General features: G+C 46.4%; 3 protein-coding genes, 1 long non-coding RNA gene and 1 pseudogene across 4 annotated transcripts; 3 read left to right on the top strand and 2 right to left on the bottom strand.

The window, feature by feature from the left end:
- Window positions 1–16943: 16943 nt before the first annotated feature.
- Window positions 16944–22125, bottom strand: LOC144130214 (uncharacterized). The gene is made up of 4 exons (XM_077664194.1): window positions 21171–22125; window positions 20927–21091; window positions 19025–19198; window positions 16944–17495 (listed from the first exon to the last, which is right to left on the bottom strand). The coding sequence occupies exons 1-4, from the start codon at window positions 21202–21204 to the stop codon at window positions 17425–17427; spliced, it is 444 nt and encodes a 147-aa protein (XP_077520320.1). The 5' UTR covers window positions 21205–22125; the 3' UTR covers window positions 16944–17424.
- A 14777-nt stretch (window positions 22126–36902) lies between these two features.
- On the top strand, window positions 36903–42340 carry LOC144129617 (uncharacterized). The gene is made up of 3 exons (XM_077663739.1): window positions 36903–37066; window positions 38106–38189; window positions 38814–42340. The coding sequence occupies exons 1-3, from the start codon at window positions 36903–36905 to the stop codon at window positions 39097–39099; spliced, it is 534 nt and encodes a 177-aa protein (XP_077519865.1). The 3' UTR covers window positions 39100–42340.
- A 6736-nt stretch (window positions 42341–49076) lies between these two features.
- On the top strand, window positions 49077–51552 carry LOC144129616 (uncharacterized). Its single transcript, XM_077663738.1, has 10 exons — window positions 49077–49296; window positions 50237–50393; window positions 50492–50572; window positions 50649–50705; window positions 50768–50842; window positions 51007–51087; window positions 51164–51223; window positions 51281–51358; window positions 51441–51483; window positions 51546–51552. The coding sequence occupies exons 1-10, from the start codon at window positions 49135–49137 to the stop codon at window positions 51550–51552; spliced, it is 801 nt and encodes a 266-aa protein (XP_077519864.1). The 5' UTR covers window positions 49077–49134.
- A 70-nt stretch (window positions 51553–51622) lies between these two features.
- On the top strand, window positions 51623–52415 carry LOC144130213 (uncharacterized). The gene is made up of 3 exons (XR_013314012.1): window positions 51623–51655; window positions 51745–51804; window positions 52016–52415. It is a non-coding gene; the product is annotated as an uncharacterized LOC144130213 (long non-coding RNA).
- Window positions 52416–66010: 13595 nt separating this feature from the next.
- LOC144130212 (uncharacterized) lies at window positions 66011–67311 on the bottom strand (annotated as a pseudogene).
- Between the last annotated feature and the right edge of the window lie 3659 nt (window positions 67312–70970).

The raw sequence follows: 70970 nt of genomic DNA, 5'->3' as shown, positions 1-70970 counted from the left end.
AAGACAATCATGGTGTGCAAGAAATGAGGAAAATGTTGACGTGCTTTTTGAGAAGCCTTTCTATTTACTGTTGGTCTATACATGCCTAAGAGGCCACACCAGTGCAATCTGTGTCTAGCAGATTTTGTGCAGAAGGTCCATCTGAGCCGGCATGTGGAAAAACACAAGTAGTGCGAGGTTCTGCTTCAAGTTCGACTTGAAGGCATTTGCATGTAATCAAGAACTTCAATACTGAACGGAAATCTCCTGCAAAACATTCCACTGTTCCATTAAGCACTTGCTTGTTTTCTAAGCAGCCAGGGAAACAAATGCACACAGCTTTCACACATTGTACTGAATGACAAGCCTTGCTGCCATTTCATTTTCTTGTGGGCTCATTTTTATATTCATCTCTTTCAACAAGGACTTTTTGTGTTACATGGTGCGATGTTGCTGCCTTGTAAGAGGTGTAAAATTTTAGGGTCCACAATTGCAGACAGTTGACTAAGTACTCAGAATTTTTCTGCTCTACAAATTAGGAAAAAAAGCACTTCTACTGCAGTATTTGCAGCAGTGAGGTTCAAGACAATCATGACGTACAAGAAAAGAGAAAAATGTTGATGTCCTTCTAGAGAAGTCTTTCGTTTTACTGTTGGTCTAGACATGATTGAGAGGCCACAACAGTGCCGTCTGTGTCCAGACGATTTTGTGCAGAAAGTACATCTGAAACGGCATGTGGAAAAACAAAGTAATGAGAAGTTCTGCTTTAACTTCATCTTGAGGGTGTTTTCCTGTAATGAAGAACTTCAATACTCAATAGAAAACTCTTGCAAAACATTTCACGGTTCCATTAAGCACTCGCTTCTTTTTAAGCATCCAGGGAAGCACACGGAGACTTACATGCATTGTGCTGAATGACAAGCTTTGCTGCCATTGTATTTTATAGTGGGCTGAATTTTTTATAGATGTCTTCCCACAAGGACGTTTTTGTGTTACATGCTGCAATGTTGCTGCCTTGTAAGAGGTGTAAAATTTTAGAATTCAGTTTCAGACAGGTGACCAACTACTTAGAACTCTTCAGCTCTAAAAATTAAAAAAAGAGGCACTTCTACAGCAGAATTTGCAGTAGTGAGGTTCAAGACAATCGTGACGTGCAAGAAATGAGGAAAATGCTAACGTACTTCTTGAGAAGTCTTTCTTTTTACTGTTTGTCGATATATGCTTGAAAGGACATACCAGTGCCATCTGCGTGTAGTAGATTTTGTGCAGAGGGTACATCTGAACCGGCATATAGAAAAATACAAGTAGTGAGAGGTTCTGCTTTAACTTCAACTTGAGGGCATTTTTGTAATCAAGAACTAGAATACTGAATAGAAAACTCTTGCAAAACATTCCACGGTTCCATTAAGCACTCGCTTCTTTTTAAGCATCCAGGGAAGCACACGGAGACTTTCATGGATTGTGCTGAATGACAAGCCTAGCTGCCATTGTATTTTATTGTGGGCTCAATTTTTTATAGATGTCTTCCAACAAGGACTTTGTTGTGTTACATGCTGCGATGTTGCTGCATTGTAAGAGGTGTAAAATTTTAGGGTCCACAATTGCAGACAGTTGACTAAGTACTCAGAATTTTTCCGCTCTACCAAATACGAAAAAGAGGCATTTCTACTGCAGTATTTGCAGTAGTCCGGTTCAAGACAATCGTGGCGTGCAAGTAAAGAGGAAAATGTTGACGTGCTTCTTGAGAAGCCTTTCTTTTTACTATTGGTCTATACATGCCTAAGAGGCCGTACCAATGCAATCTGTGTCTAGCAGATTTTGTGCAGAAGGTCCATCTGAACCGGCATGTGGAAAATCGCAAGTAGTGCGAGGTTCTGCTTCAAGTTCGACTTGAAGGCATTTGCATGTAATCAAGAACTTCAATACCGAACAGAAAACTCCTGCAAAACATTCCACTGTTCCATTAAGAACTTGCTTGTTTTCTGAGCAGCCAAAGAAACAAATGCAGACAGCTTTCATGCATTGTACTGAATGACAAGCCTTGCTGCCATTTCATTTTCTTGTGGGCTCATTTTTGTATACATGTCTTCCAACAAGGACTTTTTTGTGTTACATGCTGCGATGTTTATTTATATTTATTTATACACAGTACCTACAGCGCCCTCATTGGGGCATTATTGTAGGGGGGAAACATCATAAATAAGAACAAACATCTAGTACATAATAAATTAGGCAAATGATGCGATCTACACAGAAAATACAATAAACCCATGCACACGGAAGCAAAAACAAACAAACAAACAAAATAAAAACCATTGTAGAAAGGCAAACATACCCTAAACACACACATACACACACAAAAAAAAAGATACATTTTAAAATACAGCACTGCTTAAAACATAATACACTCGGACAAGAATTATTGCACTTATATTGACAGGTGGCTTTGCAAATCGGTCAGAAACGATGTAGGAGGAGCGGTACCGACCCGCGAGAAAAAACTATATTTGAATACGTTTATACGGCAATTGTACTCGCGCACCTTAAGTGGGTGGTCAGTGCGGGCGGAAATGTAGCTGGGTTCACTAATGTATTTCTCTTTTGGAATTCCAGTTTTATTATTAAGCACATTATAAAAGAAAGAGAGTCTCAAATATTTGCGCCTGTTTTCAAGTAATGGCCATCCCAACTTCTCGCGCAAACCAGAAGAACTTTTTTGGAAATTGTAATCGGCGGACACAAACCTAGCAGCCCGTTTCTGGACGCGCTCCAGCTCCTCAATATTAAGTTTTGTATGCGGGTCCCAAACCGCGGAAGCATACTCAAGTATCGGACGTACAGTAGACATGTATAATGTCTCCTTCAGTGTAAGGGGAGCGTCCTTAAAGTTACTTCTGAGAAAGTTTAATGTGCGACTGGCTTTAGCAGATATGTAATTTACGTGTGTATTCCATGATAGGTCAGTAGAAAAAAAGACTCCCAAGTACTTATAAGTTGAAACTGCGGATAATTCAGTGCTACCAAGGAAATGGTCTGTTTGGAGGAATTGTTTCTTTTTTGTAAACCGGACCAGATTACATTTGGAGATGACTAGCGCCATATTCCAGTTGTTGCACCAAGAGAATACAGAGTTGAGGTCATGCTGTAGTGAAATTGCATCTGCTTCAGAAGAAATATTGCGGTAGATGCAACAGTCCTCAGCATAAAGTCTGATTATACTTGAAATGTTACTAGTGAGGTCACTTATAAAAATGAGAAATAGAAGAGGGCCCAAAACCGACCCCTGCGGAACACCTGAAGTTACACCCACAATTTCCGAGCTGACACCGTCGATAACCACGCACTGTCTCCTTTCAGCAAGATACGCCTCAATCCAGGATAAGAGTGAGGTAGGAATATTTAATTTTGAAAGCTTCTGTAACAATAGGTTGTGAGCAACTAAATCGAACGCTTTTCGAAAATCTAAAAATATACAATCTACCTGACCGGCGGAGTTTAAGGAAACAGAAATGTCATGTGTGAATTCCACGAGCTGTGTTTCACATGAGAAGCCGGACCTAAATCCATGTTGTGTCGAACAGAAAAAACTATTGTTTTGTAGATGGCTAATTAACTGAGTATAAATGACATGTTCCAGTGTTTTGCACGACACGCTCGTCAGCGATATGGGCCTATAGTTACATGTTTTAGTTTTATCACCACTTATGAATCGGAACGACATTGGCACTTCTCCAGTCAAGGGGCAAAGAAGAATTCTCTAACGATTTCTGAAATAATGCAACGAGATACGGGGCAACTGAAGCTGCACACTTTTTCAAAACGTAATTGGAAATGTTGTCAGGCCCTGGTGCTGATGTAACTTTAATTTTCTGTAATAAAAGCATGATCCCCCGTTCAGAAATTTCTACGTCATTCATTCTGGTCAGGGTGCTGGAAGATTGAAAGTCAGTATGTGTATCAATGGGATCGGAAAACACCGATTGGAAATAAAGATGGGTTTGTATTTAGTTGTTGGCCTAGTGTGCTGAAGTATGCACTTTTCGCTTTACGGATTTCTTTCGATAAGTTCTTAGTTTGCTTTTTCATCTCGGAGTACAAAGTTAGTGCGGGCGTATCACAATATCTGCGGAAGAGCCGTTTCCGCCGGTTGATCATTGCCCGCAACTGTCTATTCATCCAATGCATATCGTCACGACGCTTGGCTGAAATCAAGCGGGATGGGATGAAAGTCTGCGTCAGTGACAAAATTTTAGTTTTAAACAAGTTCCAGAAGGAATCAATATTCAGGGATGGCTGATGTGAAAGAAACTCAGGAAAAAATGCGTCGAGTTCCTGTGATAGCGAAGCATAATCCCCTTTTTCATAAAAAGACACTTTGCGTGGTTGGGTGTGGTGGGTCTTCATAGCATTACAGGATACTTTTGCTAAAACTACATCATGGTCGCTTATGCCTGGCAGCGTTATGACAGACGAGACTAGGCTAGGGTCATTGCAGAAAAACAAGTCTAGCACATTAGCACTGGTAAGGCCGAGTCTGGTAGGGGTTTGAACAAACTGAAATAATGAGTGAGCCTTGTAAGAGGTGTAAAATTTTAGGGTCCACAATTGCAGACAGTTGACTAAGTACTCAGAATTTTTCTGCTCTACAAATTAAGAACAAGAAGCACTTCTACTGCAGTATTTGCAGTAGTGAGATTCAAGACAATCATGACGTGCAAGAAAAGAGAAAAATGTTGATGTCCTTCTAGAGAAGTCTTTCGTTTTACTGTTGGTCTATACATGATTGAGAGGCCACAACAGTGCCATCTGTGTCCAGAAGATTTTGTGCAGAAAGTACATCTGAACCAGCATGTGGAAAAACAAAGTAGTGAGAAGTTCTGCTTTAACTTCATCTTGAAGGCGTTTGCCTGTAATCAAGAAATTCAATACTGAATAGAAAACTCTTGCAAAACATTTCACGGTTCCATTAAGCACTCACTTCTTTTTAAGCATCAAGGGAAGCACACGGAGACTTTCATGCATTGTGCTGAATGACAAGCCTTGCTGCCATTGTATTTTATTGTGGGCTCATTTTTTTATAGATGTCTTCCAACAAGGACTTTTTTGTGTTACATGCTGCGATGTTGCTGCACTGTAAGAGGTGTAAAATTTTAGGGTCCACAATTGCAGACAGTTGACTAAGTACTCAGAATTTTTCCGCTCTACCAAATACGAAAAATAGGCATTTCTACTGCAGTATTTGCAGTAGTCCGGTTCAAGACAATCGTGTTGAGAGTTCAGCAGGAGGTCACAGAGACAGAGATGTCCCCTATAGACACTATGTTTGAGAGTTTGGAACACTGGATGCAGTTCCGCAATTCAAGCAGTAAGTCACCACTGTCAATTTTTGAGACCTTGTAGCCAGGGCCCAAGGTATCGGTTAAGCACTTGGACACCAGAAATTGGGATATTATAAGAGCTTGCTTTTCTTCACATTGACCGTGTATGAGGTGGAACTTTGAGAATGTAGGTTTCTTCTTTGGAAAAAAATGCTTCGTTCCGCCCTCTTTTCAGAGAGCGATCATGTTTGGAAAAGAGTGGAGCCATAAAAAAGTTTAGTTTGTCGGTCATGGTGCCAGCCACCCACCATGGGGAGCGGCTAAAATCCGCCGCCAACCACCCCAGAGAGCACAGTGTTGCTTAGATTTTTGCACTTCAGCTGGGTTGAATCCCTAGCCTTCCCTAGTTCGGATCATCCCTATGTGCCGGTGGCGGCGGCACAGCGGCGGGGCCGGGGCGGCGTGCCACATTCCTGTGCTGCATCGTGTGTGCCTGCTTATCCGTGCGCGACCACGAGCATCATGGACGGCATGCCCGGAACTTCTGCTGCAGCTTCACCACATGAAAATAAGTATAACTGTCCGCTCTGTCGAATGCAGTATGCTTCTAATACTGCTAAGAATCATCATTTGAAGCAGAAGCATCCTAACAATTGTGGATCCTTTGTGCGAAATGCTGCAACGCCATCTGCATGTGATGTTTGTGCCAATGTGCGCTTTAATAATCGTTCCCTTTTGATGCAGCACTGCCAGTGCCCGCACGGTTTTGTGCCGAGGTACAGCACGCACAATTTCAGCACGACGGAAGGTGAGCATATGACGCATGTCAGCGCGGTCTGTGTGTGCCAGCCCCTCGTTCTCCGTCCTGAAGCGCTGTTGGAAAATTATGAATACTAACTCGCCCAATCTGCAGTTATTCAGCATAATTAGCTGTGCATGAAAGGTTATTGTCCTTTGTGCCTTTTCCCCATGCTTGCAGGACATTGTGAAATCTCGCATGTTGCCTTTGAAAATCAAGCATATGACATTGCCCCGCATCAGCCACGTGGCATGTGTGCATTCTTTCTTCTCACTCGACCTCTCATAAGTTTCTAACTGGTGCCGCTATCTTGCGTTGGCGACTATTCCCATGACCCCACGCACCTGTCAACCAGTAGCTTGCGTGTTAAGCACTTACTCTCAACACAGCCCGAGGCGTAATCTCTGAAACTGACTTTATCCATCTGACAGAAGCTGAAATGCTTCAAGGACTCTCTGACCAAATTGTAATTGACGTTCACAGAATCAAAACCTGCGATGACAACAAAGAAATAGATAGTAAACACATGGTCCTTACATTTAACACCAGCACCTTGCCCGAAAATATCGAAGTTGGATATCCCCCGCAAGGGCGCCTGCAGCTTGCAGGCGTTGGTGAGTGGTGACACCACGGGTTGTTCCCGAGCATCCGCAGGGACATCTCCCCCCAGGGGGATGATGGTGAACAGTCTTTACTTGAGTGCAGTGGTAGTCTGGACTGAAGACCTTTGTTGAGCACTTTGAAAGGACGTACTCTAACCACCCAGAGCAGTGGGCCCTGTGCTACAGAGAGTGCACTGGCCTGACGACAAACAACCATATCGAGTCAATGCACAATGACCTCAAGCGTAATTACTTTGAAGGGAAGCACAACCAGAGGCTGGACAAGCTGTTGCTTGTATTATTTGAACTCGCACGTGACCGATTCATCAAACTGCTAATCTCCCAGGTTAAGGGCCAATCTGACCACCACACAGCTGGTCAATTCAGGAAACATTGTGCTGGTGCAAAAGCTTTAACTCGGGAGGTGCTTCAAAATTGTCAGAAGGGGAGTGGACTGTGGCGTCTCAATCCCAGGTGTGTGTAAACTACAAAGTTGCCTTGACCAGTCAATGTAAGCAGTGCACATATGACTGTTGAGACTGCGCCGGTGTCCATAGGTTCTGGCGTGAATGCACGAATTTTTTTGTACATTTCGGAATGTGCAAGCACATCCATGCTGTAGCACATTGGGATTTGTTGCAGAAAGGCGACTGTCACGATCAGGCCAACAAAGATTCAGAGGTCCCTCTGTCAACTGCCGATGACCATTCTCCTCTGTTGTACAATCCTCAAGCTCTGCTAAACAACATCCAAAGCAGCATGAGCCTTGAGGCACTGAATTCTGATTGGCTGCACATATCCATGCTGAACTAGCTTTTGCTGACCAAATTTTTGCCAACAGAATTATTGATGAAGCAACAGAAGAATCGGCTCGCAAACTTATTGCGGAGCTTATCCGGCTTGGACAAGGAGCGCCTGTCAAGGATGCGTCAGTTTCTTCCGTCACTCCAGTCGAGGATGTGTCAGTTTCCTCTGTCACTCCTGCCAATAAAAATCTAGAAAAGCAGCCGAGATGTTGGCACAAAAGCAAGCGTACCTCTAGCTGTGCTTCTCTCCCCAAAAAAGGCCCACACCTTTGCAGCAACATTATGTTAAGCAGCAGCTGATGGAGGGTGGAGAAGTGCCAGTGATCCATACTGGAAGTGGTCATGACTATGTCGAGTAGTCTACTTACAGCGCAGCCCACTTATTGAGCTATTTTCAAGTTGCGAACTGCAAAGATTTATACAATACCTGGATGTTAAAGAGCCCCCCAAGCTTTTGGTGCAATGTTTGGTGTACACTGCATGAAAGCACTACAGATTGATTTTGTATGTAGTGATAAGGATACAACCCATTGCTGTACGAAAATATCAGGTGTGAAAAAACATCGAAGTGCAGTCTGGTGGTCACATCACTTGGCATTATGTGCTAATTTTTATTTGTTTCCTTTTATCACTGTGTAAAAATACTGCAGAAATTTGATCCCTGAATACAATTACTGGAGTTGTACAGAAATGTTCAGCTTAATAGGAAGTTTATAAGTGGAGTTTTGTTGAATGGTTTTTGCAATAAGTTGTCTGTAGTGTATGCATTTGCACCCATTCATTAATTGGTAAAGTCATAGCTGGTGCTGTACTGTTATGGTGGCACTGTTTGCTGTGATGAAATGGTATCCTCCATATTGGACACACGATTGTATGCAAGTTTTTGCAGTGGGTGGTAATTCTATAAATATTTTTCTACATTTTGTCATGGCAGATAATGCTTCCATGAAATGTCAAAGCCGCTGCATTGTCTTGTAAATGTTGCTCTGTTGTATAAGATAACATGCCGCAAGATAAAAGGTGTAATAGCCTGTTTTGTAGGTCATGACTGTCAACGTCTGAATTAATTTTGCCAAAAGGTGGCTCATGTTCACAGGATGGCACGTGCTTACAGGCAAGAGGTGTGTCCTTTGTCATGAACCACCTGAAGTTTAATAAGGCTTCCAGCCTGTTTTGCAGGGACAAAATTAAATTTTAAAGGAAATACGTGTGAAGAAGACTACGTGGATTAACCATTAACCGAAGAATAAAGAGGAGGAAGAAGAAACATTTGGTGAGGTGGAGAGAGATGATTGGTGGAGAAGCATTCGGCGAGGTGAGAGAGATGATTGGTGGAGAAGAGAAGACGATGACAAGGCTTCTGTGGACTAATACCCCTGTCACACGGACACTGTAAAGGTACTTTGAACTAATGCTCCATTACTCTAAGGACGAACGCGCGCTGCCACACGGATGCGCCAAAGGACACCTAGCTCAAAGGAGCTTCGAAACAAGGCAGCTCGAGTTCGTCCTTTGAGGCTTCAACGGAGTACTCTCTCTCCCAGTGAGTTAACAGCATAAATAAATTGAGAAAAGAAACGTTCAATTTTCGTTTTATAAATTCACTTCATAAGATTAGTGGTGTTTTAAAATATAAGATCATTTGTTTTGCGGCAGTCTCACCACGCCATACTCTCGTTCCAGATATACGAGCGAGTTGGGCTCAGTGTGGCCAGCACTGTGATGTTATGCTCTGTACTTGGAAAATCGTGTCATTATTGCAGTTAAAATTGCGTTGCTTTAACATAATACAGTTATAAAGCTAATTTACTAAAAAACATGTGCCATTTATGCATTTACATGTGCAGTGAGGTTTGCAATTTAAATAACGCTTTTTGCCGATGAGGGCGCTAAAAAGTTCTTGCGAAGGTCGTTCCGCGACCGTGTAGCACGGACGAACTCCCTTGAAGTAGTGCTCCTTTGGGAGCGTAAAGGAGCATTAGTTCAAAGTGCCTTTAGAGTGCCCGTGTGACAGGGGTATAACACCGAGGCTATAAAAGGGCGAGGCAGAGCGAGGCACGGGGGGAACAGCAGAGAAGCGGAGGCTCCGGCGGGTCAGGGACACTTCGGCTGAAAGAGAGCGACGCCGGCTACTGCTCCGGTGAGCTTGCGTTCCACGGCATCGCATCGTGGACTTCCTGCCGTGCCTGAGCCCGTTCCGGGGAGTCAAAGGAGGATGCTACCACCCTGCTACGGCCAGGGGTGTCTCCAGCGCTGTTGCCACCCATCCGGGTGGTGCCCCCAACGCCAACAACACCGGCATTACCTCCACGGGCGCTTCAACTTGGAGCTTATACAACGCAGCCAGCGACGCCAGTCCAAGCACATCCCACGCCGCCTCGACACCGGATACAGGATCCATACTACGCCGCAGCCGCACCGAACTAACCGTGAGCACAAACGCCGACCCGAATAGTAGAACGCTAGTAGTAGACGCTGGTAGCAGTGTGCCCGGGTCGTGTGTATTTATAGCCTTTGTGTTTTGTGTTAGTTTTGTGTTCTAGTGTGTGTCACGTAGGGTGTATTAAATGCGCGTTTGTGTGGGTACACCCGTCGCCTAGTCCATTCTTTAGGTCCGAGTGTTCTCCGGGGAGATCCGTGACAAAGATAAGTGGCGAGCCTGCCAGGATTTATTTCCTGTTTTCTTTTTGCTTTGTCTCGGATTTTTCTGATCTCTCGACGACAGAAAGTATGGATTTGGCAAAAACAGAACTGGCACTCAAGCTAGGGTTAAGCAAGGAAGAGGCGATGCATCTCTATAAGGAGGAGGGAAAGAGGCAGACAGAGGAAAGGGCGCAAGCATGCGCAGACGCTCGCGAGGCAGAAGAGAGAGAAGAGAAAATAGCTCGTGAAGCAGAAGAGCACGAGGCAAAAAGTGCTCGCGAGGCAGAAGAGCGAGAGGCTAGAAGAGCTCGCGAGGCGGAAGAACAGGAGAAAAGAAGGATAGAACGGGAGAAGGAGTTTCTTTTGTGGAAACAGGCGCATGTCGCGGGAGGATATGAGGAGATCATGGACAATGATCAGCGTTCTTTAGCGGGTACAGAATCTCCTAGACCGGCTAGAGTTTGTCCAAGAAAGCTGATGGCTCCTTTTGATGACAAGAGAGATGATTTGGATGCATATCTGCAACTATTTGAGCGGATAGCTTTGGGGCAAAGCTGGGAGCGCAGTCACGACTTAGATCAAGGGAAGGCTGATCGGGTCCCCAGTCCGGGACACCATTGGTAAAAGCCGCTGGCCGTGCTCTAGCGACGAGGGCTCGTTGTTCCTCGAGGTCCGAGCTGGACCGGGCCGCCTTCCAGCCCTCCCACGTTGGCTGACTTATGTCGATACTGCTATTTTCCTGGCAAGCCCATACCATATGGTATAAGTTTGCCTTCTGGCCACAAAATTTGTACTGTGCCGAAAAAGGACTCGGCTCAAGGGCGTGAAGCGTAGCTGGATTATTAAACGACATAGTTTGTAGCCTTCGAAGATGACATTCTTCTGATTTACTAAGACCCTTAGCGGGCCTCGGGAGTGTCTGCCTTTCAAGGCGCAAATGCTGTAATATCTCTGCATATGTTGTTAAAGGAGAGGGGGAGCCTGAATCAGTAAGGGAGGACGTAGGATTCCGGGGAAGAAAAGCTCAGGCCGAAGCATGTGTGCGCTCATTTCCTTCAACTCCCTGGTGACCTGGTACCCATGTTAGCTCCTTCCGTGCAACTGAAGTCCTACACTCACTCAGAATTTGGCAGGCTAGCGGCATGATTCTGCCACGCATATAGTTTCTAAAAACCACCTGGGAATCTGTAACTATGTATTTCGATGTGGAGTGCGTTACGGATAGGGCTATCGCTACTTCCTCCATAGCTAGTGTACCCCAGTAACTGAAAGCCTGTCCACGACCTGCATTTGGTACTCATTGATTGCCTTCAAAATTACTATGGCATTGCCATCAGAGCCAAATTCGGAAATCTTGCAGGAATGAAACAAGCAACGCTAGCTAGTTTTCGAGTTCCACAGACAATAATCCAAGGCATGGGCTGTGCCCTGTAGGAGCAAGCAGTTGGTGTGCTTTCAACCGAGCTAAAGCGGCTGGCATATGTATTAACAAGCACAAGGAAGGATTTTTCTACTGGCCTTTGTTTGCACGAGCTCCTCAAAAAATGTTTGCATGGCAAGACACAGAATGTTTCAACGGCATGCTCTCGCAAAGGGTACCTAAAAATGTCTATGCCAGCCTGCCAACACTGAAGTTTGGCATGTATGACGCTGTGTGCCATTTCAACAATGGCAATAAAGGGACGCTGGATGTCTTGAAGCACATTGGGATCGAGCCTGGATGCCACACAATGAAAGCTTGCTTGACAGGTGACCAACAGCGCATCAAGAAATCCTCCCGTCAGTCTACCGATGCCACAAGAAACGCGACGAAAAGAAAGCGAGCAGACGCACGAGCAAAAGGAAGTAAAGACAAAACTAAAGAGGACCTAAGCTACAAGTGTGGTGGATTTTAACCCTCCTGGATATTGCTGTATTGCATATGTAGCTATATCAAATCTTTTTTCGTTGATTTTCTCGAAACTTAGTTCTCTGCCGTTTCATCTTGCGTGAACACTCGTAACTTTTTTCCTCGAATAGATTTTTTAACGAAACACTAAACACTTACTCTTGGTATAACAGGCTGTGCAACCAACTACAGGAAATAAAATTGTGATAAGATTTGTTATTGTTGCATTTGTTTTAAAAACATTCCCTGCTAACCGTTGTTTTTGGTAATATTGGAAACAAAAAACTGCATTTGATGATATTGAAGCAGGTAGATGACGACACTGAGCGAGTGAACGAGTGGACGGAGACGAAGACGGCAACAAAGCTCTGGCTGTGTTCTCAATGCCGCTCGCAGCTTTTCCTTTGCTTCTGTAAATAACTGGTAATATTGTCACGGCTTGTTTGATGTAGAGGCCGGCAGCGAGCACAGGTGGTGATAGAACGAGCACAAGAACACAGGAACAGGCAGGTCCACCAACAGCAGCGCCGTCTTTGGCACACGGCACTCGCGCTTCAAATTTCCCTTCGCTACACTACCTCCCCTTATAAACAAATATCGTCCCGATGATAATCCGAGATCAAATAACACTTGGCGGCACAGGGGCCCAGAAATCTTACTGGCTAATGTAGAAAGTAGTGGGAAATGCAGGCGATTATCGCGCGTAATACGGCTGAAGGGGAGATGAGCGTCGAAAAAGCGAGTTTTCCGAGTAATTTTTTGTTTTGAGTTTTTGCCCATAAAATTATCTTTGGACATTCAGCTACAACTCCCCGTAAGATCAAGGCAAAATCTGATCGTGAAATTAGTAAGAAGTCTATTTTATTCAACCACGGTGGCTCGAGGAAGTGCCGTTTTTCGCGCAAATCGACTTACAAGCGCCTGCATCTCGAAAACGGCACGTTGCCCGCCATTACCGTTTGCTGGGAGAGGTTGAATAAGCTTTTTTCTCGTAGACAGTGCCTCCTGCAGTTTCGTTTCTGGTCGAAAATAGACACTTTTAGTTAGACGTACGCAGTGAGCTTGCGTACGCAATGACACTGCGGGTAACAAGTGCGCATGCGCAGAACGCAACGTATCTAGCCGGGCGTTGCGGACGTACGCCCGCTATAAAGCATAGCGTAGCGTACGCAACATGGGACGCTACGTGCTGCGTTGACAAGATGGCGGCGCCCGGCTCGCCCGCTTCGGAATAAATACATGTCGCCGCTGGATTGTCTTACGCAATATCTCGCTCAAATGGTAGCGGTTCGCTTTTATTTCGTCTAGTCTCACCCACACGCCAAAATATTAGCGACAAATGTCCCTTGTTTTTCAGATACTGAAGTGATTTTTGACCTTTTAAGCCTAAGTAACGTGTACGTTTATCGCCATAGCAACTGCACGTGTCGAGTAATTTTTTAGTGATGTGCCTGCTTTTGCACTTCGTTAAACAACCTTTTTATTCTTCATTAGAAACAGTAATATACTAAGTACAATTGTCAGAAAGTAAAAGATGTGCAGCCCAGCGCTACAGCGCTTTCAGTGTTTGGCACTAGATGGCAGCGCGATACGGAACCACAACATTGTAAAGATGCAGACGCTACACTGGTGCACGTGCTGTCATCCACGGTGAACATGCAAGCCGACACGAGTAATGGAAGAGATGCTGTCAACGCAAGCAGAGTATTTTATACGCCGGAATTGGATGTCGCTTTACTTCTTGAAGTACAAACAAGTGACCCATTTCGGAATCCCGACCAATGGGACGACATCGCTCTTCGGCTGAAGGCGATGCTGAAAAACCATTCACGTCGCGTAGCGTGTGCGATCGGTTCGACTTCCTGATTACGCGGTACGCCACCAACGATAGGAGGAATCAAAAGAAGTAAGTTTTCTATTATTTTTATGTGTGCGCGCAAGCGTTAATTTCTGTACTTGACTCCATTTAGATCGGGAACAGAAGAGTACAGCGAGCGTGACCAACTCCTTCAGGACATATTGTGTCTAATCGAAGGGACGTCTTATAAGATTAAACGTTCAAGAAAAGATGGTGGGTTATCAATATCACATAGCACACATAATCACATAGCACACATAATTGTGGTTGTTATGATTAAAAGTGGAGACAAAAAAAAGCTTCCTTATATGTTACACAGCAGAATTTGGCACAGAATGCGCGTGCATGCCTTGGTCTAACAGAACATGCGATTAAAGTGGATAATGGTGTGGATTTTGGCAACACCCGCCCTAAATGAGTTTTAATATGACAACAGTAGGAAGTGTTCTGTGGTGGCACATGTATCGAATATCAATGATTGAGTGAAGCGGAGGAAGTGTCAAGTAGCAAATTTTATCACCACTTAGGTTCAGTACTTCTACAGTTAAACCTCGATATAACGAACTTCAATATAACGAAATCCTCAATATAACGAAGTTACAAGGCATATTCAACTTATTCCCCAATGGAAACCATGTATATTTTGCCTCGACATAACGAAGTAATATTGCTGCAATTTCATTACAACGAAGTCGCGTATCCTAAAAAAATTTACCCGGAAGGAAAATGTCGCCGTGACGATGACGGCCGCGGGGAAAGCGGTGCTAGCGTGAGTGACTTGGGTAACCCACGCGGATGGGCCTCATGGGGCGCGTAGAATTCGCTCCCAGCAAGCGGGAGAGAGAGAGAGCAACCCTCTCTCTTCCTTCCGTCCGGGCCCGTCTTTATTTTTTTTTTTGCTCGGTCGCCGGCGACGGCGCACTCCCCCCCCCCCCCCCCCCCCCCCCCCCCCCCCCCCCACTCCTCCCAGGCTTCTTTGCTGTGCATGCGTCAGCTTACACGCCCGTCTGTCATTGGATCTGCCAACCCATGTGATTGCTTGCGAACTTGCGCGGCCGCCGTCGCCGCCGTACTCCTTTGTCCGCGTTGTCGCGTTGTTCACTCGCTGCTACCACACGTGCTGGATACATCGCAGGCGTTGCTTTGGTTGCCCTCGTGTATGCCCGCGTGCGTCGCCGCCATGAGTGGCAAGCGGAAAGCCCTTTCACTTGAGCAAAAAGAGGCGATTCTGGACGCAGTTTCGAAAGGCGAAAAGAAGAAGGACGTAGCGGCTCGATTCAGCATATCCATGAGTACGCTTTCAACAATTTTGAAAGCCAAGGAGTCTATCCTCAGCTCAGTGAAGTGTGGAACGAGCGCCCAACGTAAGCGATTGAAGCCTGCTACGTATCAAGACGTAGATAAGGCTGTGTTCGCCTGGTTCATGGACGCCAGAGCGCAGAATGTGCCGGTAAGTGGCGCAATTTTGCAGCAAAAAGCAAAGGATTTCGGTTGCCTGCTCGAGAAGGATTCATTCAAGGCAAGCAGTGGTTGGCTCCACCGTTTTAAGGCCCGGTACGGGATCGTCGAACGGCTGCTGTGCGGGGAGTCAACGTCGGCTGACGCGCCTGAAGCCGCTAGTTGGCTGGAGAAGGAAATGCCAGCAATACTGACGCGATACCAGCCATCGGACGTTTACAACGCGGACGAAACTGGATTTTTTTATCAGATGCTACCGAATCAGACGCTAGCACTGAAAGGTGATCGCTGCCATGGTGGCAAACAGAGTAAACTGCGCATAACTGCTCTGCTGTGCGCCAACATGGATGGCAGTGATAAGAGAGTGCCGCTTGTGATTGGCAAGAGCAAGAAGCCGCAGTGCTTCAGAAACGCTCGGAAGCTGGAAGTGGAGTACACTTCTAACACGAAAGCGTGGATGTCCCGCGACATCTTCCGTGACTGGCTCCGGGCGTTGGACAAGGATATGAAGAATGGCGGCCGCAGCGTGTGCCTCTTAGTGGACAATTGTTCCGCCCATCACGTCGACGACTTAGAGCTTACCAATGTCGAGCTACGGTTTTTTCCACCGAACTGCACGTCGCTGCTTTAGCCGCTCGACCAAGGAGTCATCAACAGCGTAAAGTGTGCGTATCGTCGCCGGTTGATCGACAAGCTGCTGCTCAATCTCCGCTTAAAACGCCCCACTAAGGTGGATATTTTTCAAGCCATAGAGATGTTTTCCTATCGTGGAAGGCGACATCAAAGGAAATTATCAAGAACTGCTTCCGGAAAACCGGGTTTGAGAACGGCGTGGCAGCAGCAGCGAGTGCCTCTGAAGACAATAACAGCACGGAGGCTAATGAAAGGGCTCCGTTCGATGGCGAGGAAGGCGATCAAGCCGGCCTTGAAGAAGCATGGAGGTGTCTGGAGAGTGACGGGGCCGTTCCTGACGGTGTCGCTCTGGAAGACTTCCTCTACGCAGACTCTTGCGTCGTTGCCACCGAGGAAGTTACCGACGACTCCATCGTGCAGGATGTGCTAGGGAAGCATGCAGGAGGACCCAGGCAGCGATATCGATGCTGAAGACGACGATGCCCCGAGCAGCCGCGAAGTGCTTGACGCAATTGATGTTCTGCGGCGCCACGCGAGTTCGATTGGGCAGCAAGATGCAATGCAATCCTTGTGGGCCTATGAACGCAGTGTGAGGCCATCTCTGATTGCAAAGCAGACGCAAAAGAAAGTCACTGATTACTTTCAGAGAAAATAAAGGATGAGTGCTTACAACTGGCAAGTGATTTGGTAATGTTTCCACATGCTAGGTACGAAATTTCGATGCAACGAAATTTCATTATAACGAAGTAAAGTGCCGATTTTTACGACTTCGTTATATCGAGGTTTAACTGTAATGCGATAGCATCAGAGCTCGTGTTCACAAGAAAAGCCATCTGTGTCACGAAAAAGCAGGTGGCCCACATTTCATGGTGGGTAGTCTGCTCACCATGGCAGCACCGAAATTAATTTAAATAAATTCAATTCAATTTTCACCGGCCTACCATGGCACTGCGCGTCAGTTCATTGGTCGAGAGATGGAAAGCCTCCCGAAGAACCATCTGCGCAGGACAACCTGGGTGTCACAAGCCCCACCGGTAGCTGTATTTGAAAGAGCCGCCTGCGAGGGAAGTGGTGTATCGCTTATCCGCTGCATTGCAGCCGAGTTCTGATACCAAGACTCCCCACGAAATGTGAATCTACGACAGAAGTGAGTACTTGCGCTGGAGGGATCTCTAATGCTATCTCATTGTATACTCTGACGGGAAGGCTATAAGCGCCGTCCAATATTGCTTGCCTCGTTTATATACAACTTTGGAACATTTAGGTGCGGCATGATCATGGAGTCCAGGCAGAGTAGCTAGAAACGGCGCTTTGGCAGAAAAGGGGAGGTAGTTGAGGCACCCACCTAGGACTTCTTTCAGGAACCTCCTGTACCGGAAGCCATTCCCTGCAGGCTGGCCGCCCCAACTGTGCACTTCGTGGAGGTCCACTTTGGCTAAGTCAGCAAGGAAGCATGTTTTCGCATAAATTCGCCCGCATTTGGTGGGGAGATGCTTGTACCTCAGCCATTCCTGGAAACAAGATGGATACATATGATGCCACGACGAAGACATGTGCTACTTACAACACTGCCATTGCAGGGCCCTCGTACACTGATGTGAAAAAATGGTTGCAGTTCTGCAAGGCGCAAGTGCTCAATCGTGTATTCAGTTACTACTTCCCCAGCCTGCTTTATTTTACGATTGCTCCCTCAGCAGTTTCATTTTCTTTTGAAACTGCTGAAAGAAGAAAAAAAAATCGTGCTCGGACAAGGCCCTGTGCGGGCGGAAGCGAAGCCTTGCAAATGGTGTTCCAGCTAAAAACAAATGAAGATTAAAAACAAAAGACGGAGCATTACACGCGAATGCATCCAAACGAGTGCTGTTACATGTCCACATTATTTTTTTAGTCAGCATAGCTAATTATTAAGAATGATTAGCTAAAATTTTAACTACTTGCTTCAGGAACAAAGTGTCAGTAGGAAAGTTGCAGACAACCTTGAACAACAAGCAGCTGGAATGTTTGCAGTAACGTGTGCTTTGTGTTTCCTTTTTTTTGCGGCCTTTAAAGAATCTCCTGCGAAATACGAAAACGCATCACGTGACAGCACCGCTCCCATACGCTCTCTCAAAGATCTAGATCCTTTATCTTAGAAGGGCTGTCCTCGACGGGCGTTGGAGCTTGAGGTGGCCACAGGAGATGAGCCAGCAACTTCTGATAAGTTGTGTTTCGAAAGTGAACCCGCATAACGCGTTGCTGTCAGACCGCAGGAGCTAGTGGTGGTCTTGAATGTGCGTCGCGCGTCTACCGCTGGTGGAAAAAATATCCTTCCTCTAAAGAAGCTTTTCAGCTATATACGAGATCAAGCCAGAACGCAGACTACTTTGTGCGTGTACACGCACACACACGCACGCACGTGCACACACACAAACGCACGCGCGCACACACACACACACATTGACATGCGCTGGTTTTGAAAGACAAATGAGCGGTTGCTGGCGGCCATATCTTGGCGCATATCTCATGGCCACAGCCTGCGCCAAGGTCTATAGGGAAAAGCGCTGTGTCTTTTGAGAAAAAGATTTTAGATAGTGCTGCTGTCATGTGGTAGTGCTTGTATTTCGCAGGTTTTCGAAAACCCTTAAAAAAAAGACCTACGTAAAGTCTGTCTTGTTGCAGATCCGGCATGTCTTGTTTTTCAAAGTTATCTAAAAATTACTGTTGAAATTCTGTTCCTGAAGACAAGAGTTGAAAAGTTAGCTAATGAGTATTATCTAGGCAGGCTGGAAATATACTAGGCGGACTAGGCCAAGCGACTCCCTACGGTACTGTCAATTTCGCTCGTGCAGGACGCCCCGTCTTTTGAAAGCCTTGATTTCCCTCTGCTGGGACATCGTGTGTACTGTACCAGCCGTGCATGTTCAACACATTTTACGTGTTAACGTTATCACCATTACAGTGGGCGTTAGTTATTGCCATTACAGTGGTCGTTAGATTCACACTCGTTATTTTTCTACCTTTCCACGCATAGCACTACACGTGCACATAGATAAAGCCGCACCATGAACATGGCGTAGCCCTTCTCCTTCGATGTTTTCGAAGCGTTGCCGTGCTTCCAGAACCTTTGGAATGTGCCATGCTTCCAGTAGAGCCATTGGAGCCGCTCGCCGAAGGTTCCATTTTCGAGGTGTTCGAAAAGGAAGCCAAACAGCGTGCCATCGTAGAGGCTTGACATCTGCATAATAGGAGAGAAAAAGAGACCTTAGTGACCAAAGCAGGAGAAGAAGCTATTTTATCAATGCTGATTCGATGCTGGTGTGCGTATTTTGTGACTGTAAAGCAGCAGTGTAAATCCCGGACTGCGTGGCGCGACACAGCTCTGTTATTCGCCCTGTGCCCGAGAGCAAGGACACCACGCCATGTTTCAATCCCAAGACACTGCTGGCTGCACAGGTACATGCGCATAAACAAGGACCACACTCTGCAATGGCACACAAAGATTACTTTGTGTAGGGCGAGTTGGTAGTTGTGCATTGTAAATATTTAATGGCTAAAAAAAAAGCACACACACACACACAGACACAAGAGAAGACAACTGGAGGGCACTTGTGTTCTCTTGTCTGTGTGCGTTTGTAGTACAAAAGCACTCAGACGCTCACCAAACCCGACCATGAATCTTGTAAAGCGATATTACGGTCTTCAGCCGTTGCCTAGTGACAACGATGGCACTTTGAGTTCCTTATGCATGAAATATACCACACAGGTGTGGCAGTGTACATCAGCCAAATTGGCTGGTGTATTAACGACCGCCTCAGAGAGCGCCCACGCCCTTTGGAACAGGTGGTGGATTGAATCTGTCACTTCATTGTGGGGAATGCCACGGATGCTTCCCTGAAGTGCACAGGACTGCAATCGTGGGATATGGCAAAAAAACAAACTGAAAGGGAGATACCGAAATTGTCTCTTAGTCATGACTTACGAGGCTTTATGTCCCAAACCAACTTAGCTGGAGCAACTCAGTAGAGAGCTCCGATAGTTTCAGCCACCTGGTGTTCTTTAACGTGCACAGACATTGCACAGTACACGGGCGAGCATCTAGCATTCCACCTCCACTGAAGTGAGACCACTGCAGTCAGGATTGAGCCGGCACCTTTCGCGTCAGCAGCCAAGCACCTTAACCACAAAGCCATTGCGGCAATTTGTGTGTCGAGTGTATGAGCGAAAGGCTCTGTGACCATGCTTCAAAAAGCGCTGCTGTTCATGGGCAAGTCGCATATGCTTACTATAGTACATGCTTTGGTGTCAGCAAGCATTGTACACACGTAGCACCATCCTTTGATTACATTCTGATGAATTACAACTTTAAAATTCTCTCCTGCCTTTGGCAGTTACATTGTGCAAGTCAATGCTGACTATGACTTCACAGGTGGGCTGTTAATGAAAAATGTTTCTTATAAACCCAGTTGTGAGCAGCGTTTGTCCCATCCAGTCCTCTTGTCCCTGTCTTCTGTGCACTTTTAAATTTTCAGTACAAAAACTATATTCTACTTTCTATCCTTTGCTTGAAAACAGTGAAATGCTAAACTTCATGACTCAATTTTTACAGTACCTCACTACAATCGCTCTTCTCGGCAAACCTATCATTGCAATGCTTTTTTAGGTGCCTTTTAAAATTGCCAGTCTCGCCAATGTAGACACTGTCACATTCGGAACACGGGACGCCGTAAACAACGCCCGGGTACATTTTTCTCAGAAAGAACGTCTGACATCAATCAGCGCATGCTTCAGTCTTAATTGAGCTCAAATTCATGAGTCACCCATATGCATTTTTTGCGATCGATAAAAAGCAGGCACGGCTAGAGGGTGGGTGTCCCCCCTTTCTCCTATGTGATATTACCATAAATTCACTAAGCCATAACTGAAACAATGCAAATCTAAAGACTAAACACAGATAAAGGCTTACAGGGTGGTGATATCAGCCGGGGTGGCGATGGCAGCTGGGGTGGTGGCGACGGGAGCCGGGGTGGTGGCGATGGCAGCCGGGGTGGTGGCGATGGCAGCCGGGGTGGCGATGGCAGCCTCAGCGGCAATGGCAGCCGGACTTCAGGCCCATCGGGACCTTCATTGCCTAAAACAGAAAAATGCGTGCATATTTTGAATATGCATTAATTTTACTAATGTTTAAAAATTTAGGATTTTCCACTTACCAGAAATTGCAGAGCTTTCCACTGCAGAGCTCATCTCATATGTTTTAGCCTTTTTTTCAGCATTCTTGTATGATCCTGCAAAAGATTAGAGATCAAACACCCAACTCAAGTGCAGTCCACACTAAAATTGCTGCTTCACATGAAAATAACGCAAACATTTAATGCAACAATTCCTGGATATTACTTTTAATGCAATAATTCCTGGCTATTACAAACACAAACACTTTACAGTAGGCATCTTGAAGCAGCCTGTGGGCTATGAAAGGAAATGTAGGAAAGGGATGTAGATTATCATGTGACCTTGGTGGCCAAGCACACAGCCTCAGTGGTAGCATCAGTGGCCTTTGCTGCATATGTGGTTTATTTCCTGCTAGGCTGGAAGGTGGTAAACGATAATGCACGACAGTTTTCCCACTAGAATTTGTACGCACAAGGTGCCACAGCTGGCACAGGGCAGGGTCAACTGGAGGGACATGGGAAAGGCCTTTGTTCTGCAGTCAATGCAATTAGACTGATAATGACAACTACATATGTAAAGAAATTTTCTGCTTAGATACTGATCAGTGGCACAAATATTTCCTGTTTTTATACCTGGGCAGTGTGCCGGTAACATATGGGTATGTGAACAAAAACCTGAAGTGCGGCAGTTTTGATCGTAGTATATAAAGTGTCATGCATGCTAAATAATGATGCCATTTGCGTGATCAGCACGATTACTGCAAGTTTTCTCTGATTGACAATGATATGCTATTTTGCAATTAGTTTATGCTCAGTATGCATCCTTCTGTGATGCCTCAATCACTGGCCTGTTATTTACATGCAGCAGTAGAGGTCCGGGTTGCTACAAGGCAAAATGCACATGCTAAAGAAGTCTGAAGAAACAAGCTATTAATAGCACCATTCCCCGTGCATGGGCCACAGAGGCAAGAGCTAGGCAGCTTAAGGGGACAGGGTAGGTCCTATTCTTGCCATGCATTTTAGGCTATGTTCGTGACCCTTTTTCTCATGATCTGCTGGGGTTAGAACATTAACCTTGGTGGCACTGTAATCAGCAATGTTAGGTAGTGTTACTGAACAAGGATAATTTCTTTTTAAAGGTTAGGTTTTTTGTTATCTTTTTTTTACTGGACCCACCAAATTTTAGAGCCATAATCTGCAATAATATTTATAATCCTAGTTCAGTAGACTATCTGTAATGTTTGCTCAATGTCTGTAAAATATTGTCTCCCGTGCACCTGTAGTTTCTTAAAAAAAGGGTCAAATGTAGCAAAATTTGGGTGTTTTGAGATAATTGGCTTTGAAGTGGAAGAAAGAGCTTTATTGCAATATAGAACTATAGGAACAAATTCTCACGCATTTTTTCAATAGCCACCAGCCTGGTAGTCCCCTCCATCATCAACACTTCTTTTCTGCGCTAGCTGCCTTGTTTTCCGGGCCTCCTTAGTGACCAGTCGTGTAGCCCTCTCTGCAAAGTACAGTCGCCGCCAGTCAGCTTCGCGCAACCACTGGACTGTAAACCGTCCTGGAGAAACTCCGAATGACCTCAGAATCTCGGCTCGAGCAATGCTGCCATCATTGAAAGTTAGCACAGCATCCATTGTCGCTATTTTCAGCGTCTTGAGACCAAGAAAGACATTTTTCGGAGCACGCTCCCATACAACGTTGTTGAACGCCTCATTCGCGTTCTGTGTTTTTCCGTGGAGACATTTCCGGAGAAGCTCAGGCTTTGAGAGCTGCTGAAACACCGGCTTCACTGCTTCAAGGACCGCTGCCAGGAGGGAATCCTTGTGGATGTAAGGTTCTCCATTCATCTCGCTCTTGAATCGGCACCACATGTCAGGAACCTTTGGACACAGGCCATGGGAACGATGAGCATCAGTGGAGGCCATATCAAAATAGGTGGCCCATACGGCCTTCCGCATGTCGTCCAAGCTCCCAACATGTCTCCTAATGGCCAAGCCATAATATGTCTGAAGTTTGTTCATCACAGTATCAGTCAAGCGTCCTCGGCCAGAGATAACTTTTCCGTCGGGCAGCTTGTTTCGTTTGTTTTCTTTTTTGAGTCTTCGCAACCGGGTCCCCATCCTTTTTTGGACGTGGCCAATGCACTCTAGCTTGGAGACTTCAACATGGTCTCCATATGGCTTTGCTGCTTGCACAGCAAGGAAGCCTTTGCTGTCCCCATCTCCTAAATACTTAGTGTACCGAACACCGTGTAGTTGCATGCTCCTTTGAAATATACGCAAAGCACCTTCGGTCTCCATCCCTCCACTTGAACCTTCATAGTTCCGGTGGCAATGATGCTTGTCTCGGTCGGCACGAGAGGTGGCTTTCGATATGCACATTGCGCAATGTTTCGTCATTACTTCGACATCAATGACCTTGCCAGAGTCAACACTGGTTGCGGACACTATGCCATTATTTGAGGTGTGCCCTCGCTTCTGCCAGCTTCCGTCAAGAGCAACAGCGATATCAGTATCTCCATCATTGAGGTCCGTTGCTTCTTTAGCTGCGCATTCCATTGATCTTTCCGCGGCGGCGGTAACATGATTCAGTAGTTCATCATTGTACCGCGAAAATTTTGTGGGTGGTTTTGGCAAGTTGAGCATCGCACACAACGTAATCCCGGCAGCTGCTCCTTTTCCTATGCATCGCAATGCATAAACAATCCTCACATTGACTTCGTAAAGGCCCGATGTTGTCCGTCTCGATGTCTCGAACCGGTGCGCTGAGAAGCACTTTACACACTGCAGGGAAAACGTGCAAGCAACTCCTTTTCGTGCAGCGTCTTCAACAAGCTGCATGTCGCCACCGCACGCTTTACACGCACAGCTTTCGGCAACGGCACACGAGAGAAGGTCAATGTCAATCAGGCCATAACCGCGGTCACTGTCACTTGCCTTTAGGTTCTTCAAGCGTTCCGCCGAGTGCGAAAGCTTCGATGCAGAGGCGCACGTGGTGGCCGCGGCGCCCACTCCTGGGTTGTGTTGCGGAGAATTGGCGTCATTGGAGATTGACTTATGCCGGTTTTCGTGGAAGAGACGTTTTTTAAAGCACTTCTTTGGCTTTGTCATTGCATTACCGATAAATAACCAGCACAAAGGTATAAACAAACTCGTATGTCCGCGAAAACACGCCGAAACACGAGCAAAATGCCGCGCGTTGCGAATAATCCAGCTGCGTCTTAGGATTCGTTTGGCTAAGTATGCTAGCTAGGTTTTCGCTGTTGCCAGATGAGTGACTGCCATTCCGCTAAACGTGACCAAAAAGAGGCGCTGAAATTTTTTTTTTTTAAGTTTAGGAGAGGCACAGATCCCGAGCATGTGTCAAAGGGGGCGTGGCTGGATGCTGCCTAGGGTTCGAAAAATGTTGATTTTGAGGTAAATATTTCGCGTGCGCGCAGATGAAACACTGGGCTATGTTAAGGAAAGAATAAAGATTTTAAATTACACAAAAACAAAAAATCGATTTTTTTCGGAAATTTTGCCTACCCTGTTCCCTTAAGTAGGTGGAGGATATAAACTTGGGTGCACACATGCGCCCCACTGCTAGCTCTATCTTTGTTGCACCAGAGCCTGTAGGCCTTCAAAGTGTACCTCCAAAGTCATAGTACATGTCAGCATAGTCATGCCCATTTCTTCAATTGCATTGTCACATGTGTCCGAAGCTGAAGGGAGCAAGCATGATATATATATGATTAACTTGACAGAATGAAAGCAGGTGCCAAGGGCTAAGACAACGCTAAAATGGTGCCCTTCCTGGAATAGGCCTCCGCCATATTTCCAAAATAACGAGGTGGTGCTGCAGTGGCCAGCAGCCTCACAGCAGGCAAAAGGCCAGGAAGCCAAACAGTGGTGAGGTTTTGATTATGTATTTTGGAACCTTAAGGTGCAATTTAAGTTTATTTGCATCACAAGAGCGGTAGGTGCTTCGAGCTTAGCAATTTCACATGAAGTACAGGTTTGCCCACCTCCAGTTTGAACACTGCTCCGGGCAACCGGTGCTCTGTGCAGTGCCTCTCAAGTGCCTGGGTAACTAGCGTGCAGGTGCAGTGAAAACCACAGGCGTGGCTTTCGCCGCGTCCTCTGCTGCAGCGCGCCAGCACCGCTAGATTGAGCTCACCTTGCAGCGAAGACCACTTTCGCATTCAGCGCAGAGTGCCCAGGGAATTACTATTGTCAACACATCAACTTAGAAGTCCAGCACCTGAGCGTGTTTGAGATCTGCATCCCTGGTAGCAAAGGCTTTTCGTTATCGTTTTTTTTCTTGCAATCAACTCATAATAAAACGCAGATACAGAGAAAAGCTTTGTCCAAGTTTGAGTTCAAGCGGTTTACTTGGAGGCTAGCACCACCACTTAGCTGAAATATTTTATAATTTCAAGCACTTCTTGCCCAGCAGCCAGAATAAGCCGGTTACACACGAGTGCATTCATCCGTTTTAAGTGCCGCTCGGCAATGTTAGTGCTTAATATACGGTGCGCTGCCATGGAGGGAGATTAATAAAAAGCCAGTATGAACACCAACACTGCACCGTAAAAATGGTAAAACGGTCTGGGATCGAGTGGTTTGGTGGCATGGCCGCCAGCGCTTGATAGGAGCAGAAGTCACGTCACGAGCAAGCCATGTATTATTGACTCAATTGCTGCTGCAGCTAACTGTGCAGCAACTAGTGTTCATCTCCTGAGTCGTAGACAATTGGTTTGAAAGTCATTGAAATGCCCATGTGATAGAGATATCTTTTCAATCACGAGCGATAAACTTGGACAAGAACAAAGCGCAGTCAGTCCTAAATGTTTTCAAACCTGTAGAGTCCAGTGACCTGGAAACTGGATATCACCATAAAACAAGGCATTGTAGTGTTTGAGATCACATGCGAATTTGAACTGGCAATCGCTTTTGATGCAGATGAAGCAATGACATCAGCTCACAAATGCATGTGTGCATCATTCATTAGCCTCCCAGTTTTGAAAAGATTAGTCACTTGACAGGCTAGCAAAAGGCGCCCGTGTGCTGTGAAGTGTTGGCGCACGTTAAAGACGGTTAAAAAATCCGGGGCCCTCCAATACAGCGCCCGTCACAGCCCATGCGTCGCTTCGGGATGCTAGACACCACAATTCACAATTGCACACATAGCGTTATCCCGGCAATAAAACCACTTACGGCATGTTGTGACGACAGCGACTGGGCAGCGGAACCACTCGCACCCTGGGGCGGATAGGTCCGCCTCCTCTCGAGCGAGGCGGATTACCTCCGCGGCTCTCTTTTTTGGCCAGAGGCAATGCTGCCAATCGTGGGAGAGCCACCCGACAGAGACGACAGCCAAGCTGTCGTCCTCCATCGGGAACTTCACGACCGCAAACGGTTTTGGTGGCATGCTGCAAGGAGTAAAGCGATGCAAACAAAGATTAGTGCGTAAACTGATTTTTCACAAGCTCGCTCGCCCTATTCTCATGATGTTTCTCTCACACGAAGGTCTCGCGACACATCTCAGAAGCAATACAACGCAGCGTTAAGAAAATAAGTGCATGAAAAAGGCATACAACTGAAGGTGCACATGTCGTCGGTCCGAACCCATGTGGCAAGCTAGCCTCCCACATGACTATAACATAGTACAATTACAGAACAGGGCAACAAATGACGCCTCTCCCCTTATTGCTACTCATGACAGTAGGCTCATGAGGAAACAAAAAAAGCTACTAACAAAAAAGCATAAATACTTACGCAAGTGGCGGGCTTGAAGATCACGGTGAAAACGCAGCGCCGACCGAACAAAGAAAGAGATGGCATCCGTCAGAGCGGTCGGACGGGCAGCAAGGGTTGCCAGATAGCTCCAAGCACAGGTAGCCAAGCTGGCCTCCGTAGTAGCCCAAATGTAGCCAAAAAACTTTGTTTTTGCATGGAAAACTCCTTAGCCATATTAAACTATTTTTCGCAAGTATATCTACATAATACTATTAGAAGTAGCGCAAGGCTTGCCTGCAAGCGAATTCATGATTAAGCAAATGTGGTGTTCATCATAAACGTCGTTTTATTTTTTTCTCAAAGCATAGCAGTATCGGGAAAATAACAACACGCAAAAAACATCGCACAATAAACTCACTCAGTAATGATATGCATTCAGCAATGCAGTATAGGTACAGCTCACATTTTCACTAAACACAATAAAATAAATACACTACAATAAATTCCAAGACAAACTCTAGTACAGAGGTTGCGGCTAGACAAGATATAGCACAATAGACGGAAGTAGTCTAGAGAGGGATCTCAGGCATCGTGAGCTGATTCGAAGGAGAAAAGTTTGGCCCATACATGGTCAGTGACCTTCAAATTCATCAGTATCATGCCTGACCATGGAGACGAACTTTCGTCGAGCCCTAGCATATATGTGTTCCCATTGATGTCTGAGCTGGCATTATCTTTGTTGTCCCTACCATCATCAAACGCAGCCGCCAAACAAATGTTCAGCCAGGTCTCGTTCACTATAAAACCTACCTGCGAAATAGAATGTAGATCTATAACTAGACTTTGCAAGCGCTCCTCCATGTACGTGAAGTTTGGTATGGCCGGGAATGGAGGCTGCTAGAAGGATTTTAAACCGGCCAAGAATTTTTGTCCCGTCTCAGCCCTAAGACTTAGCTGAACATTTGTTCGACGGCTGCGTTTGATGACGGCAGTGACAACAAAGAGAGTGCCAGCTCAGACATCAATGGGAACATATCCGTCTGGTCAGACATCAATGGGAAAGTCCCTCTGGAGGCATGATATACTGATGAATTTGAAAGTCACTGACCATGTCCAGGTTACGATAGACGTTTCTGAACCCATACGTACGGCTCATCACCTCGACATGCGCGGTCATGTGACCTTCAACTTCATCAGCGGGAACGTCTATCGGCTTTCCAACATTTTTTGCATTTATCACGCAGAACCGGGTATTGTCTGACAGATTGTCGACTTTCGTTAGAGCACGCGATTGTCAGATTCGATTGCATAAATTGACTTTGTTGCTACGAAATCACCGAATGGACGATAGACAAAACCGATGGAGTTCGGGTCGGCGCCGGTCATTCAGAAGCTTTAGGTTCGCAGTAATGCCTCTTCAGCTCACTTTTAATGCAGGAAAAAAAAAAGGAACGCTGCGGCACCTATCCAGCAGGAAACGTTTGTCAGAGATGCTGATCAGGGGAAGATATTTCGGGGCTGTCGAGAAAAAACCCTACCGCATGCCCTGAAATGTAACATATGTGCTGCTCCCATTCGGTGTTGTCGTTCTGCGTAGCTGCACGCAACTCAGCGTTTTCGCAAAAGAATTGGCGTAGTTACCGTACAGTAGAGCTAAAGCTCGCCAGACTGGGGCCGGGGCCTTCCACCGAAGCCCTTGTTCATTTGCTCAAATTAATTTCACCGATTACAAATCCAACAAAAGGCAAATTTTGATCATCGGTGTATATTTCCATATGTATTCTTTCTGCGTAGCAGTGTTCTCTACTTTTCAATGCACCGATTAAAGCGGCCTTCCAGTATAGCCCATTTATTCACAATTAATCGCAAGGTAGGTGCTATACTGAGCCAACTTGACGCACAGAATTAAGCCGTTAGGTGTATGCGGGAAGATAAGATGTCCAGCACGGCCGCCATCACCTCGGACTATATTACGAATAATCAGCGGCGTCACATGAGGCCGGCGTACGTTTCTCCGTACTCATGCTGCCGTTTTGGAGTACCTGTGCTTTATTTGAAAGCGTGACGTAAAGAATTCTAGTACATTATATGAAAAGCAGTCAATGGGGGGGTAGCCCACGCACTAGAACTACGCTAGAACCACGCATTTTGTGCCTTGAGTTTTGTGTAAAGGCTGTTGGGCTGATGCCCCGTCTGACCTGAGGCCCACACAATATTTCACAAGTTTTCTACCAGCTATCAGCGCTTAAATAGAGAAAATAGCCTCTCCACATCGATCACTGGCACAAAGCCGAGAAAGGCTGTAAACAAATCACAAAAAAATATAAATTACAGACAGTGACTACATTTGCTCCGGCAACCCTACAGTAGAGTGTAGCTCTCACTGGAGTGGATGGATGAGCGAGTCAAGGAGGCTATGACCTGAACAGTTATGAGCGAGTGGTGGTAAATATGGAGGTGCGGCACGACCGTATTTTAGACGCATTCTACTAAGACGTGCCACTGCGGCCACTTATTTTCTCCGTGAATTAAAAATAAAAACAACTCAACTATTTTTTTTATTTACTAAAGATAGTGACCTAATATAATACCAAATAATTCGCAACCAGAGGTCTTTTTATGCACAGTGTTAACGCCTTTTTGTAATGTTTGTGCTTTTGTGCGCTGCGAGTATCTTCATTGTTAGGCCTCTTTTCGTTTTTAACTGTAGCTCTGAGCGGTTAGGTTTGTTGATTGTTCGTCACTCTGATCTTTTGCGCTCCGTCATGAGCATGGAGACGGAGGTCATGAGCAAGTGGCGGAGATACCGTATCATCGAAAGAGAGTACAGGGAACTTTTGGAAGAGCTCGGCATCCGACGGCCACCGTCTAGGTATCTGAAATCCTCCGGAAGCAAGAGAACGGGCGGCGAAGCGGCCTTGGACGTCGTCAGCGCCCCTCTACTCCCGCTACTGTCCGGAGCAAGCAAACGGCCGAATAGCGAAGCCTGCGCCGACGGCGCTTGCGCTAGTGGCAGCGGACGAGCTATTTCGTCGCTACCTGCAGACCCGTCAATGCCATCTGTTCAGAGCGAGCTCAACGAGCAGGCTTATGTGTCCGAGAGTTGCGCTGAAAGCCTTTCTAGTGAGCATACCGCTACCTCGTGCGACTCAAGCGATGAGACCTCGTCCACGAACAGCCTTACTGCTGAGAACGTGGAAATGGGCCAGCCTCATGAGGAGTCTCCTGTGCTTTGTTATCGCCATCTCTCGACAGCGCAGGAGGAGTTAGCTAGCATAGCTAGCAAGCACAATTTGACGCACGCCTGCATCAATGATTCGCTGGACTTCTGCCGTCGGCGTGGGATTGTAGAGCTCCCGAAAGATGCAAGGACCATCATGCAGACGGAGCGGAAAGCTAATTTAGAACACGGCGACTCGTTTGTGCATTTTGGCCTTGCTGAGGGAATTCAGCATGCTGTTGGCCAAGGACCAGCGCCTGAGAATGTCGAGCTGCACGCAAATATTGATGGGCTGCCTCTGCATAGGAGTAGCCAGACTGCACTCTGGCCAATTCTGTGCAGAGTAATTAACATCAAGAAATCTGAACCATTTATGGTCAGTGCGTACTGCAGTGCAGGGAAACCTCCGTGCTTCCAGGAATACCTCAGGCCTTTCATTGATGAAGTGCGCAACCTTAGTTGCAACGGACTGATGGTGAAAGGGGTGCACGTCAATGTGTGCTTAAAAGCCGTGATCTGTGACGCTCCAGCAAGGAGTTTCGTGAAGGCAATCACTGGCCACACAGGCTATCATGCCTGTGAACGTTGCAGCCAAAAAGGGCACTATCTGGAAAACAGGATGACTTTCCCTGACCTGCATGCACCACAGCGAACAGACTCCTCTTTTCGTTTGCAAGAGGATCGGTGCCATCACACTGGTGTTTCACCATTTACATCTCTGAACGTAGATAGGGTGAAATGCTTTCCTACACAGTATATGCATTTAGTCTGTTTGGGGGTTATGCGGCGGCTCCTTAGGAATTGGATATGCGAGGGGCACGCTGCCAGGCTGAGCCGGGCTGACAGGAGTGCACTCAACGACAAGCTGCGAGAAGCAGCAACTGCATTTCCAAAGTACTTTCAGAGGAAACCGAGGGGCACCGAAAAACTCGGCAGATGGAAGGCCACAGAGTTCAGGGCTTTTTTACTATACCTGGGGCCTGTTCTCCTGAAATCCATCCTGTCTGATGAGCTTTATAAGCATTTTTTATATTTGCATGTATCTGTTAGGGTACTTGCCTCTCCTCAGCATCACAGAGACCTCAACCAGTTTGCTCACGGCCTGCTGCAGTACTTTGTGCAAGAATTTGGCAGGCTGTACGGACAAAAACAACTCGTGTACAATGTGCACACCCTTGCACACTTGGCAGAGCAATGCCTGGAGCATGGCACTGTCGATGAGTTCAGTGCATTTCCATTTGAAAGTTACCTAGGAAATGTCAAGAAGAGACTGCGGACGACAAATAAGCCTCTGGCGCAACTCAGCCGACGAATGTTGGAGGTGAGGGCGTGCACACCGCTCTCTACAGGACAAGTGGGTGGTGACGTGAAACTCGGTGACTGCTTTCTGGTGGATAACTGCGCTGTAGTCATTGTTGATCTCCTGGGGGCAATGCCAAAGCTGGCATCTTGCCAAATGGCAGAGAGTTTTTTAGAGTCCCAATTGACTCTTCAAGGATGGACGTGCGTCGCTACAGTGCTCTTGGTCAAGAAACCAAAATCTGGCCCGTTTCGTACATCACGAATAAAGTTCGATGTATAAAGCTTCAGTACAAGAGGGGGCATGTCGTTTTCCCTTTGCTTCACCTTCAGTGAGGCTTTACATTTCTGTGGTGCCTGAAGGATTATATGCCTCTATTAAGATAGCTGCAGATTGCAGCATCTTGCTTGAAGTGTTAATTGGTGCTGAAGACAGCAACTTCTACATCACCATCCTTTGCATGGTTTGGATTTGGTTGTATGGGGCTTAACATCCCAAAGCGACTCAGGCTATGACGGACGCCATAGTTGAGGGGTCCAGAAATGACAGCCATCTTGAACATATTCGTGAAGAAGCACCGAATGCTTATGGGGCATTCACTCTTGGACACTCGGCGGAGAGAGCAAGCGAAATCCTCTGCCACCGAAAAAGCTGCATCGTTCACACTTCCCAACCACCTCGTCTGCGCTCATCGTCTGTGTGTCGTCTGCTCAAGGCATACACAGATATGGCAAGAGGTTAATCCATGCTGTCTACGTACGATAACTGTATGCACGCTTACTTACGCTAAATGCAGCTATTTTGCCAGACGTTACGCCATTTCTAGCATTGTCGCTTTTAAATAAATGATTAGCCTAGTGGCGCCACCTGGTGGTTACTCTCAAGCCTTTTTTAAAAAAGGATAGGATCGTCACCTAAAATAAAAAAAGAACACATTTATCACTCACTTTTTTTATGGGTGAGATGAGACAAAGCGAAAGAGCGCTGGCGCTTTTATGGGCATTGAACGCGCTCAAAAAGGCAGTAACAGCGACGAATTCAGTCCCAAACGAGGCGTCCCGCACCGAAGGGCGTCGCCATGTTTGTTGCCGAACTTCGTACTCTCCTTCCTATTGGCTGACGGGATTCGGCGGATTTTCTTCCGGTGGCAGAATTCGGTCCTGGACCGATCAGGCTTACCGCTTGGTATTTCGGCGCAATCTCTGCCGCGGCAGCGGATTCCGCTCGTTCTCGCTGCCGAATGTCCAAGTGTGAACGCGCCGTTACTTGGCCCTGAGCACAATTGATGAAGCGCTGCATTACAAACTGGTAAAATATGTAGCCAGGAGACATTACTTGCATCAAACAGCCACAGAGAAACTGTGTGCGTGGCATCAGCTCTTTTGTCAGCTGCAGAAGAACCAACAACAGAGTGAGCTGGTGCATCATTGAAGAACCAAAAACAGCGCTCGCCCATCTTCTCGTCTGTCGTTTTGGCGCTGTTTTTAGTTTTTCATCAGGTGCCGGCACTCCCTGCAAGCGTTGCTGTTCTGAGTGGCAGTTCCACTGCAATTGGAACAGTGCCCCTTTCATCAACTATCAACACTCCCAAGAGTGCTGAGCATACAGCTATAAGTAAAAAGGAAAACAAAAAATCCTTCTCAAGAACCATGCAGAAAATTCTGGGCAGAGCTGTGGAGCAAACATAAAATTTCATTTACCGAATCATCCCTGATACTCCCCTTTATTTATGGCGCCATGCTCTGATTTTCGATTGCAAGCCAACACCCGCATTTCGGATTTTCAAATTTGAAAACAATAGGTCGACTTGCAAGCGTGTAAATGCAGTATATTGCTCATATTGCGTCCTTGAGGTGTAAATATATACATCTGCTGTGAAAGCCTGCCCTCACTGGAAACCTTGCTCGTTTCAGCGACAATGCTCAAGGTGCTGCGGCTGCTGCTAGAAATACGGCAGCAGCAGCGGGAAATCCTGCAGAGGCTGAGCCGGCTGGAGGAAGCTCGGCAAGAGCCGAGGACACGGTCACAGTTTCCTCCCGTGAGCTCCCTCCCGCCATAGTGCCCTCAGCTGCAAGCCTTCACTATTGAAGACTTTGAGGCGGCAGAAGCTGCTGTCAGAGATGACAGAGTAGCAGCTGCCCTGGTAATTTAATTTTTCATTCAATGTTTTATTACAGTAGTCTGTTGGGTGCTTAATGTAGTTGAGATATTTATTAAAAAATCTGAGCCCCAGAAGTAGATGCTTCCCATGCCTAAGCCATAATCATGCTGTTCTTGTATAAGTTTTCAGCTAATATAGTGGGAATGGATGAATTTTGAAAAGTCCGCACATAGTAGGGTTACTGTGACATTGTTAATAGTCTGTTTTATTACAACTGAAAATTCCGGAAACAGTCGCGCCCACTTATACCGAACATGACAGTTGCATAGATTACTTTATACTAAGTCTAATTCCTGTATTACAGTGAAAAATCCCAAACTCCCTTACAGAATTAACATTTGTTTCTTTTTGATTCGAAATAAGTGCCTTAATTGTTTTTGCTTCTTTTACATTCGAAATGAATGCATTGTTTCTGTTCCTTCTAAAATCGGATTGAACGTTTCTTCAAAATAGACCCTATTTAATGCACTTTCTAAGCTCCCAAGCGCAGTCGTGTGCTCCTTATCAAGATCCTTGGTGATAAGCTGACTGCAGGCACTATGCAATTAATCCCCATTGCCCCTTTCACGGCAGCTAGTGGTAGGTCAGGCCTCTTGTCATTAGCTTCCTACTAGTTCAGTGCTTGTAGTTCACATGGCATATTCGTTTAAAAGCATCAACTAGGGTTCATGGCCTCTGCAACAAAGCACACAAGATGGTACAAAGGAAAGAAATTAACACGGACAGCACAGCTGTATCGGGGTATATAGCACAATTTCAGCTGATGGAAAAGGTGCGAAGAAAACAGGGCGAGAATTAACAAGAGTAATTAACATTTTGATTAGTAATTATATGCTGTCATTTACATATAGCACATGCTTGGCCACATGAGCAAGTTCTTCACTGATACTGATGGGGTACTAAGGCAAGGTTTACCTGCTTGGATATATGAGGGTGCAACTCTGATGATTCAGACGAAAATCTCTGCTACCTTGAAGTTTGAATTACAGAGTACTGTATCTGTGCTGCTAACAATGCTTTCAAGAGATATTTTAAGGCTGTCTTGATTTATTTAATCACAGGACTATGTTATGCTCTACTATACTATTTGTGGCACATTCCATCAAAGTATTGAGCCTCATGAAGCTAGTGTTAAGTCTATTTTTTGGTATATATTTTGTTCACAAAGTTTGGCTGAGTTAAGGTGGCCCACAAATTATTTTAATTATTGGTTTGAGACGATTGACTGGGAGTGCTGTTTTGGAGCTAATTTTTTACATTATTCGTTGTTTTCCAATTAAGGAGACAGCTTTGATCAGCCTTTTGCTGGCTATTGCTTTTTATGCCTTTCATTAATTGAAGTGCAGTACTCCACTCCAACCAGGACAGTTTCAAGAACTATAGATGCTAATTTTAGTTGCATATTTTCCCTGTAGTGATGCATAAGACATGAATCACCGTGGAGTATTCCCTTACGAGTGCTAAACAACGTAATATTAAACTTCTTGATGCTGTTACGGTGGTCAAAATATAAGAAGTGTTTTTCACATGAGGTGTAAAAAAACCACTATAATTGCTGCTGTGTTGTAGCAGGTATACTACGATTACTTTCGAAGTCACACCGTTGTCTTTGCTATTGCGTTCTACAAGTTAAGTGGTTATAGACTGATTTTTCATGTGAAATAACCGTTGGGCAACTGCAAATTTTTCCTTTCAGAAGAAGCAGCTTCTCCGCCTAGGCGGGAACAATCTAAAGGAGGTGGCGGCGAATGTGATGAGTGCTGTGATGGCGGTGGCTGTGCAGAGACTATTCAGCCTGCGGGGGAGAAAAGGAAAACGGCCATTCATTGGCACAAAGCTGTGCAGGGTGGCAACAGGTATACCTGATTTTGAATTGCTGTAGCTTTTAATTTAGAAATATTGTAATTCCTGCTTTTAAACATGTACAAGTTTTTCCAAGCTATTTTCTTGCTGTATCTTACTGTAATTTTTTATAACAGCTGAGGAATATTCTGTTGCTGTGTTTATGATAGTGATTAGTTTGGGGGTCTTAGTCATATAAAACTCCATAAAGAAGCAGCAGATGCCCTCAATCAAACCAATCATTTCCATTTGTCGTATTGTAATCCGTTGTCATGAACTTCCCTGCAATGGCCGCTTTGACGTTGACTGCAGTGTCTTCATGATAGCTCGTTTTTTTTTGCATTTCACTACTGTACAGTACTTGTGTTGTTTGTTGGGATACCTTGTGTGTCAGTAACGTGTGGTTTTTTCTGTGTCAAATCATGAACTTGGATTTCCATATGCTAGCAGGAAGTGTATCGTTTTAAAAGTTGCATTTCTTGGTCTTAATGCACACTCACCTTGCACACATGCCATCTGCGAGAGGCAGGGTGTCGACATCCTGGCAGCACAGGGTTTCATTGGCAGGTGGCTGCCCGGTGCGTGCGGCCGAGGGGGCGGCCGAAAGAGGCGCTATGCCCAAGCTTTCGAGCCTCCTGAGTCTCACGCTCCTTCTGAGGAGACACAAGCGCCACCTGTTAACCCCTGTGCTGGGTCAGCACCCTGCCCAGGCGCGCCCTCAGCCTCCTGCCCTGCAACCCCTCCAGGCATGGCCATCATGTCCCCCTAAGGGGTCCACCCAAGCTCTGCCCCTTCCCCTGCCCCCCCCCCCCCCCCCCCACAGCCTCCTCCTCACGCCCAGCCACCCCACGCAGCACCCTTGCCACATGGGTCATTGCCCCACGGGCACATGAAAAGTAAAAAAACATTTTTTCTGAAATTCCTGTATGCTTGTTTCATTTGGTAGCTGCTGGACATTAAGTAAAAATGTGCATGAAATATTGTTTGCAAATCAAAATACATATGCAATGAAAATACTGCATGCAGTTTTGAAAGTTTAATGGGAGTTCGAACCAATTGCATATACAGCTAGAAGTCGCACGGTATTGAAAACCACGGACGGGACCTCTAAATGCATGCGATAATTCTGCACTGGTCTCGGAAAATACTGGAAATGCCTAGAGGTAGCCAAGATATGCCGGTATCCGAAAGGCCACTATTCGGCCATATTGGGGGCACTATTCGGCCATATTGGGCCCTATATTGGCAGTGATGTTCGGGCCATTCTTGGCATTCAGATTGGCTGAACATCAGCCCAATCTTGGCGGGAATGTTGGGCCATGCTTGGAAAGAGTTGCGATTTGCCTAAATGCCAACGAAGGGCCGATATTCGCGCCAATTTTCGCCAATGATATGCCAACGGTGGCCCGTTATTGGCGTGCTGCTTGGGTAGTGTTATGTACACAATTACCAGTCTTGCTTTCTCCCTTTCTGCATGTCGCAAACAGAGCAAGCAACAAAACCCTGCGTTAAAACGAGGAAAGCAATGTGGGGGGATGTGGCGACATCACTGAGGGACCGCTTTCAAGGCACAGGTGTCACCCCGCTCCAGGCCGAGAACAAGTGGAAGACGCAGAAGCGGGCGTACAAGCGTGTAAAATATCACAACAGCAGATCTGGTCACCAGCACAGAACTTGTGATCATGAAGAGTAAGTATGCAGAATAAATGAACCTCACAAAAAGCAGCTAGGTGCCCAAGTAACCGCATATAATTTATTGTTGTACTCAATTCACCCTTCCCTCATCCACAGGTCATATATCACTGCATCATTAGACTTTGAATTGAATTCATCGCATAATCAATTAGCTCACGCCATTTGATTAATCATTAAAGCATTGCAGGAGTACTGTTTGAAGGTCCAGTTGGCGTGTCAAGGTTGAAACACACACAAAAAAGGGAACAAGTGAAAGAACAAGTAAGGTGAAAACTGGAGGTAACTGCCATCTGATTTATTGTAATAACGCCCATTCTTTGTGCACACGACTGCACCATTATTGAGCAAGAAACAGAGAGGGCTTGAAACAGGCACCGAACAAAATAAATACAATCATTTCATGTCAGCAAATTATATATCTATAACCACTTGGTTTAAAACTAAATCAGCATAAGCCCACTTCTTTGTTCTCACTGAGATACACACGGTGCCCAAGGTTACCTGTAAGCAGCTGTTTTCATGTGGAAGCTCGGCTTCATGATTTCTACATTCAAATTTGTGTTCTTTTGATGACCTGCATTCTTTCATAATTGGGCTGACACCTGCAGGTGGGCCATCGGGTGCCATCTGGAATTATCCAGCAACAAACGCTGTCCTTGCTGTCTCACTAATCCTCTGTAATCATACAAGCAATATTACAAGCGTAGAGCCTGTCAATGAGGCAACTAAAACAACCACGCATGCAAATCATTAGTCCGGTATATTTTGGTGCAAGGAACGTGAGCAACAAAACCATCTTTATTTGCAGCTCAGTGTGTGCACATGTATCTTAGACTAAAAAAGCACGAGGATTGCCGCAATTCGACTGTCATATTGATTCAGATGTGATCTTCACTGTATACTGCAATCGATGCATGCACATGCTTACATTATACTCTTGAAGAACTCAGCCAATATGCCATCTATGAAGCACTGACAGCAAGTTATGTAATGCATGGCTTATTCTTGTGTTTCTTGATCTTGGCATATGCAGGGAGCTGGCTGAAATCCTCGAGCCGCAGCACCACATTCAGCCATTCTTTGTGGCAGGGCCTGGGCAAGCGAGGACAAGCTCAAAGTGAGGCACCATTTATTGTCCTCTTTTCGGTGGTGTCCATAGCTTTCTTCAGTTAACAAAAAACACAGAGTCCCGCCACATTTTTAAGGGCAAAAGGTATGAGGCTGAATCGTTGCAAAGAATTCACTGTGCTTAGTAATCAGAGCTGTTAATAGTGCCTCACTGCAAAGAACATAGTGCTGGCTTAGGACAGGAAAGAAAATGTCATACAGGCTCCGCACACCACTGCAAATAAATTTTCCACAAAACTATAGCTTTCCTTTTTTGTCGCATAGCATATGAATTCACGAAAAGGGCTCTGGGCATCACAGCAAATAGGCAGGCCAGTCTCACAGACTAAGTCAGTGCTGTTCTGAAGGCAGTACGTGCTCTCCGAAATCTGGGAATAACTCCACTATATGAAACAAAAGATGCAGCTCAATGTAACAACAGCCCTGTCATATGGAGAAGTTTTTTTTTTTTTTGCAATGAGCAGGAGCAACGAACTGTACACACATGACTGGCTCAGCCTGTGCTGTACCGCTTGCTTGATTCCTGATGTATACAAAACAAAGATGTACTGCGACCACAGTTATGTACTGATGTTTTGTGGTGAATAGCAGTTTTGTCTTTCACTTTCCCTAGTTTGGACGAGGATCCCCTACCGGGACCAAGTAACAGCCAGCAGGCACCATGCAATGAGGGCGGGCGACCCCCGGCGAGGAAACGGACCCGGCGCATGGCAGACGCAGTGGCACAAAGCTTTGCTGCAATAGCAGCAAAACTTGACGAAAGCAGACACCAGCGGCATCGCGAGAAAATGGAAGCACAAAGTGAAAAGCTTGCCTTGCTAGAGAGGCTTGTGTGCGCTGTAGAAAAAACAGCTGGAGCCACTAAGGACAGCACTGGCAACATAAAGTGTCGATATTAGTTCATCTGATGCACATTTCTTAATTTAAAGCAAAGCTCCACTTCCTCTATAACTGTTTCCTGTATTGTTTACCTTACTTATGTGTTTACTTATGCATTTACTTATGTGTTTTACATCAGCTATATTGTTTTAGGTTACATTATAAAGTTTACCTATTTGGCATGACAACACAAACAGTGATGAAAGAAACTTGTACACCTGTGAACAAATTAATACGCACCACGATTTGGCGCCCAGAAACTTCTGACCTGTTTGCAATGAACATTGATGGGTATTTCGATTCAATCCTGAATGCTTAAGACAGTGAGAAGCCATAGTGGGAAATTATGCTGCTTGTGCTTAAGGGTAGTGCCCCTGTTTAATTTAATTCTCAGCGCGCAACCTGTGTCGAGGTTGACCGCTCATGATGGCACACTAATGCTTTCACCTTCTTAGCACGTAAGCAGCCTGAAGTACCTGCTGATTTTTTTACCTTTTGTAATCACCATGCCATCGTCCGTTTCTGGCGTTACTACAACAGCTGTTTTAGACTAAATGCATCATGGCCTCCAAGTTAGGAACAGCCTCTTGCATACAACATCCTTCAGTAATGACTTTAGTGTCAGTTCAGATAAGTGCAACACAACTGGAATGATTCCAAGCCATTTTAATTCAAGTTTCTCCTTACAGCCATCACTACAAAGTAGTATGTGCCGCATAAACAACCTGCAACAATTACCTGGCAGTGTACAAACAAGCTACCAAGGAAAACTTTCTCACTGAGAGCTACTTGTCATGTCACACGTATATACAAACATTATGTACAAACACTATGAAGAATTGCATACGAGTATGCGCTGTGTAAACAACCTATAAGTGTACAAACAAGCCACGAAGCACTTTACGAGCAAGAGCTAGTTGTCATGTACATTATTTACAAACAATGCAAGGAATTGCAAATGAGTATGTGCTGTGTACCTACCCATATGTACAAACAAGTCACCAAGAACTTTAGGAGCAACAGTTATAGTTGTCATGTCGTCCATATTGACAAACATGATGTACAAATATAATGTGAAGAATTGCATATGTGTATGCATTCTGGACCTGCCACAAACAAGCTACGAAGAACTTTCTGAGTGAGGGCTAGTCGTCATCTGACATGTGTATACTAACACTATGCCCAAATAATATGAACTGTAAATGAGTACTATTTATGCGAATAAAACCTGTCAGTGAGGAAACAAGCACTGACAAAACTTTGTGCCACTACTGTATAGCAACAAACAATGCAGTGAAATAAATAAAGCATTTTACAGAGACTGCGCTATGTCATCCCGAAACTTGCTTGGGCAAGATGTAATGTCACTATCTTCTCCAACATTACTGACATCCAGCCCTTGACTGGGCAATTCATCGTTTTCATCATCATCATTGGATTCTGTGCACATGTTGTGCAAGACGCAGGAGCCAATAATAATTAAGACAATTTGTTTAAGAGATTGTGAATTTACATATAAAAGCCGCCTAAAACGGTTCTTCAGAAGGCCAAACGCCCCTTCCACAATGATCCGCTGCTGACTGTGGACACTGTTGAAACCCTCCTCGTAGTTCTTGCTTGGACACTTGTAAGGGGTAAGCAGCCATGGCTGCAGGGGGTAGGCCGAGTCACCAAGAAGGTATCCACCTGCACGTTATTGGTAGTGCCAGCTATAGTAGAAGCCATAAATTTGTGAATTGATCGCATGACTGCAGACATTGCGGCTCCTTTTTCAGAAAATATTGCAGCATATGACAAGTGAAACCAGCTCACCAAATGGCACAGCATGCATATATTAACATATAAGGTACACTTTCAGGATTTAATTTAAATTTAATTAAAAATGAGAAATGTGCCGCAGTAATGCTTGACCAACACATTAGAAAATGTGAACTGGAAGAAATGGAAGCCAATTCCATGCAGTTTAAACCAGTTTTCAATTACATTTCGAACTGCATGCAGTTACGATTTTTTATTGTTGAATTAAGAAGTGCGACGGCCAAACATATGCTGCAAACATGCTGCGATCAGGAATCATACTGATCATGCATGTTTTGTGCTTCGATGTTAAATATTAAGGCAATTAAATATACATGCGAAATTACCTTCGCACTTTTCCGACGCCTCAGGTAAAAGAAGCTGTTCTGCAGCACTCGCGCATCATGCGCAGAACCCGAGAAACCAGCAAAAACGTCAATGAACTTCTTGTTTTCATTGCAGATGCCCTGCAGGACTACAGAATGATACTTCTTCCGGTTGTAGTACGAGTGCTCAGACTTCGCAGGCTTCGTAATTTCTATATGGCACCCGTCGATGCACTCGATGACGTTAGGTAATCCTTGCCTGCCGCTCTTCGTGGTCGCCAGAGCTCTGAATTCTTCCTTACTTCGTTCGCGCTCGGCTGGCGGGGGCCATCGAATGATCTCCGCCGAGATACTGAAGAGGAATTCCGGCAGCCGATTTAGGCACACCTCTACAGATGACTCGGCGACATCAAACTTGTCGGCGATATGGTTGACGGTCATCTGAGTTGCCAGGTATGTGAGACCAAACAACATCGTCTTCTCTGCTGTTATCTGTAGCCTTCCATGCTCGCCTCTTGGATTATACGACGACGCCTCGAAACGGTCGGTCAGGTTGCGGGCTGTCTCGCGGGTGAGCCAGAAGAGTCGTCGAAACTCGGTGGCCAAGTACCGTGGAACAACGCTCTCTACGTAAAGAGGGACGCGGTTCCTGTCCAATCTCAACAGAAGCAAGGATGCTTCATGCATCAGAATAACTGCTTCATCATCACTTTCATCCTCTGACGAAGAAGACGAGTCGCAAAAAACTCAGCAGATATCGCGTAGACGCGCTCCATATTCAGGTAATGCAGACGACACAAGCTGCGGTGAGCTTCGCGTTACAGAGAAATAGCTGTAATGAATGACCTGTTAAGTCGGCGGAAGAGCTGAAAAGCACGACATATGGTGACAGCAAGAACACCAGTGCATCTCCACGGAAGCCAGCGGATCGCAACCAAGGCCTGGAAAACAACACGCCTCAACGGCTGCCGCGCTTTGGAATGTTTGCGTCGTTTCCCGAACCCGTAAGCGGCGGACGCTACCGCGGGTGACCCAACGGACCCCGGTGCGGCGGGGTAAGAGTGATGGACAGCATCGCCGGCTTCGCTTGGAGGTCAGTTTACTGTTACGTCCTTTCAGCGGAGCCGACACGCCGCAGAGGAGGCGCACTCAAAAACGGCGGTGAAACGGACCGACATGCCAGGAAGACCGTGGTTACCTGCGGACTGCTGGTTGTGTTTGTTTTACGCGGTGATATACGTGCTCGCATCTGGGAGGCGGGTCTCCGTGGCACCGAGTGGATATGTGCTCGTTGATTGGTCCGCGCCAATTCCCTTACTAGGGACCTGGGGAAATAGAAAGGGGTTAAAAAAAAGCCATGGTTCAGGACCAGAGAGGATTCTTCTGAATCTCGCTAAGATTGCAACATGTAAGACGAAAATAAATTCGTTCTGTTACGAGAGCTCCTCTTCTCCGTGGTCTTTCAACGCCGAGCCGGTCTTCACTACCTTCGGCTCCGGCCCTACATCCGGAGTCGCGACAACTGGTGGCAGCACGGTGGGATCGAGCCTGGCTGACCGACGGAGGACAGCACGCCGAGATCGCAGACTGGCAGTTGCGGACGGGTGAGTGTTGGCATTGCTTTTAGGGTACCAGGCTGATAAGATAGAGATGTAATCTTTTCCCTGGCAAGGCCAGCCGCAGAAGCGTGATTTAAAGTACTTCTGGGTGGAGGCCACTGCATTGTCACACTGCTTGCTGTCAGTCATGGATTTGAAGCGGCTGCTCAAGACTCAGCTCGTGAGTCTGAGTGAGGAGTTAGGAGTGAAGATTAGCCCTGAGATGACAAAAGCAGAGATCATCGTGGCTATAGAATCTTCTGATGCCGAGAGTGGGCAAGTAGAGGAAGCATGGAATGAGATTCAGAGATGCCAAGCGGTTGAGCGAAAGCAACTAGAGCTGGAAGTGGAGAAACTTCGCCTAGAGGTTGAGCTCAAAAAGACGAGCGGTGTTCGAGGAGTAGAGGAAGTGGCACGAAAAGATATTTACGATCTATCGAAACTATTGCAGCCCTTCACGATTGGGCAGGATATAGGCCTCTATCTCATTAACTTCGAAAGAGCTTGCGAAAAAGCACAGTTCAGTAGCAGCTCTTGGCCGCGACATTTGTTGGGCTTGCTGCCCTGCGAGGCGGCGGATGTCATCGCCAGACTCTCTGCAGAGGACTCTGACGATTACGATAAAGTGAAAGAAAGCCTTCTCAAGAGATTTCGTCTATCGGCAGAGGCTTTCAGGCAAAGGTTTCGGAGCCTTACAAGAAAGCAAGGTGCCAGTTACGCAGAGTTTGCCTATGAGTTGAAGGCAAATCTGGTGGAATGGATGAAAGGCGCCAAAGCTAATGATGAGTTCAGTAAGGCTCTAGAAATAATCGCTATAGAGCAGTTTCTGTCCAAAGTGCCTGAGTCGATGAAAATTTGGATTCAGGACAGGGCGACAGTCAGCTCGGTGCAGGCAGCGGCCGAACTGGCGGACGAGTTTGTCTCTCGCCGAGGAGTACAAGAGGAAGTTTTTTCCGCCAGGTCGGTTGAGAGAGGAAAGAGCTGGACAGAGCGCCAGTGGAAAGGGGTACCTAAACCCATGAGTGGGACATCGGAGGCTAATTTAAAGCCTACAAAGGTTGACAGGTCTGAAAGTGAAACGGAAAGAAAGGAGGTTGATGACCGCTCAAAGAGAAAAATTTTTGAAGCGCGCAAGCCGCCCACTTGCTATAACTGTCAGGAAACTGGGCATATCGCTGCAGGATGTCGCAAACCTAAAGTAGCATTTGCTTACGCATGCGATTCAGCGACTAACGACCAGCTTCTGAGACCATATTTATTGGATCTCATTGTGAACGGCAAGAAATGTCGGGTGCTCAGGGACAGTGGAGCAACGATTGACCTGGTGCATCCGGACTACATTGAGCAAACCCAATACAACGGCAAATGTGCATGGATCAAGCCTATAATGGAGGAAGCAAGCGTTTGCCTTCCAGTTGCTGACGTGATCATAAGCGGGCCGTTCGGTGAGGTTCACACGGAGGCAGCAGTTTCCAACAAGCTACCACCCCAGTATCCTTACTTGCTCTCGAACCGAACTGATCGACTTCTAAAGGATGAAGGGAAAACCTTGACAGGAGTTGTTCAAGCTCTCACAAGAGCTAAGGCGCGTGCTCTAGCGGCTAAGTTAGAGACGGCAGAGCCGAACTCAGGGGAGGGGCTGCGCACACGTGACACGGGTACACAGCCTCAGACAGCGCAAAAGCGCGGACAGAAAGAGATAGAAGATGAGGAATCAAACAGAGATAATACCGAAATGTCAGAGCAACCGTTCGCTACGAACTCGGATGAAGAGGGGACTGAAATGGAAGGAGCTAATCAAGGCAAGCCAGGGCAATCAGGAAGGGAAGGATTGGATTGTGAAAAGCTGTTCGCTCTTCCATCATCAGAGTCACTAGACCGAATTCTAGGAAAGGTGACCAGAGACGCTCTGATTAAGGAGCAAGAAGATCAGACTCTCAAGCATGTGTGGGATACGGCTAAGGAAGGAATCGCTCGTAAGAATGTGAGATTTTCTGTGAAAAATGGAATATTGTATCACCACTACAGAGGTGCAAAAGGGCGCGTCCTTGATCAGCTGGTAGTGCCGGCCAAGTATCGAACTGACATTTTGTCGCTTTGTCACGGAGCAGGTTGGTCGGGACATTTAGGGGTCCGTAAGACGAAAAACCACCTGCTATCTGAATTTTATTGGCCGGGTTGCTTCAAGGACGTCGAAAACTACATCAGGGCATGCGACACTTGCCAGAGAGTGGGGAAACCACACGAGAAGTCCAAGGCACCGCTAAAACTGGTACCGCTAATATCGGAGCCCTTTCGCCGGCTGGTGATAGACATCGTGGGACCGCTCCCAATAACAAAAGCAGGGCACCGATACTTGCTGACTGCGGTTTGTCCCGCCACGAAGTTCCCGGAGGCTATTCCCATCAAAGAACAGAGCTCAGTGGAAGTAGTCAACGCACTCCTATCCATCTTCGCAAGAGTAGGATTTCCGCAGGAAATTCAGTGCGACCAGGGCACCATGTTCACGAGTGTTCTAACTTGCGGCTTTCTGGAGAAGTGCGGGGTGAAACTAATTCATAGCTCTGTATATCACCCGCAGTCGAACAGCGTTGAACGGTGCCACTCCGTAATGAAGCGCATACTGAGAGTGCTGATTTTTGAAAAGAAACGCCAGTGGGATGAATGTGTCCCTGCTATGCTATTTGCTTTGCGGACAGTCACTCATGAGGCGACCGGATTCAGTCCGGCAGAGCTCGTGTACAGGCGGGCCTTACGCTCCCCTTTACGCTTGCTAAGGGAATCTTGGGAGTCAAAAGACACAGACCCGACTGTAGTCGAATATATATTGGACTTGTTAGGCAGGCTGCGCCGATGCCGGGAAATCGCAGAAGCTAACATGAAGGAGGCTCAGACTAGGGCTAAAAGTTATTACGATCGGAATGCGAAGTTGCGGTCGTATCAGGAAGGAGATCAGGTCCTTGTTCTGAGGCTATCCCGTAAGAATAAGCTCGAGGTTCAATGGGAAGGACCATTTAGAGTTGTAAAGAAACTTTCGGACACTAATTACGCCATTGAGCGGAAAGGAAAGCGCCGAGATATCATGATATATCACCACAACCTCATGAAACGCTATGTGGACGAGGTTCAGACAGTCAATATGGCTCTTAACGCCAGTGAGGAACTAACGACGGACATTCCTCAGCTGGATGGTCCTGCCCAAAGCATTGACGCTGATGCCGTTATGGAAGTGGCAGCTCCTGCTGAGGGACTGACCGAAACGCAATGGGCTGACTTGCACAGTTTAATCTCGGAGTACGACGGCCTTTTTTCGGCGACACCTGGGAGGACAGCTCTCATTGCTCATGACATAGAGCTAACGTCCGACGTTCCAGTTAAGTTGCGGCCTTACAGAATGGCTCCGCGTCAGCAGGAAATGCTAAAGAAGGAGGTGGAGCGTATGCTTGAACTGGGAGTTATCGAACCGTGCGAAAGCGCCTACACGTCTCCTATGACACTTGTGGAAGTTCCGGGAAAGGACCCTCGTCCTTGCATAGATTATCGGAAGCTTAATGCGATAACGAAAGATCAGACGTACCCGATCCCAAACGTAGAAGAGCGGGTGGAGAGAGTTAGTACTGCGAACTATGTATCCACTTTGGACTTAGTTCGGGGGTACTGGCAAGTACCTATGACCGAACGGGCTAGCCAGTATGCCGCATTTACCACACCTGCGGGCACCTTTAGACCCCTTGCGTTAAGTTTCGGCCTAAAGAATGCACCATTTTGCTTCTCAAGGCTCATGGACCGAGTTCTAAAAGGCGCAGAGAGTTACGCTCTCCCCTACTTGGATGATATAGCTATATTTTCAGCTACATGGGACGAGCATCTTTCTCACCTGAAAGACATTTTCGACCGCTTGAAGAGGGCAGGGCTAACGGTGAAACCCGCGAAGTGCCAACTCGCACGAGCCGAAGTGAGATATTTGGGACACGTAGTGGGGCAAGGAAAGAGGAGACCAGATGACTTGAAAGTCGAGGCAGTAGCTGAATTTCCTCAGCCGCAAAACAAGTCCGGAATAAGAGCATTCCTGAGGCTTACGGGATATTATCAAAGATACATACCCCGCTACTCTGAACTCGCCGCTCCCTTCACAGACGCGCTGCGAAAAAACGCGCCAGAGAGAGTGAGTTGGAGCCAGGAAATGGACAGGGCTTTTCGGGCGCTCAAGGAAGCGCTGTCCAGCACCCCTGTACTGCATGCTCCGAGATATGACCGACCCTTTATCGTTCAATGCGACGCAAGCAACCGAGGGTTAGGAGTGATTCTTTGTCAGGAAGACGAAAACGGCGATGAACATCCGGTGCTCTTTGCGAGTAGGAAGCTCACGGCGAGAGAAGAGGCCTATAGCGCATGCGAAAAAGAGTGTGCATGCCTGGTTTGGGCATCCCAAAAGCTTGCCTGCTACCTCTACGGAACCCCATTCGTCTTTGTGACAGACCACTGCCCGCTCACATGGCTATCTCAAATGTCAGGCAAAAACCCTCGACTGCTAAGATGGAGCCTTGCACTTCAAGATTTGTGCTTTAATGTGAGGTATAGAAAAGGAAAGGCAAACGCGAACGCCGATGGCTTGAGCCGTGCCTACTGATTCCTAATCTGCCTACGCTGAATATGGGAAAATTCTTTATATCTCATAATTGTTAGTGTTATGTGCTGTTGCACTTAAGTTTTGAGGAGCCTACGTGTCTGAGTGAATATTTTCTTTTTGTAGCGATAAGACAGCAGTAGTGTGACAATGATCGAGAATACAATATCGGGCACGAACTTTCTTACCAGGCAACAACGGCCTGGTTGCCTGAAAGCTTTTGCTGGCGCTTGCTTGTTCTGTGGCGCCCGCTTTTGCAATTTATGAGCGGCACCACTTGAAGGAGGATACAGATCTCTTACGTCGAGCAGCTGACACTCCTCGCCGTCCGAGATCTTCCCGTCGGCGGAGGAGCTGTAATGAATGGCCTGTTAAGTCGGCGGAAGAGCTGAAAAGTACGACATATGGCGACAGCAAGAACACCAGTGCATTTCCACGGAAGCCAGCGGATCGCAACCAAGGCCTGGAAAACAACACGCCTCAACGGCTGCCGCGCTTTGGAATGTGTGGACGGGACGCCAGTTTGCGTCGTTTCCCGAACCCGTAAGCGGCGGACGCTACCGCGGGTGACCCAACGGACCCCGGTGCGGCGGGGAAAGAGTGATGGACAGCATCGCCGGCTTCGCTTGGAGGTCGGTTTACTGTTACGTCCTTTCAGCGGAGCCGACACGCCGCAGAGGAGGCGCACTCAAGAACGGCGGTGAAACGGACCGACATGCCAGGAAGACCGTGGTTGCCTGCGGACTGCTGGTTGTGTTTGTTTTACGCGGTGATATACGTGCTCGCATCTGGGAGGCGGGTCTCGTGGCGCCGAGTGGATATGTGCTCGTTGATTGGTCCGCGCCAATTCCCTTACTAGGGACCTGGGGAAATAGAGAGGGATTAAAAAAAAGCCATGGTTCAGGACCAGAGAGGATTCTTCTGAATCTCGCTAAGATTGCAACATGTAAGACGAAAATAAATTCGTTCTGTTACGAGAGCTCCTCTTCTCCGTGGTCTTTCAACGCCTAGCCGGTCTTCACTACCTTCGGCTCCGGCCCTACATCCGGAGTCGCGACATGACCTAGGTGGTTTTAGCACTTCTCTGCCATCGTAACCACGACAGAATATAAATTTTTTACTAACGAACTGTTTATCCCTTTCAATAGTATCACATTACGATCTAAATTTGTGGTCGTTGTAGTCTGCTCGCGCAGACGAAACCGCTCAGTATCCCGCTATTGGCTGGCGCTCGGACGGACGAGTGCAGCGCCCTTACGTCATAACTTTAGCCCCGCCCTCCACTCGCCTACACGAGCCTGCACGAAGTGTAGGTTAAAAAAATAACCCCACTATAGTGCCTAGAATATACTTGCTAGTGTGCCGAGGGCGCGCGTTCGCATGGCCGCTTAAAGTCCCTCGATAAAGAGAAAGTACCGCCACGCTTTGTACTTTGCCGCCGCCGCATCACCTCCTCTCCTCACCTCCTCGCCACCTACTCGGATTCAGATCTCCGCGCGGGCACCCTCTGCACGACGCCGCGCGTCTGCGCGCGGCGCGTTCCGCTTCGCGCTAATTGGTCACTCTGGCTGTCCCCGGGGTCGCCATGGTTACACGCGCGCTTTTTGCATTCTTTGTGAAGCTTTTCGTTCTTCGCGCGCTATTTTTCACCCACTCAAGCAAAGGAGACCTTGCGCACGTTGTTTTTCTTTGCGGCGCGCTCGCCAAATGCCACAGTGTTGCGCATATAACTGTTCAAACCGGCCTGAGGATGGCTATGCAGTTTTCATGGTACCTCAAGGAAAGCGGGATCGCTTGAAGACGAAGCAATGGCTTCATTATATCGGGAGAAAAAACTTCGTGCCGACAAGAAGCAGCGTTGTGTGCGAGGTAAGGCACCTCTCTCACTTTCCCGCTTTTCCCAAGTTTACTAGACGAGGTGTAATCCATGCAGAAATATTCTTTTAGTAAATTTACGGAAGGAGTGTTCCTTAATCTGGAATCACGAGATATGAGCTGAAGTAGCCAGTGAACTACGTTCGGGTATTGTATAATCACCTTAATTAGGTACAACGAAAGGAGGGAGCAGTCTACAATTCCAAGGTGGACGCATGGGGATGTTTTGTTTGTAATGTTTATAGTAGTTTACATTGAGCTGAATCAGTCTTTTTAATGATTTGATTGAGAAAGAAATTAAAAGCGGAAGAAAAAACAACGGGCCGATGGCGCCATCCCGCCATCGGCCCGTTGTCTTTCTTTCCGCTTTACTTTAATTTCTTTCTCAATCAAATCATTAAAAAGACTGATTCAGCTCAATGTAAACTACTATAAACATTACAAACAAAACATCCCCATGCGTCCACCTTGGAATCGTAGACTGCTCGCTCCTTTCGTTGTATAATAACGAGCCCCTAATTATCCTTTCAATTTTCTGCTTAACATCTTAATTAGGTGTCATTTATTCGTATTTATTTAGATCGCTTTATATATATCTTCGTTTTGAATTATTTCATTTCGTGAAATCAGTTTGCGATGACTGATTTCAAATTAAATACATCATAAATTGTTATTTTTATTGGTTTCTTGTAATTTTTCGTTCAGCCGTGGCATCTCGCGTCTTACCCTTAGATATTTCTTAACAGCTTTTATTTCGGCGCGAATACGGAGTTCTAGCTGCGATGGGCTCTCAGTACCTTTCGGAATATTACAGGGATGGTTATTCGAATAAATAGTTGGTATTGCTGTTTAACTATATAAATTTTTAGCCGCGTCATTTGACGGAAATTGATTCATCCTTCATGAGAGACCTAATCTTTGCTTTTCATTCTAGGCACATTTCAGTGACGATCAGTTTGAACCACTCATATTGCAAAAATATGGGAAAAAGAAGCTGAAGCCAAATGCGGTTCCGAAGCTTTTCTCGCACAGACCTGCTGTAAAACCAAGGAAACCGCCCCGACTAAGAATTGACCCTCGGGAAAACAGAAGTGAGTGATAATTGCTGGTTTTTTCTTTCTTTGTCCATTTATTCGTATCAGTTCTGTCACTTAGCGATGTAGCTCATCGCCTTATTTTTTTTCTGCAGCAAGTGTAAACAGTGCGGGTTTGCCTGATTCCTGCAATGTCTCCAGAGCAGAGTCTGGCTCTTCTTCGAATGAAAAACTCTGTAAGCGATGTTCTTTGTGATGGCGGATGAATTTAGTGTGTGGTCATGCGTTCTTACAACCAATGTTCATTAGCAGCAGATGGAGGGAGCTCCGAGCTATCTGAGGCGCGCCATGAACCTGATTTAACCAATGGTAAACGTCAATTTTTCATTTTTTTTGAGCGCGTGATATGAAGGAAATGATTTTTCGTGCAGTCTCTTGTACCTCCGCTTTGCTGCCCGCTACATTCCATGCCTCGATACCCGCCACAAATCCCAATGAAGTCTTTTGTAAGTCGTACCCGTTTTAATTGCGTCTGAATTTCATACATTCCTGAAATAATTTTACTTCTCAATTCTCGCTGCTACCTGATGCGGCGCGGAAATAACGTTTGGCGAAATGTATTAGCAATCCTTCCTATTCATAAACCACCTCTCTCTGATCTTTCATGCAGCGCCTTCAGCCAGGACATCCTTGCCCGCTGCATGCAGTGTCGCAGCAATAGGGCCTGTTCCATCTTCGAGGGATCGCTTTTGTAAGCATCTTTTTTTATTTCCTGCTGAATTTGGCTCCGATAGTCAGTTTCTACATTAGTTTCATACCTCTCTCAGCCCCATCTAAAGAGTGCCTTGAGCTACCAAATGCGCGCCATGAACCAGATTTAACCAATGGTGAGTTAGGTTTTAATATTTTTCTTGTATCAGATGACAGTGTGATTTTTCATGCAGCACTCGGTACCCCAGCAGCAGTCTCCGCAGACTTCAGTGAGTCAGCAGTAAAGTTCACCGCTACAAGTGAATCCTGCTGTAAGCGGCTGCCTTCGTACTCATACTTCAATATAGCCCGTAGTACATGTTCAGAACATTGTTTATTTTTTTTTTTGTACAGCCCCATCCGAAGTACATCAAGAGGTACCATACACGCCCCACGAGCCAAGTTCAGTGAATGGTAAATGCTGCTTTTTGCTGCCTTCGTACCCATACTTCAATATAGCCCGTAGTACATGTTCAGAACATTATGTTTATTTTTTTTTGTACAGCCCCATCCGAAGTACATCAAGAGGTACCGTACATACACGCCCCACGAGCCGAGTTCAGTGAATGGTAAATGCTGCTTTTTGCTGCCTTCGTAACCATACTTCAATATAGCCCGTAGTACATGTTCAGAACATTATGTTTATTTTTTTTTACAGCCCCATCCGAAGTACATCAAGAGGTACCATGCACGCCCCACGAGCAGAGTTCAGTGAATGGTAAATGCTGCTTTTTGTTCATTATAGTGTAGCTTGTAACATACAGCAATTTAGAATACATTGTGCTGCCATGCGACTTCTACTACTATACTAATATACGCCAAAGAAAGCAGAGCTTTCGCGCCTCATTAGAAACCCTGAATGTTGTTTCTTAGACTTTCGTGAGTGTAGGACTTAAATTTCAGTTTTTGAAATCGGCTTTCTTTTTTAGCATCCCAGCAAGCACTCCTGGAACGCATATCAGATTTGGAACGCACCCAAAAGGATGCTAACAGAAAACTACAAATTGCTAAAAGGAGATACCTGAAGTGCGAAGCGGAGAAGGAGCAGCTACAGAAGAAAATCAAGCACCTCTTCAATGATGATCAAATGTCCTCAATGGAGCGGTTGTCCAGTAATAGTTCACGGTGGGAAGCTGACACTCTGGTGAAGTCGCTGAGACTACGGCTTGCATGCGGGACGCGAGGCTACAATCTGCTCCGAGATTATGGTTACCCACTGCCTTCTGAGCGCACACTGCAAAGACACATCGAGCATGCGAAGTTTCGACCTGGAATTCTAACTGATATTTTGGAACCGTTAAAGATGAAGGTAACTGTGAATTTTTTGCTAACAGAGCTTTTGTCGATTTTTCTACAGTACGATCTCATTTTCCTGAATTGCTCTCTAAGTATGGGTGTAGCTATTCCCGCCTTTTTACTGTCCCATCGTTTTCTCTGTCCATATTTTTTTCCATCTTAGCATTACTAGTGCGTATCAACCTTTAGCCGTTATTAATGTTGATTTGTATTCTGCAGGTCAATCTCATGAAGCCGAAGGAGCGCCATGCTGTTATTATGCTTGACGAAATGCAAATCGCGTCAGGTCTTGTGTATGATCATACGGTTCGCGAAGTCGTGGGTGCACCCACACTGCCGTTATCCGATGGATCGTTACCTGATGATTGCTTAGCTACACACGGTTTGGTATTCATGATAGGTGGTTTATCAACTAGATGGAAGCAAACAATAGGATATCATCTAACTGGGAACTCCATTCATGCTGCAAGCTTGAAACGTGAATTAGTTGATTTGATTGCCCAATGCGAGTCTATCGGACTCAGCATTCATGTCGTGGTGTCTGATATGGGCAGTTCGAATCAGGCACTTTGGAAACTTTTCGGAATTATTTCAGGAAAGCACAGCAGGGCGCGGACTAGCTGTCGTCATCCATGTGACACGCAGAGAAAGCTTTGGTTCATGGCCGATGTACCTCACTTGTTAAAAAATCTTAGAAATCTTATTAAAGGGCACCTCATCTACCTTCCCGAAGAAGTTGTGCAAAAACATAACTTGCCAACTAATGTCGTGAATTTTGAGTTCATTAAAGCACTTGTAAGGCACGATGAAACGGATGATATAAAACTTGCCCCGCACCTAAATGCTTCCTGTCTTGATCCAAGCCACTACGATAAAATGAAGGTAGGCCCAGCTTTTTCCATTTTCCATAATGACACAGCTGCAGGCTTGCGCTTGCTTCAAGACAGAGGAAAAATTCCGAGAAACGCTCTTACTACTGCATGGTTTATCGAAACCGTGTTCAGGTGGTTTCGCCTGATCACGTCACGGACAACAAAGCTAGCTTTTAGCCACGCAGTTCAAGAGGAGTATGACTCCAGTGTAGCATTTTTGGAAATGATAATCGAGCTCTTCTCTAAAATTCAAATTGGACGTGAAAAAAATGCTGTCTGGAAGCCTGTACAATCGGGAATTATACTAGCGACAATAACAGCACTAGAAGTACAAGACGTCCTTCTCACAACGTACAACTTTCATTATGTGTTCCTGAGCAGGTTAGGCCAGGATGGGCTTGAAAACTTTTTCTCTACATTACGCGCCAAAAACCCCATCCCGAGACTATATGAGTTTAAATGTAGCTTAAGGAACGCAACACTAGGTAAATTTTTGAAGCCTAGCAAATCAGGAAGCTACTCCGAGGAGGAAGGTTATATACTATTACATTTACGCGACACAAGCGAAGCAAGAAGCGACACAGATGCTATTCAAGCGCCTGATGATATTCTTGACCTGAGCCCTGAAATAGAGCAGTCATTAACGTACCTAGCAGGCTACGTTGCTTCAAAACTTGTGAAGCGAGTACAGTGTGAGAATTGCTATAATTCTCTGATTGAACGAGACAGCTCTACGACGCTGATAGAGCTCAAAAACTTTTCAAAGCACCAGCAGTCTTTGACCACTCCATCGCAAGGGGTGATTGAAGTGATAAAAATAGCAGAGAACTACTTCCGCACTAATAAGGAAAAGCTAATCCGTAATTCTGTACATGAGTCGGAGGTGCAAAAAGCCATTACCCAAAGCGTAACTTCGCAGACATGCTTTCCTTCTTGCCATAACTTACTTGAAGACATTGTTAAAATATTCGGCAAACTGCGCATGGAAATTTTAGTGAAAAGTGAAGCGGCTAAAAGATCTTCTATTGAGAGTTCCAAATGTGCCAGCAAAAGCATTGGCATGCGCGTTGCTGTTTCAAGCATTAAATGATGTGTAGACGCTTCATTGCTTGCGAAGCAAAGGACCTTTATGTGATACTTTTAAAACAAATATCTTTCATAAGCAGCAAGCCACTGCCTGGGATAAATTTTAAAATTTTACAGCCACTGTGTAGTTAATATCTAACGTGAGGATTTCGCTTTTCATGTCGAAATAAATTTTGTTCACAACAGAAAAGACTTTTTTTTATTTCAATCCGCTTTCAATTTACTGTAACATAAAACTGAAGGGGCTCAATGGTAAAGTGCACCAAGAAAAAAAAAACTTCAGAACGTCCACAAAGGGTGAAGGAGAGACAATAAACGTTAATGAAAACTGCGGTCCGTGCGTTGAACTTCCTTTTACTGGAGAGTTTCGGCTCCAAATAATGTGCTGGCCCTTGCACCACGTAGCATCGGCTTCATTACATGTCTGGAAATCGTAAGCAGTTCATGCTTGGTACCGTGTTGGTCATTTTTCAGCCGCACTAAAACCGATTCATTCATAGCGTGATATTGCTTTTGTACAATTGTGCTTGCTTTTTGTGTTGTGTTTTGAACTGTCAGTTTTGTAAGTTTTTTTAAGTCCATCACTTCTGCGCCGCACATCTCACTGCATGCACCTGCGTTCACATCAGGAAACTAAACACATCGTCTTGCACAGCACTTACAACTAATTTATTGTACGCCGCCATAAACACTAGCAAACCGTTAGATGTCTTGCACTGATAAGCTTAATACGCATTAACTTATGCCTGGAGCACTACTTAGTTTATTACACGCTGCAAAACATCACATCTCCTTTCAGAGACGGTTTTCGTAAATGACACCCGCAGAAGAATGTTTTCTTCTGGGAAATATTTAGAAATTAAGTGCCTTAAAAAAAGAAAAAAAATCCACAGAATTTTTTCTCACCATTCTAATCGCTTGGGTAACCGTTTATGAGAATTACTTTCACTACCGAAGCTGTAAACGGTGCTTAAAAAGCACGCCAGCGTTCAAAGGCGCGGCTGGCCGGCGGGCGCTTGGGTGAAAAAGAGTGCCGTGTGCAGCGCGGGCGGCTGGCGGGCGAGGAGAAACGAGGAATGCGCCGCGAAGGAGGAGAGTGTCGCTACTTTCAAAACATCAAGGGGCTTTATGGCCGCTGCGGTGATGCCTTCCTGCAGCCACCGCGTGATGGCGCTGCCAGTCGCTAAGGTGCCACCACGCCGCGCTCGCTGCCGAGGCAGCGTAGGTGCGGCAAGTCTGGCCTTGGTGCTACCACCAGGTCCAGTTTGCTGAATTTTTATTCATTTATTCTTTGCGGTGAACCGCGGAAGGGCTTAAGCAGAAGTCATATGGACTGCCTAATGTTCAGCGAGGTACCCAACTTGAAATAAGCAACGAAAGTTGATGCGTTGGCCGCATTACGTTGTGATTGAACGATCGAGTATTGTCCGGACTCATGATTTGTTGCTACATGGAAACTTCCGATAGAGATTTTTTTTATTCGACTAGGGGCCAGTCGATTGCGATCCACGCATCGCGATCGCGGGTGAAGAATATCATATACACCTTCATGCTGAGTGAGCGCTCGGCTAGCTCTGTCCAGGTGGAAAGACCGAGTCACCGTGGCCCTCATTCTCAATGGCGAGCAGAACATCTAGCCCGGAATGACGCCGCATATAGGTAAAAGAAAAGCAGGACACTCTCGCTCTTTCCCACCACGGGTTCCGTCTAGAAAGATCGCATATGCGACGATCAACACAAGCAGTTTGAATAGGTCTCACTATATACTGATGTGTTTTATTTGCAAATCAAAGCTTGCTTCATACAACTTGTGGAGGTGTGTATGAGCTTGCGCTTCCCTTTGTAACGGAAGAAAAGAAAATGGTGATTGTACCATTGATTCTTATTTACAAATCTGGAATACAGTAAAAACAGATCAAAAACAGAGCTTGTTGTAAGCACGTGCTTGCTTTTATGTCGCGATTATGTCATCTTAGCCGCTTCCCCAAACTATTTGGCGCACGATAATCCCGAGCAGACAAAGGCGGTCCGTGCATGTACGAGTTGTTTAGAGGTCACGTTTTCTACTGTTATTGATCCCAAATTTGTAAGTCTTTAGACATGCATCTAAACAATTAAGTGTCTTTGTGAGTTTTTATTGATCCCACATTTGTAATCATTTAGACATGCATCTAAACAATTCAGCGTCATTCGTGTTTACGTTGGCGGGATGTACTGCATTTGACCAAAACAAAAAAAATCAAATGTACATCCAGTATTTTTTTGGTGGAGCGCACAGACTAGATTGCGATGTTGCACTGAGCAATTTTGTACTCTTCACGCAGACGGGACAGTTATGACTGTTGTTTTCGCGGATGACGAGCCGCATACCAGCACCTCATCGCTGCCAGCAGAATCTGGTGCGGCACACGCTCAGCGGGCAGATTCTGCTGGTCAGCAGGGTTTCGCAGAGGAAGTGCCGGGAATGACATACGGTGGATCCTGCGAACTGTGGCCTGAGTGGAGGACACGGTTCCTTAACTCTTTCCTTAGCACGGCACTAGGCGTCGATCACCGGTGATCGAAGTTTTTGAGCGCGCAATTTGAAAAAACCACAGCTCCCCTGGATTTGTGGCGCCATCTATGTGGTTGTATACAAAGTAGAGTTTCCGTTTCTGCACGGTTCACATTTTTACCGCATGGCGGCGATTTTTAAAGGACGCGCGGGCTCCGAGGTTGACGCGCACTTGAGCGGAGCGATGGCGTCGACATCCGGACTCGCGCGCGCTCGAAAGATCGCAATTTCGCTCGATCCCGACGATCCGGCAAGTGATCTTTTGGACGCATCGAGCACAGATGACTCGGACATCGATGTTGCGTCGTCAGAGTTCAGCTCAGATGAGGAAAACGCAGCTGATCAGCCGGAAACATCAGCTGTTCCCCGCAGGTAATGGTTTCGGATTTGCCGTCCCCTTTGTTTATGGATATCTAGAGTCGGTTCAATTGCCCTCTTGAAGTCCAAACTATTATTTTCTTTGTTTATAGAGTGTCCACTTCATTTGGGCAAGATGTGCTTCCGCCAGGTCAAAGAAGCGTGGAGTTTCGACCCCAGAGAGATCCAGGCATTGACCTCGGGATGGCGCTTCATAGCAGTCTGAAGTGGCTATCGCGAGCGCTCGATTTTTTTCGCCTTTTCTTTACGGCGGATGTCATTCTTGCTATTTGTAGAAATACCAACAAGTATGCATGGATGCACATCCTCGAGAAACCTACGTACAGCGAGAAGGACGGTTCGTGGAAAGAAGTAACCCCAGCAGAAATGATGAAGTTCATCGCCTTACTATTGTATATGGGAATACTGGAACTGCCGCGGCTACATTTGTATTGGAGTACATCAAAATTGTTTTCCGGGCTTCTCCCTCCAAACATTATGTCAAGGCGACGTTTCACCGCGCTCCTGGCCATGCTGCATATTTCGGACCCGGAAACTAACGGCGCTGGCGCACAAAAACTCGACAAGGTGTCCTGGCTTCTTCAGCACATCAACGACTGCTCTGCATCATTGTTTCAGCCGTATCGCGAAATTTCAGTGGACGAAAGGATGGTGAAATCCAAAGCGCGCTCTGGAATTCGGCAGTACATTAGAGATAAGGTTGTGAAATGGGGCTACAAATTATGGGTTCTTGCGGACCCGAAAACCGGCTACACCATCCAGTTCATAGTGTATACAGGGAAGCGTGAGAAACCTAGTGCCAATGGGCTAGCCTTTGATGTGGTAACGAAGCTTTGCGACAAGTACCTTGATCGTGGGTACATTATCTATATGGACAATTTCTATACTTCGAGCTCTCTTCTTGTGCACCTCTTGGAACGCAAGACACTAGCCTGCGGCACAACACGAAAAGATCGCAAGGGATTCGCCACAGAACTGAAAGGCGTCACTTGGGAGAAGAAAGCTAAAAGAGGAGACATCCGCTGGCTGAGAGACAAGGGAGTCTTGTATCTTCAAAGGAAAGATCGGTGTGTTGTGCATATGGTTAGTACTGCACACACAGCTAACTCGCACGTGCTTGCCAAACGAAGAGAAAAGAAGGACAAGTGGCATCAAATCGCCATAAAAAAGCCACAGCTCATTGACGAATACAACGCCGGAATGCTTGGAGTCGACAAATCGGACCAGCTGATTGCCACGTACAATGTTTTGAGGAAATGCGTCCGATGGTGGAAAACGTTATTCTTCCATTGCATCGACATCGCAGCTGTGAACAGCTATATTATTTTTCAAGCATATCGCACGCAGCATCCCCAAGCATCCGAGCTTTCTAGGCCTTCTCGATTTGACCAGCTGGCCTTCAGGACAGAGCTGATTGGACAGCTCCTAGAACTAGAGGACACTGCACCAGTTCCTGTCCCTCCCTCGCCAGCTGCACCACGCAGAGGTGTACAGCACAAACCTGAAAGAAAGGACGTCCGCCGGAACCGTAGGAAGTGTTACGAGGAGAAGAAAGTTGAACACAAGACGAATGTGTTCTGTTGCACATGCAATGTGCATTTGTGCTTCACCACGAGAAACTGTTTCGGCGACTGGCACACCAATCTGGTCGAATGAAACATTTATGACTCCAAAAGTTATCGAGCTATGACTTTCAATTTTGCTGTGATATTCTCCTATGGAGTGTTAACTATTTTCTGTCTGTCATAAGCTTCGTAGAATTTTTTGCACTGAAAATTTATGTTACTCATTAGAAATGTTTGCGGTGAATTTCATTAATTATTTGTGATTGCTAATTTTTATTGCGCATTTTGATATCACTGTTTTTCTTTCAAAATGTGCTTTTGTAATGTGCATTTAACACACGCGTTTTGGTATATAATATTGTGCTATAAGTTAATCTTTTTCTGAAAAAAAAAATTGTATGTTGGACCAATCAAGAACTTGAATATTTCACTATGCGTCATGTAAATTTTTCTAACTCAAAGAGTACTTAGTTTATGGGTTTAATTTTTAAGGCATTGTAGCCTATTAAAATACCCGCAATTTGTATATTTTAGAATTTCTCTAAAAAAATTTTTGCCAGAGATATTACTCTGTACTCAAAACTTTTTCGAGAATTTTTGTTTTTTTTGTTCAATAAGTTTTTTTCATGGAAGTAATTTTTTTGCATTTTTTAAAAAATAAATGCTATTTGAAAGCGCGTTCATTTACCTTCACTTTTATGTATTGCATGACAGTGTAAACTTAGTAGCAGTTGCACAAAAAATCCTAAATTAACCATACAAAAAACAGCCGATTTCCCCGTGGTAAGGAAAGAGTTAAGTCAATACAAAGAAAAAAACTTCTGGGGAAAAAAGGTGGCTTCCGGTAAGCTTTATTTCTTGTAAGCAAACAGTGGTGTTTGGGTTCGATCATGTGAGAAACTGTGTCGAGCAAGACAATTTTTTATGCCGCTTGCGAGTCCTTACTGGAGGCCATCAAACCTGTGCAGGAGCCCCTAAATGCCCTCAGTGGTCTTTGTATGCACAGGGTCTGCTTTTCGCCGGTATATCCTGGCAGTCAAGATGCCGATAAAGCCGTCAAGGTTATGAAATGTTGGAACAATACTTCTATCCTGTACAAATACTTTGAGCTGCAGGGGTGTTGCAATTGCCTTACTATACTGCTCAAAAGCAGACCCTGTTGCCTCGGAACTTTTGACGTGTCCTGTACGTCTACAGACATTTTGAGAGCCCTTGACACAGAGCAGTTCTTTCTTTAAATGAAAATTGATCACATTTTTATGATCCCTGTCTCTGTAGGACAAAGAGGGCACTGTGGCAAGCCGTTACCGAGGCAGTGAATGGGGAATTTCAATGCAGCATTAGCGCCATACAGGCAGAAAATAAATGGAAAAGCCTAGAAAGGGCTTATAAAAGAGCTAAAACAAAAAATAACTCATCTGGCCATTCCAGAGTTTTTTGCAACCACGAAGAGTAAGTACTTTTTTTTTTAGATCTAAACCATAGCAAATGGAACAAGGGGTCTTGCCAATTGCCAACGTTCTGACAAGTGGACTTGCAGTTGCCCAATTGAAGGCATCTACTTCTCGAAACGTTTATGCTGCATTATCCCATGTGCATATCACGCTACTGTGCATTTACTTGATCTGCCATTCATAAAGCTTCCCAACATTTCTTTAGGGAGCTAGGTGAAGTGCTGGAACGCGAGCACCATATCACACCGACATTTCTCGTAGCCCCTGGAAAGGTATTGCAGGGTGAAAATTCAAGGTAAGACTGCTCGAGTTTAATTGTTGACAAATTTCAGAAAACAGTGCTTTCAACATTAAGTGATTGTTTCAGCATACCTTCTGACACAGAAGCCAGCTGCCAGGAGGAAGAACCCTCACAAGAGTGCCAGGAGACCCCACACCACAAGAGGCGTCGCAAGGACACCTCTATCGACAGCCTCCTGACTGTTCTTCAGGAGGCCAAGAAGGACAGGGCTGAACGGTTCAACAAAACGATGGCTCTGCTGGAGCGGCTTGTGGTTGCAGTTGAAGGAAAGTCAACGCAGGCGGAATAAAGCTTTGAAAACACTGCATTGCATTGCATTGCTGGCTAATTGCATGATTGCAATTTCATTGAGAACTTAGCTCCCTCCACATGTGATGTAGCTGTCCATATCAAGCATAGGCACAGGGACTAATGCTGAGAATAGTTGGAATAGTCGTAAAAGAAAAATTCACTCAAGTGATGTGACAGCACTGTATAAGCTCTGGAGGTACAGTCGAAACCCGCGATAACGAAATCCCGAGGCAACGAAATTCTCGCCGCAACGAAATATTTTCGAATCCCCGGCGAACGCCCATAGGAGTCGATGCATTTCGTATCTCGCGGCAGCGAAACTTTTTTGAACAGCAATCCCTCATTAACGAAATTATCTGAAACGGCAGTCCGCATATTATGTACTTAACGCTAACTTTGTCCAAAAATTGGTTAAATGCTTTCCTTGTGCCCTAAAATTCGGTAAACTACCGCCACAGCGCATTGCTATGGCAGCCCCATTGTTTACTTGAAAAAAAGCTGCAGTGGAGGAACCATAGTGGAGCAGTTGCACTTCGCAACAAGCGACAGCGATGATGATGATGATGGTTTGCCCATCACTACAGGTAAATTATGTACTGCACAGTATATTTTGACCAAAAATGCAATTATATGTATATCAAGTATTTAAATTACGAAGATACTAAAAAAAATCAGACGAAGCGAAGGTGACCAGATATATTATTTATAATGCGTGCCATCACGTCATAAGCAAGCGCGGAGATAGCCACCCTAGCGGAGCGGAGCGCCCGCGTCACATGGCGACTGACTCGGTAATTGCTTGCTAGCCAAATCCACATCCACTCTGACTGCCGACGCGCGACTTGCAGGGCCTGACGACATTTTGAGCTTTGTGTACCGCCGCACGTTGTCGACAGTGGTGTGTGCTTCGTGGGATATATAGTACGCGCAAACCCGCTTCGCGTTGTTTATCTTTGAATTGTGAGATCATCCGCCGATTTCTCCCAGTCGATAAACATAGCTCTCGGCGCTTTGGATGTGGACTGTGTAGCGCACGTCAACTGTTTGGCGATCGGACCGTCTGCTTAGCCTAACCGTCTGCTAAGATGCCGCCTCCAGCCAAGAAGCGGAAATTTTTGACTTTAAAAGATAAGGCTGCAATTATTGCCCAGGTTGAAAAGGGCAGGAAAAAAATGGAGATCGCCGATGAATTTGGCATTGCATGCAGCTCACTATCGACAATTTTAAAGAACAAGGCCTCCATTCTCAGCGCGCTCGGAAATGGTGCAAGTGGAAGCAATAAAACGGTGACGGCTGCGGCGTTCCCAAATGTTGACAAGGCAGTGTTTGCATGGTTTTGCGAACAGCGGGCAAATAAAGTGCCCCTGTCTGGCAGAATACTTCAACAAAAGGCGCTGGATTTCGTGTGCATGCTCGGGCACGATAACTTCAAGGCGAGCCCTGGCTGGTTGAGCCGTTTCAAAGCCCGCCACGACATAGTCGCTAAAGTCATCTCTGGGGAGGCAGCAGCCGTCGACCCAGCGACAACGTCGTCGTGGCTGCTGACCAACCAAGAAGTATTGGAACAGTACAAGCCGTCGGACATCTATAACGCGGATGAGACGGCTTTGTTCTACGAGATGCTCCCATCGAAGACCCTGGACTTCAAAGGACAGAAGTGCCACGGGGGAAAGCACAGCAAGCGGCGTGTTACAATTTTGCTGTGCGCAAACATGGACGGCACAGACAAACGGCCGCTGCTTGTAATCGGCAGAAGCAAAAAGCCTCGCTGCTTCAAGGGAAATCGTGAGCTGCCCGTCCAATACACCGCAAACCTCAAGTCATGGATGACCAGGGCTATATTTGGCGCCTGGCTCGAGGCCTTCGATGCCAACATGCGGAAGGGCGGCAGGTCGGTCTGCCTTTTTCTTGACAATTGTAGCGCTCATCACGTTGATGCGGAGCTTACAAATGTGCGGGTAATTTTTTTTCCCCCAAACTGCACTTCCGTGCTGCAGCTGCTGGATCAGGGCGTCATTCGTAGCGTGAAGTGCGCCTACAAGGAGAGGCTGATCCAGCGTCTGCTCCTGAACCTCAAGCTCAAGCGTCCCACCGATGTGGACATGTTCATGGCGCTTGAGATGATGGCCGCCGCATGGGTTGCGACACGTCCTGTCGTGATTAGCAGCTGCTTCAAGCATGCCGGCTTGATTATCGCAAAGCAGGCATCGTGCGCTGATCCAGCGGCGTCAGATTTGCCTGAAGGCGCACTCGACGACGATGCTGACGGCGCACTCGACGACGATGCTGACGGCACACTAGACGATGGTGCTGACAGCGCACTCGACGACGGTGCTGACGGCGCAGTGCCGCCATCGCTGTCCAACGCATGGGGTGAACTTTGTGCCGTGGCAAACGAAGTCCCAGGTGGCCTCAGCGTCGAATTCGTTCGCGCGGATGAAGACGTTGTCGTACACGAGGAGATGACCGATGAAGCTATCATAAGTACCGTGCATGAAACTGATGATCAGATGCCGACGATCAGATGCCAAATCATCGAAAGAAAACGAACCCACAGGACGTGTTAGACGCCTTAAACACCCTGCGTTCGTTTTTGGGTGAGCACGACGACGACGTTGCTATGGACCACTTTTTGCAGTGCGAAGGCAGAGCTTTCAAATTGCTGCAGGGCAATGTTCGCCAAAGCAAGCTTACCGACTTTTGGCAATAAATTTTTTTTTTCATTTTCTTGTCTTTTCTGTCTCATTCTCGCATCAACGAAATTCCCGCGGAAGCGATATTTTTTGCTTTCCCCCGCGATTTCGTTATTGCGGGTTTCAACTGTATCAAAAACAGATGTGCTGTTTAATTAAACACTTCAACAAAAAGTGCTTAATGTGAGCACTCAAAAATGTTCACAACGTCAGCACTGCTTCTGTGCAATATCTTTTTGCAGGCTCTCGCTGAAACCTGCCACATGACGGTCAATGAAGGTGTCAGTGTACTCATCATTGCCAACTTCTTCTTGCTGAGGCAGGTGCTGCAGTTCATCAAAGAAGTCTCTCTCTTCATTGCACAGATTGTGTAGAACACACGCACCCATGACAATTGGGACGCACCGCTTTATGCTGGCAGCATCGACAAGATATAGCCGCCTGAAGCGCTGCTTCAACAATCCAAAAGCATTTTCAACTGCAACTCTTTGATGCGAGTGCACTTTGTTGTATTTCTTTTTCCACGACGGGAAAGTTTGCTCGTTATCCCGGTATGGTGTCAAAAGCCACGGAAGGAGAGGGTAAGCTGAATCTCCAAGAAGATAGCCATTACTGCACTTGGTCAGGGCCTCTTCAAAAAATGTGCTTTCACGCAGAATTCTTGCATCGTGCGCCGAGCCAGGGAAGCCAATGAATACGTCTAGAAATTTGTTCCTATCATTGGCAATAGCTTGTAGGACAATAGACGGCCATTTCTTACGATTGTAGTAGGAGTGTGGAGACTCCGTCGGCTTGTTGATTTCGATGTGGCAGCCATCAATACAGCCTATGGTGTTTTGAGGCCCCTTGCTGGCGCTTTTTGCCAGGAAGCCGGCCTTGCTGCGTTCCTGCTCCAGTCTATCTGGCCAGGCAATCACTTCCGCGCTCACGCTGTTTAGGAAGTCCAAGATTCGCTCGACACAACTGTGTATGGTCGACACGGCAAGGTCGAAGCGGTCGGCCAGGGAGTACATGCTGCACTGTCCACCCAAGTAGCACAAAACCACCAAGCATGTCTTTTCGGCACTAACTCTTGGACGCCCTCTTGTCGCGTTCGGGAAAAACGGTGACGCCATGTACCATGCGACAAGTCTGTTAAACGTCTCACGCGATAGGCGGAAAAGCTTTTTAAATTCAAAATCAAAATAACGACTTACAACTTCTTCATAGTACTTTAGAATTCTGTTGCGTTGTAACCTAGTTAGCTTCAGGGCTAGAATTGCGACAACATCATCGAACTCTTCGTCTTCGCTGTCGGAGTCCATCAGTTCGACAGCTGTTTGAACGATGGCTACAATTGATGCTGCGCAATCCATAGCTCTCCGCAACAAATTAGCACGCTTGCACACTACAGACACCTCGTCAGCTCAAGCGCAGGCAGGGAACAGGGGGAATGGCGAGGCAAAGCGCCAAGACTAGCAGAAGGCCTGCACTTTGGCATTCGTTTTAGTTTGGCGCTAGTGTCGCGCTACGCCTGCACAACTGAACTGGCGCTGCATGAGTGCAGCACTTTCTCTGAACTGCCTGGAACTAGTTCATGCAGTGCAAGGTAAATCGAACAGACCTGAAGTCGACGTGAGGATTGATGTCGCTCGCAATTGTGGGGCGCATCGACGTTTCGACCTCGAGATATTAGTTTCGCTTTCGGAATGTGAAAATACGCGTTTGGCGCAGCTTTGGCGCAGAATAGCAAAAATGTAGCAGGATGTAGCACGTTTTGCCTTTTGGCGCACTTTGGCACAATTGGCGCAGCTATCACATCACTGCATCGGTGACCTGAACTACGAGGTGCTGCCAGAAGGAATGCGACCGTCATCTCGTTGTTCCCCGCGCCCTGAAATTGTGCATGTCGTCCGGCTTAAGGGGAGATGCTCCTTGAAAATATTTTTTCTTTAATATTGAACTCAAGGTTATGAAACTCTGGCCACTGATAGAGTTTTTAATGCTAATTCGAAATTTGTATTTAGTTTCAGCATACGTATATTAGTTTTTATGTAAAAGGGTCCACACAAGCACAATATAGGGCATCTTGTGCACACTTTTTTGATAATGAAATATATGTTAAGAGCAGCTTGCAGTAGCTCATTGTGTTGCTTTGGTAATTTAGTATGTTGAAACCTACTTCAAATTTATTCATTTTAGCCCATAATTGCAAAAAAAATTCAGGAACACCAAAGTGTATATTTTGGGCACCATGTGTCAACGTTCTGAATTTTTTTCAAAAAATGTTGGAGATATTTTTAATCAGATAGATAACATTCTACACACTTTGAAGAGGCTGTGTGCAAAATTTCATTAAAATCAGACTATTGAGAGTACTTGAAATTTGTTGCACAGAACATAAAAAATGCTGAAAACTACAAATGGAGAAAACTGCATTTGAAAGCTTCAAACATCTGTATTTTTCAGACACTTCACTAAAGCACATGAAACTTTATTGCAAAATAGAGAGATGTAAAGCAAACACTGCAATGTTCATTAGAACTCCCCTGGCCCATATGTTGACCCCACAAGATTTTCTCGAACAGAGTCTGTGAGGCGCGCTCTTTTCATCATATTACGGCGATATGCTTGGGCTTCAGCGGTTTGGCGGAGTGACATTTTTTTCACCCCTCTCTGGTCTCGGGAATAGCCCAAGACAACAAGCTATTCTGGTGGCAGCACAACAAGGTCCTGAAGCACTTTTTCAAAGCTTGCATGTCCCCTGTTGTACCATAGAACAGCAATGGCAGTTGCTGTTTCGACAGCAGTCCTGGAAGCGAACCTGGTTTTCGAGCAGAGCAGCCAGATTTTGCTGTTCAGGGACTCCGCTGCGTTTTGTGTCTTCCCCTGCAAGCAGTGGGTGAGCAGCTTCTCTTCAGTGAGGCACTTGTATATGGGCAGCAGAGCTAGCCCAAGTGCTTTTGCCAGAAGCGGGATGTGGTCCGGTGCAGGATGTTCCAGCGCTTCAGCCCGTCGGTGCTGGCACCACGATTCCACTCCTTTGGGGCAGAACTTGTGGCTATTAGCATTATTAGTAGAACAGGAGTGAAAATATGATGCCCAAATGGCACGATACATTTTCTGGACATCACCCCTGTTGCTTGTGATCGCTGTCCGATAGTAGTTTTGCAACTTCTGGATCTGTGTATCCTTCAACTTCTCACCATGTGGAAGAGGTGTTGTCAACTTCCTAAGTGCAGTGCCCAGGCACTTGGCCACGTGGTTCGCGCAATCCTCCTCCTCGATGGAGGTTTCGGCATACACTTTTACCTGAGATACAGCACTAAAAACTTTACTGTCCCCATCACTTAGAAATTTAGTGCTGCGCGGTGGCGTTTCCTGTGAGGGGGTTCGCTTCCATATCTGCACTGCTGCCTCCGTTTCCATGGCGTGAGAGGAGCATTCAGTGTTCTTCTCACAAACAGGACCATTGAATGCCTGCCAGATTTCTTCATCTTCACTTCCAAGGTCTTGGTGCTGACTGCACGCTAGACAGAAATTCATCAGGTCCTCAAAATCGAGGCACTAACCACTGTCCACTGACAGACTGGTGCCAATTCCATAATGGCTCTTGTGGCCCCGTTTTTGCCAAGTACCTTCAAACATAACGGCAGTATCCCTGTCACCCACCATCTCTTTCGTGAAAACCCTGTCCTCCATGTTTTCTGCCACGGCCTTCATGGCCGCAGTATGAACTTTCTTGCCGATCACAGTAAAGTTCTTGGGATGCAATGGGTTTTGCAGGCCAAGAATAGCACAAAATCACGACAGCTGTTCATGCCCGCCACCAGTTTCACATTGACAGCGAAGCAGTCGCGAGAGCTTCCACTCTGATAGTCCCGATTTCCGCTGGCGCCATCCGCAAATTCACTGGCCACAACGCGGCTCGAGGTGTGCACAGCAAAAAGCACCGATGCTGGGCACTCACTATTTTCACAATGCAGGTCAAGAAAAGCTGAAAGCCCCTTTCGCTTTTCCGCCTGTTCGCGTACCGCAAGGGTACAGGTGCGGCACGTAGGACAAGCAGCACCGCTTACCAGCACCGTAAGCGCGCTGATTTCGCATATCGCAGCACTCGCAGAATGTCGACCGCATGCTGCTTTATCTTCCTTGAAGAGTCCAATCTTCACCTCCGAGGCGCTTACAAAGTCCACCGCGGCGTCGATCTCGTCCGAGTGCCCGTTGGCCTGGCCAGGGCTAGCTGGTGTCGGGTGACTGCTTTCCGTTGCCGTTTTCCGGTGAGGTTTGCGACGGCGTCATCGGTACGGGTTGTTCGTCCGAGACTTTCGAGCTCGGAAATCGCGCTTTTGCGAGTTGTCCATCGCGAAAGAACAAATGCCTAAAGGCCGCAGAGCTTGATCGAGACGCCGTACAAAGCGAGAGCAGGAAAGGAAGGAGGTAGGCTTGGCCACAGCATCGCATCAGTCCGGGCCAATAGCGGCCTCGCTAGAGCACCATGTGATCAGTAGAGCCGCTGGAGCATGCGTGAAAAACGTTTTTTATGCGTTGCATATTGCAATCACTCAGTTCAGCCCTTGGGCGCGGCCGGGCAGCCACCAAACCACGTGACGTGACGTCACGACAGCCGGAGGAAAAGCTGGGCCCCAACTCACGCGGTCGCGCGCGGCCGCAGCCACCACCTCACTCCCGCTCCTCCCGCTAGGGGCGCTGCGCCGGCGCGTGACGTCACGGAGGAAAAGCTGGGCCTCAGCTCGCGCGGTTGTAGCCACCACCTGACTCCCGCTCCTCCCGCTAGGGGCGCGTGACGTCACGGAGGAAAAGCTGGGCCCCAACTGGCGCGGTCGCGTGCGGCCGCAGCCACCACCTGACTCCCGCTCCTCCCGCTAGGGGCGCTGCGCTATGATTGACGTCACGGCATATGTATAAAAGAGCTGCGCTCCTTCGCCGGGACAGTCTTATACCCCTGTCACACGGGCATTTCGAGGGCCCTCGAACCAATAGTCTATCGACTCAAAGGCGATCGAGCGCTGCTACACGGGCAGTTTCAATGGCGATCGAGTCAATAGGCACCCTGCATCCGCCAGGCGCCGCCACCTTCGGTTGTCGTGAAGCGCCACTGCGTAGCTGCTTTTGCGTTCGCTGGGGGATAGCTGGAGCAAACGACGCGCCTCACGCGGTGCAGCGGTATGGCGGTAAACGGCGTGCCCCTTGTTTTATAGACGGGTTTCCTTGAACTTCAAGACGTTGACGCTTTTTGGTACAAACCTAAAAAAGGGTCAAATACTACTGCAAGCGGGCCACGTCTAGGACGTCAGTGAAGCTGTGCTTGCTGCTGGCTCCGAAATCGTGGGAAAATGCATACCGCAGGCAAGAATAAATGCAGCGACAAAATGCGTGACGCTTGAGGTAAGTTTCGTTTCTTCGAAAGCACTGTACAAGTGCTCTAAACAAATGTGAGATTCCAGATGCCGACTTACAATTTTTTATCGCTGTACTGGTGCTTTAGATCGACGGAAGCCGAAGAATCCGCAGAGCTAGCTGTGACTGCCGCGCTGGCGTGGCGGGAAAATGTAAGCACACGGTGGCCGTTGCTCTCTACATTCAACAGTACAAATGTAGCTCCTGCACGAGCCAACCGCGAGCCTGGGGCCTTCCGTCATCGCGCAAAACTTACCCGAAACTGTCCAAAGTTCATGGGCCGAGAAAGGAAAAAGGTAACTTGTTTTTGTCACGCTCTCAAATGCAATCACCCCACTCGTTCCGAAAGCAAGATCCCTTGATGCTATTTGCGAATGTACATTAATGTAATCTTATTTTACTTTTCAGTGCGTGCGAAAAACATTGATGTCGGCCATGTGATAAGGTTTTTCGCGGACATCAAATGTCCGTTGACTGACATGCTTCGCGCAGAGGCACTACCCAACGACGAAGTCGCCCCAGCGGCTTCCGAGTGCTCTGGAAAGGAACTAGAACTTTTTGGATGGCCCAGAAAAGGAGAAAGCTTTCATTGTTATCAATTACAAGAAAGCGGAGGCAGAATGATTTTCAAACGACTTAAATTTCCCGAGAGGTTTGAGTAATTTATATTCTTTATTCAGCATGTCATTAATTAGGAATTAAGGAAACAATTTTTCAAAGACCAAATTAATATGTAATGATCTTGTATCATGATACTCTTTATCTAAATCATGCAGGCTCTTAGGCGTTGAGCAAGGAATATATCACCAGCGCGTGATGCTGGATGCAAAGGACGTGAAAGGGTTATGCTCCAGAACAAAGACAGACAGACGCCTTTGGAGCGATGAAAGGTTCTGGAGAATCACAGCCACAAAGGTATATCAGTAGTGCTTCTTTTCTTTTGCGTAGCACAGAACATCTTCTGGTGTTCATGTGCATGTGCCAGTGCTAAAACAGCGTTATTTTCTTCTGCAGGCACACAGGGTACTGTCCTGCAGTGAAGAGCTCCTCTATGACCGTGCTCAACACATTGTCTCAGAAACACAGTTCACTGGTCCTGCGTTAGAATATGGTTTGGCAAAGGAGCCAGAAGCGAGAAAAAAATTTGAGGCTGAACATGGTACAAGGGTCTCTCAATTTGGTCTTGTGGTATGCTCAGACGATCCGTGGTTGGCGTGCTCTCCGGACGGGATTTTCAAGTAAGCAGTTGCATAAACATGTTTTGTCGTTCACTGAACAAAATGTGATTTCAGGGATCAAGACGGTGAAACAGTTCTGCTGGAAATAAAATGTCCCTACACCAGGAGAAACCAGACGTTGACAGAGAGGCCCTTGCTAAAGTACCTGTGTGGCGACAAAGACTTGAATTTAAGATGCAGTCACCCATATTACACAGATACAAGTTAGCTTGCATGTTCTTTGCCTGGAAAAATGCTACTTCTATGTATATTCAAGTCTGGACTCCCTCACGATTCCTGTTGTAAGGGACAATAGGTTCCTGTCTTCGGCAGTCCCAAAGCTGCGTCAGTTTTATTTTCAACATTTTTTGAAGGCAATATCCGAAAGCAGAAAAATGTAATATTCCCCACTAAGCAGCGCTTTCACTGGCCATAAGGCTGAGCAGTCGTTTATTACATGTGGATGCAGTACATTTTATTTATACTATTTACAATGGCTCCACTGCAGTCATTTTAGACAGTTGCATGTGTAGTACCACATTCTATACTGTAATAGTCTGTCAGTGCAATAAACAGTTGAAATCAAGTGCAATACTGCGTTGTGTTTACTGTCTGTCTTCCAGCCTTTCCAGCAAGCTGAAGCTAACAGTTTGAGTTCATTGCAGCTTTTGACAATACAGCACAGCATTGCCACGGTGCCGGGCAAAAAGGAAGACATAAATCTTTCTAGGCCCCTAGCACCACACAGGTGTCACAACACAAGCAACGGTACAGCAG

This window comes from Amblyomma americanum, chromosome 4, assembly GCF_052857255.1.
Source record: "Amblyomma americanum isolate KBUSLIRL-KWMA chromosome 4, ASM5285725v1, whole genome shotgun sequence".
Lineage (NCBI taxonomy): Eukaryota > Metazoa > Arthropoda > Arachnida > Ixodida > Ixodidae > Amblyomma > Amblyomma americanum.
Note: the sequence above shows the minus strand (reverse complement) of the source record. Positions and strands in the feature narration are given on the sequence as shown.

Excerpts from the sequence above, each read along its gene's own strand:
- LOC144129617 (XM_077663739.1), top strand. The coding sequence starts at position 36,903 with ATGTGGGGGGATGTGGCGACATCACTGAGGGACCGCTTTCAAGGCACA. Across the intron at positions 37,067-38,105 it reads AGAACTTGTGATCATGAAGA|GGAGCTGGCTGAAATCCTCG; the intron begins GTAAGTATGCAG and ends TGGCATATGCAG. Across the intron at positions 38,190-38,813 it reads CAAGCGAGGACAAGCTCAAA|TTTGGACGAGGATCCCCTAC; the intron begins GTGAGGCACCAT and ends CACTTTCCCTAG.
- LOC144129616 (XM_077663738.1), top strand. The coding sequence starts at position 49,135 with ATGCCACAGTGTTGCGCATATAACTGTTCAAACCGGCCTGAGGATGGC. Across the intron at positions 51,088-51,163 it reads ATCTTCGAGGGATCGCTTTT|CCCCATCTAAAGAGTGCCTT; the intron begins GTAAGCATCTTT and ends TACCTCTCTCAG. Across the intron at positions 51,359-51,440 it reads CGCTACAAGTGAATCCTGCT|CCCCATCCGAAGTACATCAA; the intron begins GTAAGCGGCTGC and ends TTTTTTGTACAG.
- LOC144130214 (XM_077664194.1), bottom strand. The coding sequence starts at position 21,204 with ATGAGCTCTGCAGTGGAAAGCTCTGCAATTTCTG. Across the intron at positions 19,199-20,926 it reads CCGGCTGATATCACCACCCT|ATGTCAAGCCTCTACGATGG; the intron begins GTAAGCCTTTAT and ends CCTATTATGCAG. Across the intron at positions 17,496-19,024 it reads AGGGCTACGCCATGTTCATG|GAATGGCTGAGGTACAAGCA; the intron begins GTGCGGCTTTAT and ends TCTTGTTTCCAG.